Source organism: Syngnathoides biaculeatus, chromosome 1, assembly GCF_019802595.1.
Source record: "Syngnathoides biaculeatus isolate LvHL_M chromosome 1, ASM1980259v1, whole genome shotgun sequence".
NCBI classification, from domain to species: domain Eukaryota; kingdom Metazoa; phylum Chordata; class Actinopteri; order Syngnathiformes; family Syngnathidae; genus Syngnathoides; species Syngnathoides biaculeatus.
In genome coordinates this window covers 8,654,805-8,718,584 of record NC_084640.1, presented here as the reverse complement: position 1 = coordinate 8,718,584, position 63,780 = coordinate 8,654,805, and the positions used below count along the sequence as shown (strand labels likewise).

The window sequence follows — 63,780 nt, the reverse complement described above, 5'->3', positions numbered from 1 at the left end:
CGGTTTCTTTGCATCACGTTTGTTGGTATAAGCTAATCATTTTAAATTCCTTCCAGAGGTGTGTGTATGTATATCTATATATATTATAAACACACATGCAGTTGTGCTCATAAATTTCCATACCTCGTAAAATATCTGCTATTTCTTTGAAAATGACTGAACAGGGACCATCTTATTTTTTTATTGTTGCATTTTGTGAAATGATGGTGCTATTATTTCACTCCTACTGAAATGTAAATGCTTTTTGTCCCATCAGTGTTTTTCTTTAAACATCCCTGCACACCCCCCCCAAAAAAAAAAAAAATGTCAGGGTGTACGCAAACCTCATCATCGCAAGTGTTTATGTTGTATAAAAACAGCACACTGCCAATTGGAAATGTGAAACTTTAAAAAAAAAAAGGGGGGGGGGGTTTCTGTCAACTTTGACGTATTACGCGATAACATAACTATTACTACACGTTTCATCAACGGGGGACTAGTAGACGTCATCGGAAATGCGCCCAAGTGCAATTTAATGTGCACTTTTTGGGCGAAAACAAGGCAATGTGCGGATATGCGAGCTTCTTCTGCTCTTCCAGCAGGTGGCGACACTGTTCTATGACCCCCCCCAACCCCCCCACCCCAACGGAGTCTTTTGGAACGCGTGTGCCTTCTTGAACCTGCACCCTGGCGCCGTGGAATACTCTAGTAACATTTTTAAGAGTTCATGCCAACAATTTCACAGCTTTTTAAGAGCCTCTGCACACGCACTCGTCAAAGCCTTGGACCGGGTCGGCACACGCAGGGTCACGGACCGCTTCGAGTCCCGCCCAGACGTGCGGTTGTTAATGTACTCTTAATGACGTTTAACTTCGCTGTCACAGTTCAACTAGTGCCAGGAAAAGTGAGCTCATTACGCTCCGAAATGTTTTTACCGTTAAAAAAATACAAAGTTCGAATAATTAATTTTCAATTGATCAGTTGATCAATTGATCAATATTACAGCTGTTGCCTAAAATAATTTTGATTAGGACTGTTCTTGTGAAGTAATCATATAGTTTCATTTAAAATATTTAGTCTAGGATTAATATTAACAAATGTGTAAATAGTTGTACTCTGGAAAAATAAATTACAGATCTTATTAATTGCACCACTGCAGTCCTTTACGTATTTATTAATATATATATTTTTAATGTGATAGTTGTGTACATAGCGTTCATGATTTCCTAATTTCTTCAGAACTACTGGATTTAAAAAAAAAAGCGGTTCTGCCATGCACAAGACCCACATTTGGTTACCATGTGTGTGTGTGTGTGTGTGTGTGTGTGTGTGTGTGTGTGTGTATGAGTGAAACTGTAAATACTTTAAAATTGTTGACACATAGTATATATCACAATATTGAAGTAACAATGAAATGAAAAGACACAATATGTAAAAGGAATTATTTTGAAATGAGTGAATGTTTTGGAAATTTTTCAGAATGATGAATACACTCAATTGTATCGATTATTTAAAAAATACTATATAGGTTCGCCCGTATTAATCATTATTTATGTGCATTTTTCAACGCTATCAATGTAAAATCTGGATGTTGATGATATTTGATTTGATATGTTGCGTGTTGATTGAGCATCGAGACTTCATCCCTCGCCGTGATCGATTTCATATCTGCCTCCCGATTGGCCGAGAGCGAGCGGGCCGGAGTCACGTGGCCGAGTTCCTGAGTGCACGGTCAAAATGGTGTTTGGTGTAAATCCAGGCGATATTGCTGTCATATATCACGGTACCTCGTAAAAACGACACTGAGGATTCTGGACCAGCAAATCAGACGGGAAGAAAATATTTCTTATTCCGTGATGGTCTTCTTACTAAATATAAAACGATGGATCGGCGGTGTGTTTTCAAATGCAGCCCAGATATTTGCAGTAACGGATCCGTAACCAGAGGTGGCGAGGGACGGTCCAGGCCGGGACCCCCCCACCCGTTTGTCCACAGTCGCCTCATGCTCCCGGCAGCCTGCATGCGAACCTCGCCGGATAAACAAGCGAACGGCAGGTATGTGCAACCGGTTCCAAGTGTGACCCCCCACTAACCACGAGGATAGTTAGCCTCACCATCGCCGTTTCAATTAATTTGGCGAAGCCAGCGATGCTGCCTGGGAGGAATCGTAAAAGTTTTATTGTGCATCTAATGACTTTTGCAGCCATAAATTCATTTGGTCAGCGCCTCTGCCTTCAGCACCAATAGAACTTGCCGTTGGGGGGTTTTCTGTGCACTCCTATTACTCTCGTAGCCGCGTATCCCCTTTGTGGTTGTAAAAAAAAAAAAAAAAAAAAAAAGTGACCTTTTGTATAAATCAGCTCTGTGCAGCTCCACTTTGTAATTGGGCCTGCACTCGGCGGAGAATGGCCGCGGGGATTTTCCCCGACGCCTTCCTTTTTGTTGCCTAATCAATAACCTTCCAATATTGTCAGCTCCATATCGGTCAGGTGCATTCACGCTGCAGGCGAGGTGAAGATTACATTTTATTTGGATGCAAATCGTGGGATGAATTTGCGTGTTTAAATAGAAGTGCAACCAGAAAACAAGTACCATTATTTTTTTGTATCATTTACAGCATTTATTGTCCTATTTAAAATTTTTTACAAGCTGCACTATATGCATATAATATTCATACACTCGTGCATTTTGTCTTCACGCAGGTGCAAACAAGCGAGGGCGTTAAATACCAGAGGCGCCATTGCAGGATGAAGCATTTCGCACTTTGCAGCTGTCATTGGAATCCAGGCGGATTCAAATCCGATTCCGGAACCGCACAATGCGGCAGGACGGATCCAAATCCGGACCGTGCATGGGTGCGCGCACACGCGTTGGGAGGCAAGACTCACTGCAACAGAACAAAATATGTACAGTACACCGAAATAAGTACACGTTGCTCACCGAAATATTATGCAAATGTATTTTAAAAATACACATCTTAAAGGGGATTTTGTTGGGAAGTCCTTTTGGAGTCTCCACAAATAATGGATTAGTATTTTCAAAAATAATCTAATGTAAATTATGTGGCCTCGAATTAAAAATAAAACATTATTTGGGACCAACTACATCATATACAACACATACACAAATTCAATATCCTTTAGAAATTGAAATATAGAACAAAATACTGATTAGTTTCGCCTATCGACATCCCTTTAAAACACACACACACACACACACACACACACACACACACACACACACACACACACAACACACACACGGCACGTGTGCCTTATTTTTAGCAGCAGAAAAAAAATCGCTTCATTATCGAAAGTTGTCTCACAATCAGAAAAATCTGTGCTCACCTCCATCTAACGCAAATTTATCTTAATTTGCGAAGTTAATTGAAATTAATTACGTCGATAATTCGTCACTTTTAAGGTTACACGTATAACAGACCTCAAATTTGGCAATTTTATATTCCCATGGATTTCAGGTCGTATTCAGTTAAAGTGCATCAAATGAGGGCATTGTTGGAGTGTGACAGAACATCGTTCAAATTTGCCCAAATCATAGTTATGGTCTCATTTTAAGTCGTTTTTTTCTTGAATTACATGGAGCAGAAAAAGTGCGTTGACATTTGTGGTGACTTTGTCATCGTAAGTATAACAATCTCGCTTTGTTTTTTTTTTCTTTTTTTGTTTGGGGGGGTGCATATTTGTGGCTAAAAGGGCGTGCAAATTGTGCGTGGCTTCGGTCAGCCTTCTGGCTTTGGGCGGAATGTGAACTCCGACCACGCGAGAGCAAAGCAAACTGCACGAGGAGGAGAATTTACTGTTGAACTCTGCATTCCCCTTCCCTCACTAAGATGGCGCCTGTTGGTGACCCCCCCCCCGCCTTTACCCTCCCTCCTTTGCACAGCCCCCATTCCACCTCTTCCTCCCGCCTTCCCGGCCCATAAATCCGTTGTTGTTTATGAAAATTTACAACGCGGCAATCCGGCTTTACGAGGCAGCTCGGCCTCCAATTGGCCGCGATTGGTCACGTGGGCGGGAGCAGTGAACATGAACTTTTTATATCTAATTTCCAATCGAGGAATAGAGCAGCCTTTCATTAAAGAGGCTCAGGCTCCCACACGGATGCTTTCACCGGCGCCCTTCTTAAGCCTCAACCTCGCGTGTCTCTCCCCCCCATGCCCTCCATGCCCTCCACCCCCCCCCCCATTTAGACGGATTTGATGCCACGGCAGCTTTCTTTTAGACGTGACTGGATGCTTTTTTGGCAAGACGTCTGCAAGGCGTCCCGGGGCGTCACTGGCTGCCCTGCGCGCACACCCCCTGTTTCCATCGGGACGCCTGCCAAGTCTCGCGTCCAAAGACTCTGCACAATAGGTAAGACGGCTCAAATATTGACCTCCTCCACCTGCGGTAGCATATCAGTAGCCATATTGTTATATTTTATTTCTTGCTGCTCGCTAATACTGGTCAATGTTTGACTTTGAAGTTCACCCCCCCCCCTCCAAAAAAAAAAAAAGAAAAATATACATATGATTGCTCTCCCCTTGGATTGTCCTTGGCATCGCTCGGCGTGCTTTTTTTATTTGTTGTTGACTTGAAACTGGGTTGGGCTTCAGGCGCGATGGTGTTCGGTTGCCCCGGTGGGGACACGGCGGGCTGTTTGCCGCCCCCGTGTGGCCGCTGGCCATAAAGGCGCATTTGCGGTGCTTTCCTCAAAATGTCCGAAGGGGGCAAAGATTGGCACGTTGACCTCTATTCCAGGGGAAATATGTGTTTGAAGTTTGGGGCTCGGCGGGAGTGCGCGTGCGCTTACACAATAGATCTGACGTGCATTTTTTTTTTTTTTTTTTAAAGCTGCATAAGTCCCAGCTGGTGGAGAATCCAGGACATGCCGGACTGGTGACTCATATCAGAAGCAGCTTTGTAGGTCGTTAAAACAGAAAAGAAATTTGACTCATTTCGAGAAGAAAAAAATCTATATAACAACTTTCAGGACGTCATAATTCAGTCACTCGCAATATAAATTGTGCAAGGCTGACGAAATATAATCCAGTTACAATGATGAAAACCGGAAAGTTGAATGCAGAATGTTCCTTTCAATAGGACTTCGTAATTTTGTTTTAGTCTTTGATTCCATCGAAAGTCGATTTTATATGCAATATTAACGTGCACAAAAGTGTATATCGTACTACAAATCAAGCAGACACAATTGATACATTTGCAACATTTGCAGTTGAAATCAGATTCCACATTACCGTCAGTAAAAAATGCTTCATAACATTTTTGGAAGTCAAGCTGGAAATGATGCTAGTTCTATTTTTGCGCATTTGTGTTGTGTTTAATTTAAACGAAGATTATGCCCCCCCCCACCCCGAGCAATGCGTGTTAGAGTGTGAGGAGCCTGCAGAGTGCCCCCCTTCGCGACCACCACTCATTCGGTTTTTTTTTTTTAATTCTTCCACGGTCTCTTTTTTAGCTCCTTGGTGTGTCCTTGTCTCGACTTGGGGATTGGGGCTGGGGGGTTCTGTGGGACCTTTGTTGCCATTGGCCCGTCATAAATCAGCTGTTGTAGGAAACACATGAACACACTTTAGTGTCCTTCACGCGCGGACGAATCAACATCTCCAGTATTTTATTTTATTTTATTTTTTTTTTTGGGGGGGGGGGGCGCTCTCGTCTATTATTCAAGACGGGGCTACATAGTATGCACATTGTTCCGCCACTGCATCTGACCTGTGCACACGCAAGGCAAATAGCTGATCAGGGGCGAGCAAGCGTGAACCCAAAAGCCTCTTGGCAAGCTCACAAAGAGGCGAGGGGTGCCATAAAAATTCCACGAGTCTGCATGTGACCAAACGGGAGTTGCTGCCATTTTGTTTTGCTTTTTTGTTTGCGTTGTCTGTCTCACTTGCACGCGGCTACTTTTAGAAACCTGTTTGAATTCATGCTGTCGTTATATACCGTAGCTCGAAAGACTTATTTATAAAATGCATAGAGAAATATATTTTCACACCCCCCCCGAAAATAATTTACACATATAGTGTCACTTTTTAAAGATGTCAACTATCTATTTTTCCTCTTTATTGTGTAAATTTCTTTTAAAATGGCCTTGACTATTATATATTATATTAGACTCCTACCCGCATTGCTGTTGACTTCCATTGTCACAAATATTTCTAAAATGTTCTGATGTCTTTTATCCTGCCTGCTAGACGAGTTTCCCTTTCACACAAACATTGAACATTGCAAGACAGCAATTTCCACTTCTATTGTTTCTTCGTGTAGTAATTATTAATGCCAGGTAGTGACGTCACAGTGGACGACTCGCTAAGCAGATCTGCCTCACAGTTCCGAAGACTGGGGTTTAAATCCCGGCCCCGCCTGTGTGGAGTTTGGGTGTTCTCCCTGTGCCTGGGTGGCTTTTTTTCCGGGTGCTTCGGTTGTTCGAAGACACTAAATTGCCCCTAGGTGTGATTGTGAGTGCGATTGCTTGTTTATGTGCTGGCAACCGGTTCAGGCTGTATCCCCCCCCCCCCCCCTCTCGCCCGAACATATCTGGGATGACCTCCAACATAGCTGCGACATTGTATTTTACAAAAATCAAGTTTTCACTGCTAGATACATAAATAGAAGTACATTCATCTCCAAGATTAGATGATAGTATTTTTATGTAGGACTTGTGGGAATACACTGCTGAATACATTTACATATTGGTTTTGAAATACCTATTTTCGGGAAGGGGGGGAGGGGCTAAGGTATACAGTACCTACATTTTGACAGTGACAAATCCGTTTTCACAATAATAGTCACACGGGGTCAAAATGTGCATTTTGCAAAGGTGGAATCCATGTGAAATTGCGTGAATGCGCGTTGCACAACCGCCCAATTGCATTTTATTGGTAGCTTCGCTGCATTCGTTCGTTAGTGTCCTGGTGGACGTTTTACGATCATATTGATGAGTGCAAAATAGGCGCCGAATGGCTTTTGTTCCACGAAATGCCCAATTTGCACTCATCGACTTCATAAGAGACGTCGCGGCTTCGTGACGGACTCGCCGGCGCTCGCAAGCCTTCAGCAGAGATTGCACTTCGAGCACGCCCACCCGCCCGCCCGGGCTTGCATTGTTTCCAAGCGGTGCGTCGGGGTTTTTGCCGCAATGCTCGTTAACCTCCGGATGACCCCGCCGGCGGAGTCAGTGCAACAGTTGCGCCAGAGGATGGCGCACCACGACAAGGCAAAGTTCGCCCTCAGCCTCAGAGTCCTCCTCATCCCCACCCCGCGCGAGTTTACCTCCGGAGGTCACCGAGCAGGATTTACGACTGGTCAACAAAAGCACGTGATGCTCCGCCGTACCCCATATTTGGGTGCCTACGTAAGAGAGAATCAAGTCCGTGGCCCGCTCATTTCCATAATTCATCATAAATTGTGCAAGGCTGCAATCGGACGCGCGAAAGCATAAGAGCCACAAATCAAGCACGCTTGCTTTATGCTTTTCCACAACTCGAAATAATAACAAAACAGCGGCGGAAGCAGCAGCGAGCAGTGGAGGAATTGTCAACAAATGAGCTCCTATTTTGTGAACTCATTCTGCGGTCGCTATGCCAATGGCGCGGACTTCCCGTTACATAATTATGGCGAGCACGGTTCGGCGGACGAGCAGTACAGAGACCCCCCCGCCGTGCACTCCGGCAGGTACGGCGGCTATGGCTACAACGGGATGGACTTGACCGTCGGCCGGCCCGCGAGCGGACACTTCGTGGGCGGCGAGCGGACCGCCGCCTTCTCCCCGAGCCACTCGGCGGCCGCCACCCCCTCGGCGGAGCCGGTCAGGTACGCGCAGCCCGCCGCCGGTGGCGCCGCCAACCCGACTCTGTCCCCCGCTGCCGATCCGATCCCGTGCTCGTCCTCGGTGGCCGGCTCCACGCAAGTCTGCACCGAGTCTCGGAGCCAGCACCGAGCCGTGAAAAACTCGCTCCCCAGCCCGTGCTCCAGCTCCGGCGGGGGCACTCTGCTGCACAACCGGGACTGTGCGCCCAAGGGGTCGCCTCTGGACGACGACAAGCCCGCGGGGAGCACGCCCGGGACGCCACAGAATGCCAGCGACCCCACGCAGCCCCAGATATATCCCTGGATGAGGAAACTGCACATAAGCCACGGTAAACTTTCTTCACTTTGCGTTTCTAGCCCGGGGGGTAGAAAACACGCTCTGTAAGTTGTTGTCGTCTTGGAAAAGCCAAAAGTAGAGCTATGACTGTACTTTGCAGGTTAGTGCAACACATTCTTGAAACTGACAGTCTGTATACGCCAAAGTCAGACTTCGACGTTGCTCAGGACTTTTCCGCGAAAATAGGAGCGTTTTCTCAAAATCTGAAAGCAAAAGTCACGATTGGGCAAGACAAGATTTCTCCCAGGTTTTGGGAGGCTGCACAAAAGTCACCAGTGTGCATGATTCAAGTTGAATTGGGTTCTGTATTTTTTTTCAATGTGCTCCCATAATAAGATGGCTCACTTATTCGAGGATTCACTTGGCGTTTACAAAATGTACACAATTAGCTTGGAATGCTACTTAAATGTGCTTGAATTGTTTTCTTTCCAGTTGCTTCTTGTTTTTAAAAAAAATACTCGTGACGTGCGTTGCACATGTATTCTCTAATATAATCTTCTATATTGAAATGAAGTTCAAACGCTTCCAGGATATTTTTGTAACTCAATGCATACATTTTCCTCCTTTCTCTAACTCATTAAAAAAAATAATAACTCCCCCCCCCCACCCCACTCTCTCTCCTTCTGTTTACTCGACACAAGATTTGTCAGGGCCAGAGGGCAAGCGTGCCCGAACCGCCTACACCCGCTACCAGACCCTGGAGCTGGAGAAGGAGTTCCACTTCAACCGCTACCTGACCCGCAGGCGGAGGATCGAGATCGCGCACGCCTTGTGCCTCTCGGAGAGACAGATCAAAATCTGGTTCCAGAACCGAAGGATGAAGTGGAAGAAGGACAACAAGCTGAAGAGCATGAGCATGGCTGCGGGCGCGGGAGGCTACAGGCCTTGATCGTCCTCCCCCATCTCACCCCACGCGACCCACCCACCCATCATCATCACCCCGGATGAGGAGTGATGCAAAAATCCAAGTTCTGTCATATCAACTTCCTGTTATGTGGCCGCAAAGACGAGAGGCCACCAGGAGCGGCCGGCGCTATATCCGACCCGGTTTTCATTTACAGTAGTGGGAAAGTACTCCGTCACAATTGTACTACAGTTCTGCCTAGATTTAGAGACAATGGATAAATAATTGTTGGTTTAAATTATTTCTTGTTCAGGAATAAAACAAAAGCAAAAAGGAGAATATGCTACCTATTAACCAGCGAATGCACTCAATGTACACACTCAAGTTCCAGCTTACTTGTTTAGCAAAGTTTTCTGTGTACCTCCAGTATATTGTGTATTGTATTTATTTGTGTGGTGTGTATTGTGCTCAATTGAGATATTTTTTTCTTTTGGTAAAAAAAAAGGCCTCCAAAATTCCGAAAAGTGATTTTATGCGTGTCGGCTCAAGTCTTGCGTGTACAGTACAACTGCGCATTATATATTAAATTGTTTTTGCATCTTATAAAGACATAAGGCTTGTTAAAAATGTTTCCTTTTTTGCCTCTTTTTTTTAAACTGCATTGTATATGACCCCCGTGGTGTTAAGCTTTTTTTTTTAAAAAATGTTTTTTTTTTTAAAAAGACTGGAAGTCAAGAATGTACTGTAAAAGGCATTGTTGCTGTTTATCATGATAATTATAATAAACTTTTTACTGGAACTGCAATTTTTTGTGCTGTTTTCCTTCGAGCTGTGGGACAGGTTATTATTATTTTATTTAATTTTATTTTTTGCTCCTCTGATCAAATATCGAATAAAGCTCAACAGGTTTGAAACGAATGAAAGTATTCTTATATTTTTGTTGACTCACCTTCCTCGCTTGCAGTGTTGTCGAGCGTTTGGGTTCCTCATATGGCGCGGAGACTTTATTTTTTCCCCCCACCTCTCATCAGCTCGACTTTTCAAGCTGTAAACTTTATTAGGCGCCTTTCTGGCTCTTTGACATTTGGGTGCTAAATGAACGGGGGGGTTTTGTCTATGAATTAGATCGTAAAAATCATCCGGAGCGCGTCCAGATAGGCTCACTGGCCATAAACGGTCACGTGGTGGCCATTAAAGTAAGTTTTATGGTTTTGGGGAGTTGACAGTATATTGCACATAACATATAATCGCACTGACGACGAGGCTTGGTCTGACTCTGCCTTTTGCAGCCATTTGGGAAGCGGGACTTGACCAGGACAGAGCGCAGCTTGAGCTCAGTGCGCCCGAGTGGACCGGACCGGACCGGGCGCTGCCTGCGTGGCCGGGATGAGGAGCGCCTCTCCGGGTGAGTTTCTGCTTATTGCACGCTAACCCGAGAACAAGCCAGCCTGTGTTCAAGAGTCGAATGATTGTGTGCGCTCTCTCGCTATCTTTCCCAATTAGTCCATTAGACTAATTTGTCAGCGGTGCTGTTCTGAATTCTGGTCTGGGCAGATGCTGCAGGCGGGCGGGCTGGGCTGGGCCGGGTCCGGCTCATGGCCATTTAATTGCTTCCTTCCCCGTGTAACTTGTTTCCCTCCATCTGTGGCGCGACTCATAATCCATTTTTGCATGTTGGATAATTATCTCTGCGTCCATTTCCACCCACTAACTTCTCGTCTTCGAGGATGTGCTGTTTTTTTTTTTTTATTTTCTCTCTCTCTCTCAATTTGATGACATTGTGTCGTGTCCTGTGAATCCTCCAAAGTTTTCTGTGCTGTGCTCATCGCAGACACACAATGTTCTCTGCGTTCTGGCTGCATTTGCGCCGCCATGATGGTTTGCAGGGGACGTTTGTTGTATTTTACGCATAGGATGCACCCCCCCCCCCCGCCCATCCCCAATTTGGGCTTTGCTGTAAACAGTGTCAAGTAAACACAAATCGGGAACAAACAGCAGCAGGGAGACGTTTGAAAAGGAATTCCGTTTTGTGTCAGCCACGTCATTTTGTCTTTGGGGTTGAAAAGTTCAAATGTCCCCCCCCCCACCACCCCTAAGCCCCACGTTCCCTCCACCCCAATCGCTTTTTGGAAAAAGTCACTCTCGCTTTGTGGTGACGCAGGAAAATGTAGACACAATCCTAGCTTGATTTTAAGAAGAAACAATGAAAGAATATGCTGACGCTTGCTGTGCTTCTTGTGGGCCTGCACGCAGTAAAGTTAATATTAAAAAAAAAAAAAAAAGCATTTGAGACTAGAAAAAAGGTTTATCACTAAAGAAATGCAAAGACAATCAAGCCGATATTATAGTTACGTGTAATTCAATCATAAAAATTATGAAAGTGGTCACAGGAGTGAATTGTAAAGTGTTTAATTGAACTTTAATTTCATTTTCATTTGGCGATATTTAAGTGCCGTTTTGTCTTATATCGCCAAAAATATATGTCAAAAAACATCTTATATAAGGGAAAGGTATCGATATTATACACTTAAATATTCCTTTGAAACTTTGTGCTCGAAAAAGATTTTGGACGCACTTTAATGGCACGTCCAATGAATTAAGAGTCAAGCTCTCTTTGGGATGAGCTCCCAGCAGATCGGATGGATGTTTCTCAATTTTTCTGTTTATCGACGGTATGATCAAAACAATTTCATCAAGCCCCGCTGCCCATAACGCGCGATGCATATTGCACATTTCTCATCGGAGAGGCCGACGCCGAGCTTCAAGCGCTTTGTCCCCCTTAACACAATGACAATAAAACAACACGCAGGCTCGGCTTTTTTCGAAATGAAAATCCGAGGCAATACGTCAAATGATTGCGCGTGCGGCCCGCTGCCAGGCTGCCGGGGGGGTTCACGCGCGGGTCAGCCTGCAGCGCCAAGATAAATGTGCATCCTCTCCGAGCCACCAGCAGAGCTCGCTTTCGGCCAAGTTCACCGGCAGCCTGCAAATGCGGCGCAGAGGCGGCGCGCTTCCTCGCCCTCGTCCTGATAAGAATGAGCTGCGATAACGAAAATCATCTTCCGATGCTGCGTAAAGACAACAGCCGGGCTATTTTGGGGGCCGTTTTTTTCCCAGTGCTACCTTTGAAGCGATTTGCATATTTCGCTACCATCGTCTAGCACGTTTCATCTCATCACTCCGCGGGTAGCGTCTCGCAACTAGTGCAGCTTTTTCCTCTCCATTAAATATATGGAAATGACGGCCGTCTAGTGCATCGCGTTGAGATTGTTGGGGGGTGTGGGGGTGTGGGGGGCGTCGCGTCTCAATGGGCCGTCTCTGACGAGAGCGAGATAGCAGCAGAGAGGAGGAGGAAAAAAAAAATTGGGGTCAAAAGTTGAGCAGCAAGTCTCCGTCATCTGTTCACTCGGAGCCTCATAATGGCGATCTTGACTCGTCCGCACAAAAGGCAGAATAGCTTTGAATTACATATGTTGCGGCGTGCACTCCAGGTGAACCCTGCATGCGCGGTGACCCCGCGTTCAGGAGGCGAGGGGACCCCCCCACCCCTGGCCCCAGCCGTCCCCAGCAACAAGATTGAGTGGCTGGCGTTTTATTATCGCGCTTGATTGGTGAATTTCCTTTGAATAAATTGCGTTTGATATGTTTGGGGACGGGGGTGTCGGCGACATTTGCATTTTGAGGATTGATACTCTCGACCCGGTCACCGCGTAATGGGAAGGCCCTGACCACCCACCGCACCCTCTACCCCCCCAAACCGAGCCCCTGGATCCCTTAAAAAATCATTTAGCCTCTCTCATCCTCATCTTGTTGAATAGAAAGCTTTTAGGGCATCAGAAATGGCACAGATGTTTTTTTTTTTTTTTTTTTTACTGACAAAGACACGATTCAGACTGAATCGGGTCGCAAAGTTGTGCGTTTGTTTGCTTTTAAAAACGTCAAAGTCCGAAAAGACCATTTGCCGCAATAATGTCAATTAAAAAAAAATCTTTGTGTCAGAGGTGAGAATTTTCCTCTTAGACACACTGAAAAAATTGATCATTTACATCGTTTGCACGTGACTAAAATGTGGTACAGTTACATCAAAAATACATTTTTCGTTTAGCATATAACCAGTCAACTGATGTACATGTTGAAATATTTTTTTTATTATTTACTAAAGCATACCTCCTAAATGATCTCAAGATATTACACATATATATATATATATATATATATATATATATATATATATTAAATAGAACCCACGACTTTCTCAGGAACAATACCAAACACGTGGCTAGATCAGGAATCAAATCGCTATTAATAAAATGATAAACAGAATTTGGCTATTGAGGATTTTTTTTATTAGCAATAAAGTACAATAAAATCAGAAGTACACGCCATGTGAGATTTGATAAACTTTTTTTTACAGCAGTTTTCACTTTCAAAATAATTTGTAATTGATAACATACTCATGCACGTCAACTTTCTCCATTCGAACGTGATAGCATAACATAAATATTTCCCATATTTTAACAACAAGCCATCTTTTTAAATGCTTTTACATTTTTTCCAGAAGGCTGTGCGTATATTAGATGGCAACGGCATCACATTTATATTCTTTTCAAAGATGTGATGGACATTTTTTTTTTATCCTTTCCCAGAATCCTCAGCACGGCCTCGCATTGCACTCTGAGGGATTTTCATGATTGCGATTGTGATGTATAGACAAAAGCCCTCGCGTGAGCCACCTGCAATCTGTCACTTTACGGCCACGGCACTTCACTCCTAATGTAAATTTACTGTAAGACGTCACCGTCATGTATCCGAGCCCAGCAGAGCTTCTTCAACTCGGCGCTGGAAGGAAGATGGCGCCACGCAAGCTTGTAATCTGCTTTTTCGGGGTTTGGACCGGCAAAGCAACACGGCCGCAACTTGCTTTTCATTTCCAATAGAAAGCCGGCCGGTTCAATACATTTTGGAGGATTTTATTTTTTAAATTCCAACGCACACTTTTAAGGCCTCTCAATAAAACTCACCCCAATAAATGTTGCCAGTACATTTTGACGATGACAAATAGCAACAAGTGCAGCAGGCCTGTCGAAACCTTTCGGATAACTATCGGATAACTAGCCGAGCTCGCCCCGAGCCACATTTAAAGAGTGGCAGCAGGCTGTAAATTTCACGTGCGGCTCTTCCGAGTCCTCTCGGTGACGCACAACAGTCTGCAACATTGCCCTGCCGAACCGAGCCAAAATCGGCCTTCGCATCCAAAATCTAGGAGAAGAGGTGAGAAATGAGTGTCGAACATGGATGACTAAAGATGTCCACGATACCCTCCAAATCCACATTTGGCCAGAAGTCCAAGTCCGGGGTGAAGAGCGGGTCAGCGCGTCCGAGTGATATGAAAATGTCACCCCTTTAGAAGGAGGGGGCACGCCTTGTTGTTTAACAAAGACTGTCAATGGGCAAGATTAATCAGAAACAAAATGGAAACGGTGTCAGTTTGGGGTCAGGCAGAAGTTATCTCTGTTTGGGGGAGTGAAGACAGACGAGGGGGGGACGTAATGGGGAGCAAGGAAACGCTTTTCAATATTTCTGAAGTTTGAGCTCCTTGTTTGCGCGTGCAGAGGCCTTGTTGACGGGGGCAGGCTGTCCCGGTGAGGACTTGCAGGATCTCCACGGACGACACTGGACCACCTGCAACATGGACGCCAGGCAGCGAGGACGGCGAGCAGGTCAGAAACTGAGAAACAAACAAACAAACAAACAAAAAGACAACACTTTTTAATGGGTTGAGGGTGGGGGGCATTGCAGACTGTACAGTGGAGCGATGTGTGTGTATGTGTGTGTGTTTGGCGAAAGTGCAAAATAAAATTAAGCAGTACGTGCATAGTGTAGGAAGCTCATCCGACGTCATAGAAGAAGAATAATACAGAAATACGTGGCTGATATTTAACTTATTATTATTATTATTAAAAAGCAAATGCGGCTTCTGAGGCCAACTGGGCAGTGTGAGATGTTGGCAATATGCGACCTTTGCTTTTGTTTTTGGTTTTTATACTGAATTTTGGAAGTGCTCGTGGATCGAGCGTCATCTTTGCAGCACTCTTGAATATTGTATTGAATATTGTATTATTATTATTGTTATTAATGCTTCAGAATGGTTACACGGAGGGTTATCATGACGAAAACCCATTGTTGCATTTAAGGTGTTTTATTAATATTATTTTTTTTACACATGTGCAGAAGCCAACGAGTTACTCTTGAGCATAAGCGCTTGTGAGACGATGTTGCGTTCAAGGATCTTCTCCCCGGTTTGAGAGCAAAATTTCTCCATGCAAGGTTTTTTTTTTTTTTTTTTTTTTTTTTGCTATGCTGCCGCTTTTGTTGCCAGGTGCGTTGCTGCATGTCTGCAAATGTTTCTGGGCGAGCCTTTCGGAACACATTTCGCCCATGGCTGCCAGGATTTGCTTTGGAGATCACTGTCATCCATCCCTAAAACAGTTTATTGATGACTTCTGAGATATGAAAGGACATCTGAATAATCAGATTCATATCGGCAATGGGTTGCCAGGTTTATGCGGCTTTTTTTTTACTGGCGAAACGAAGGAAATTTCTTGCTTACATAAAAGCAATGGTGCGAGGTGTTATTATTATTTTTTTTTTTTGTGTGTATTTTTTTAACCGCTAGCGATGCCGTCCAATCCAAGCTGGGGCTCCGCAAGTCATTGTCCATAAAAGTGTTGCTGATGATCGTGTGCAAATGTTTATTTTACACCCAATCCTGTCATCGAGTCTGTATTTTGCAAACCCACGCGAGCCACGTGCACGTTAATAATCACAAATCTTGCTTCGCTTCAGTGTTTTATGAATATATATACTCATATTTGAGGTTTTTTTTTTTTTTTTAGTTTTTTGTGTGTGTGCACGGACTGAAGCCTCGCCCCCAAAAGTTTGACGCCGTGCAGTAAACGAGTACCTCGATTGGTTTTGCTTTTATATAATATGATTTAAGAAGGAAGGGGGCTACGTAAGCCAGTCCGCCGAGGTTCTGCTGGTGCCAGTGCCATGCTTTCCATTGGTTCCTGTTTACATGATGCCCACAGGACCCGCGCTGATTGGTGGCCGCGCTCACGTGACCACACAACTTTGTACATTTGACAGCGAGTAGGAGGGTTTTGTGGAGATCAGAAAAACGACAGCGCGATAAAAATTAGTATTGTTGCACTTCACAAATTAATGACCATGAGTTCCTACTTGATAAACTCCAACTATATCGAGCCGTCCTTTCCTCCATGCGACGAATACCAGCAGGGCGGATACATCCCCAACCCGGGGGACTACTACGAGCGGCCAAAAGACACGGGCTTCCCCCATCACGAAGAGCCGTCCTACCCCAGGTCCAACTACACGGAACCGGGCTACGATTACACGAACGTCGCCGCGGCCCCCGGACTGGACGATTTCAGCGACGGCCACCACTCCGCCCCGCAGCCGCAAACGCTTCCTCAGAACCACGGACCGCGCCTCGCCTCGGCCCCGGACGGCATTAAGGACTGCAGCCTCGCCGCCGAGGTCTACCCGGGCGTGGTGAAAGGCAAAGAGCCGGTGGTCTACCCCTGGATGAAGAAGGTCCACGTTAGCACCGGTGAGTCGCCATCGCGCTCCGAAGGCGTCCACGCGAGCGCGCGCGTGGAGGAGCCATTGAGGCAGGGCTCGGAGCAGGCAGGAGCCACTTTACAGCTGCAATTTACGACTACAGAGCAGCGGGGTCGGTAATTAAGGAGCCTCGTAAATTTTATTGCCCGTGTTGGTCTGTCGGGGCTCATGCGCCTTTGTTGCTTTTTAAGCCAAACTGGAAGCGAGCCAGCGCGTAATATCCGAGCCCGCTGTTTAGTTGATCTTTCTTAAGCGTGAGCTGTCCCCGGACGCTCGTGCGCGCATTACGTTGTCGAAAACGTGCAAACAAATCCAGTCCAACTGGGGCGGTAGGTGGTGGTCGTGGGGGTGCTTTATTGGTTTTGGAGAGGAATCTATAGGAATTGTTTAACACCTGCCTGTTTGCCTGTGTGCGACCCCCTTACCCCCTCCTCCTCCTCCTCCTGCTCCTCCTCACCCCTCGACCTCCACTCCCAGTCAATGCCAGTTACGCCGGAGGAGTGCCCAAGAGGTCCCGCACTGCCTACACCCGCCAGCAGGCTCTGGAGCTGGAAAAGGAGTTCCACTTCAACCGCTACCTGACGCGGCGCAGGCGCGTGGAGATCGCGCACACCATGTGCCTGTCCGAGCGTCAGGTGAAGATCTGGTTTCAGAACCGCCGGATGAAGTGGAAGAAGGAGCACAAGCTGCCAAACACCAAGATCCGTTCCAACTCGGCCACGTCGTCCTCGTCGTCCTCGTCCTCGTCGTCGTCTTCCGGGCCCCAACAGCAGCAGATGAAAGCCGGCCAGCAGCTTGTCCCCACGCCGTGCACTGTGGGTCTATAGTGCACGGCCCGCCCCGCAGTGCAAAAATAAAAGGAGGAAACAACAACAACAACAACCCAAACTAGACTGAGACGGCAAAGAACACAAAAGTGGGGAAAAAAAAGAAGGACCGAGTGAAAATTTTGGTGTTATTTGCCCTTTGTGCCCTTCCATTCTGCGGTCGTCTTTCGCGTCGTCACATAAGCTTGAATTCCTTTTTTTGGGGGGTGTTTTGGTTTGTTTTATTTTTTAAATCCCACAACGGCGACTGAAGGGTTAATAGAGTTGCGTTTTTATTTTTATTTTTTTTTTACGAATGAAGGATAACGCACAGTCACATGGATCAAAACAAAGTGTTGCATTTCAATAAGAAATGGCCAAATGGGTGAGGTACACGCTTGAATCCGTCCCTGTTGGACTTGTTTTGAATTATTATTATCCACGGAGAATTCTAATATACTTGAAAACTATGATTTATAAGCAGATTTTTTTTAAGTTTAGGTCTACTGCAGTCCCGGTGTGTGTTCGAGTGCTGAATGTATATCCAGGTGACGTGACCACATTGTAATGTACATAATCAAATCATAAACGAAGGCACAACGAGGAATGCATTTCTACAGGTATAGAAACATTATTATTATTTCTTTTTTTTTTTTTGGCTTGTCAGTTGCGTGTCGTGAGGTCTTCTGAAATAGTTTGATTCGTGCGCGTCTGTTGTCGTGTTGTTCTAAACTGTGAATAGACATCCGTTTTTTGCTGTGGTCTCACTAGTGACCCCTGTGCTGTGTTGGCTATAGTGTAGACTGAATATGTCCTTGTGTAATAAACGTGTACTTCACTTGTAAAGCTGCGTTGGTTTTTGATTGAAGCCGAGGTTGGATTTGCGCTCGACGTGTAGCCACAAAAGCCGAACGTGCATTTTTATTCATTTATTTTGAAATGTTTCATCACACTGATGATTAGCATTACTTGGGTGTATTTTAAAATCATTTAAACACGGTCCTACCAAATTTGAAGGGAGTGCGCAAAATTGCACTTCATGTTTCAGTCTTTAAATAGAAAACAACGATTACTACATTGTATTATTCGAGACGCAGTATCCTTATTTGTTTATTTTCCCACCGGTGGGGGCGTGACATTTACAGACATTTTCCCTAAACATGTCCGACTGTAATTTTAAACCTGAGGAATCCCAGAAAGTGTTTTGCAGCTCCAGGCCGATTGTGCAAATGCATCCCATCGCCTCCGATTGTTTTCCAAGGCGACCCCAGCCGGGGTGGGAGCGCTGCTCTCTACCTGCTCCATCCAAACAATGGCGGGTTCAACCAAGGGACACGGCCCGACTCCTGACCAATCGCCAGGTCCGCGGGCCTTCTTCTGACCCCTGACCTCTCGACACATACAATGTTCAGACCATACATCAGTGCCGAGACCCCCGAGAGGCTTTTCTTTGCGTCGCAGATTGACCCCGAGACGGCGCAGTTTGGAGGTTCGAACCTCGGTCGATGCAAAGCACTCACGTGTTGCTTTTGTGCCGGACAACCAGGCCTTTTCTGGTTATTAATTTTTTTTTATATATAATGCCGCAAAATATTACTGCGTGTTTTTGTGGGATTTAGGTCCACCAAAAATAAATAAATAAAAACAAATCTGCCTGCACACACTCGTGGAAGCAGTTCAAGAAAATGGCGTTGAGCGTGAGTGACACCGATTTTGCGCAGACTCCATGAAGAAGTCCAATTACAATGTCGGAGTCATTTGCCAATAGAGGTCACTTCCAACGTGCTGAAATTTTAATTTGCCCATTCGCGTGGCTCGCTGAATAATGAATGGCCCCGGGTTAGAAATAGATGTGAAAATGGGGCCTTATTTTCATTTCAAGTCATCTCGTCGGGGCGCCAGCCACATTTCCTCCGCTCCACGATGACCGTCATGCCTTGTGAGTAAATTTGCTCTCCCTTACTTTTTTTAAATTAGTTTTTTTGTTTTTCTTCAAGTTCTGTGGAAATTTAAAACAATTGTGCAGAATCAAACTGTAACTTTGTTTCTAACCGACGTCGCGTGTGTGAAATTTGTACATTTCAACCAACCTTGGGCATGCCCTCTCACATTTTTTAAATGTTTAATAGTTCTAAAGAAAATATTGTTGAGTGTGAAGTGAAATCACAAGTTTGAGCAGAATCAGCAAATATTAATTGCACATCGTATTGATCGAAAATTTAGGTGTAATATCACGCTATGAAGTTTAGTCCCCCCCAAAATTTTCATTTTAAAAAATTATTTTATCTCCACATACATTTTAGCTTTGATTTTCAATGCGTGTACAAGACTAATGTGCGGGATAACGAGGATCTGTAGTGCAGTTTAAAGTTGTGTGGACACACACACACACACGCACACACACACACACACACACACACGCACACACGCACACACGCAAACACACACAAAAGAAAAGCAAACGCACTGAATGGAGCATGTTGGCCTTGTTAATTATTAACAAAGTCCTCGGGGCGTTGTTGGCTTTTATCATCTCGACGATTATTGCCGCATTAGTGTGCAACATTTTGAACATTTGCGTCCGACACGCATTCTACTACAAAAGAGACAATGAGTTGAAATTGTCAACTTTATTTCCAGAAAACAGCCCACCGCGTGCAAACTATTTGCACAAAGTCACTTGTACAGTTTTGCCTTCCAATGGCCGACGTTATCGGCGATGTTGGGCTGGAGCGGTTGCAGAGAGGATTATCTTCACTTTAGCTGCCTGTTAAGAGCTGCATGTCAACGTTGTGCAAAGATACGCTCCTTGTTCTGGCCATCGTCCAAGGGGTCTTTGAACTCATCCTTGCTGACACGATAAGAAGCTTTGCCGGCTGTAAACGACTCGAAAACGCCACCCCCTCCCGCCCCTCTCCCCCACAAAAGATGTCCAGTCATTTTGACTGGGCCAAGTGTTCAAATTCAAACGAAATTGCAAAAATCGCAGGATACGCTGGCTTTGCAAAGCCCAGATGAGTCCGCACTTGAATTTCCTCGGCCCGGGTCAGGGAAAAGTTCACGTGTGGTGACGAAAGGTGAGACAAAAACAAAAATCTCATCTAGTCCAAATCGCGGCCATCTCCGTGAAGGGGGTTCCATCTGCAAGCACAGAGCAAAGAAAGAACAAAAAGTAAAGTACTCAGCACACATACCGGTTAAGAGCTCTTCCGCGCCTTAAAGTCAACCCTCCGGTTGCTAAAAGTCGCCTTGACTTTTAGCAAATGGGAATACCACCGCCCCTGTTCATGCCTTTAAAAACAAAAACAAAAAAATGCCGCTCAAGTTTGCCAACACAAAAGGGTTGAGCTTGGATGGGGTGGGGTGGGGGGACGCAGGGGACGGTTGTCCACCACGAGTGATTAATTGTTGTGGTGGGATTTTTCCACGCCCGCTTCTCGGTGTTGACTGAAAACAAGCGCCAAACAGTGCCGGGACACAAGGAGGCTCTTCCGGCCATGTTGCCGACGCTTTTGGGCTTCCGGGTTCGGGATCGGCCCCGCTGCGCACGAGTGGCGTCGCGCCTGCCCTCCAAAAGTCCTCTTTTGCACCCGGTGCGCAGTGTTTGCCTCTCCAGTGATTTTTTTTTTTTTTATTTGGGTTGGATGCCAGCAAATGAAGCGCAATTCCTAAAGGCCACCGCAGGAGATGGGGGGCGACACTGAGCTCCCAGCAGTCGTGCAAATCCACACTGCGTGGAAACACGTCCAAGCAATCTGCTGCTAAAGATCCGAATACACTTTTAGCATTATATGTAACGGAATCAGTCAAGATGGCCACTTGACCTTATGTTTCCACCCCACGCGTGGAAAACCCAGAGAGCCCAACGTGGGTGTCACAGATTCCTCCTTTTAATCGCGTCTCACCGGGAGCATTAATGATTCACAGGCTCGTATAAAAGGGGGTTTTAAAATTGACGTGGCGTCACGTGACGCCGCTCGATCTCGTGGCTGTGGCGAGCAAAGCGGAGCCCCGGTGCGGCCATATGATGCTCATTATGGCCCCACTTCCACGGGGGGAGTCCTGGCCGGGTAGCTTGTGTTTATCGCGTGGGGAGGAAAAGGAGCAAAAAAAAAAAAAAAAAAAAAAAAAGGAAGAGGAGCATTCAAACAGAAGAAACGCTCCTGTTTTTTTTTTTTTTTTGGAGAGTGTGTGTCTGTATGAATGTGTGTGTGCGTGGATGCATTACACGGCTGTCACGGACGGATATGTTTTTCCACGCATAGAGAGCCCGAGCTTTGAGAGGATGGATTTTATTTGGAGGCATTTCCGCCGATTGTTCATGTCTGTGGTGAGTTATTGCAGCAAGAGCCAGAGGTCAGTATAAAGGGAGTTAGTTCAGCCAATAATATCTATATAAATATATATATTTGGAATTTCACATTTGGCAGATTCGTTGCGTGACAAACGTGGAGATTATTGTCCCAAGTATCGTTTCTAATTATGATATGGCAGGTTGTCGCTTGAAATTCAACGCATATCTCCAATAAGGCGTTTTTTACGGTTGATCTCAGAAAACTAAATGGCAGAAGAGAATGAATAATTTGCACTGCTGCAATATTTTTTTTTTTATACAATCAGGTGAAACATGCACGAATTAATGGAAATAGGATTGTGCAAAAGAAACAACATTGCCAAACTCGATGCATTTACGCAAGATAATGGCGAGTAAACGATCCGGCTCAAGGTAATTTGCGTCCTAAAATAAAACAAAATAAGGAACGTAAAAGTGGGTGAACGTCAGGGGGGCGGACGAGCCCATAATGGAAGACGGAGTGCCACGCAGGACGATTCGGCCGCGCTGAGGTCAGGGCGTCGTGATTTATGGGCGCGGGGGGGGGGGGGGCTTTGAGGAAGATGGCGGGGATGGCGCTCCGTGCTTCGATCCGTCGGGCGACGGGAAAAACTCTTGCGGACGCCAGGAAGCGGCTGAGCACCACATTTGGGTCAGGATATTTTATTTTCATCTTTTGACTTCTTTCACAAACAAGAGCGAGGTGGAAGGATTCGAATCGGATATCCTTTTTTTTTTGGTTTTCAAATAGAAATTGAAAAATATTTGACAACGCACAAGACGCAAAATCGTGTTATATTTTTAAAAGTTGTCGCGTGAAAGATTTTTTATCAAGCCATCGCGGGTAAATCCGCTATTTTAATTTGTGCGCTCTCCTCATTCAAACTCGATTCGACTAAACGTGACTTTATGCAAAACACAAACTGCAAAAATAAAATGAAATTCGCCTTCTCCGTTGCAGAAATCCAGACCCATAAGAACCTCTCAAACGAAGAACTACACCGGTAAGTCTATAATCCTCTTCCTTGATTTATCTTCTGAGCACTTCTTATATATATATTTTTGTAAATAATAAGTAGCACGCCCACCAAAGGCCTGACAGAAGCAGTGTGTGACTTTTCTTTGGATGTGCAACACGAGCAGGCCGTGAGCAATAATTCCTTGTCTTGCACTTGTCTGCGAGGTGCAATTTGTCACTATAAACGTGACGAGGAAACCTCTTGGAGCGCCGCCTCGCTCCTTTCAAAAACTCATTTCTACTCCAGCCAAGTGCACGTGCAATACATATTTATATCTTTTATACATACGTTTACTGGTCCGTTTTTTTTAATCCCCAATACACATTCGGTTTATTTTCTCCCCCAACCCCCACTGCGATGACTTTTAACCCCCTTTCCTCACATAAAAAAGACAGAGGCGAAGAATCAGCAGTTTTAACACAACACAAAGAGGTCAATAATTAAGCCGAGGTGGTTAAAAAAAAAATCCTCCTGTGTGAATTTTTGGGCCTGTTCACCATCCCACGCGAACCGAATTTTTTTCCCCTGTGCGTATGTAGTAAAGCTGACAAGCCGTTTTCCTTTCTGTTAAGAAAAAAGAGAGACATTACCACGGAGAGGGCTTCCCCCACGCTCTCTTCCCCTCTTCTGCTCCACGCTGCGTGGCCTCACTTGATATCGCGTCCACTGTGAGAGTGAAGGGATTTCTAACATCACCTCCACGCGCGCAAAAAAGCACAGAAAGGAGTCGTCAAGATGCAAAAGTTAATGATTCATTTGGATACAAAAGACCATCTTTTTCCTCACAACGTGAATCAGCACCCTGCAAGCCCCCCCCCCCCTCACCACCGCCCCAACCCACCCCCAATTCTTGTTCGAGGCAGTAAATAATAAAATACAAGCATGGCCTTCTCGCCATCTATTTGTGATTATGTGCTACCCCCCCCCCCACCTCGTCCTCCCCTTCTCTCTCTTTCTCGCTCATTTGCTTGGACGAGGAGGGGGAGGAGAGGCAGCCACTTGATTTGAACTGCCTTTCCAAGGCGCTACTTCATTTGCATAATTTTTCTTGTCTATGGTGTGACGCCGCGGTTCGGGCCAGTTGACTGGCGTCAGCACGGTCACGCGCTGAGGGTCCAGTCCGGTCCATCCCAGCCTCGCAGCCCCGCCGGCTCCGCGCTTATTCTCAGGAGCGGCACCGCTTCCAACTGGCGCGATGATAAATTCGGCCCCTTGAAGCCCGATAACGTGTTATCTCTCTGACCCGCCCGCTTTCGTAATCTCCATGTACATATCCACGTCGAAAAGGGTGGAAGAAGTAGGAAAGGGGAAAAAAAGCAAAGGGGGCTTCTTTCTCTCTCTCTCTCTTCTCTCTCTCTCTCTTTCTCTCTCTCTCTCTGGAGTCTTCTTGTTGTGGTTGCCGCCTGCACGCATGGCGCTTGCTGCTGCAGCCCAGCCCCGCCGCCTCCTCAAACTTTCCTCCGGATTACCACTTTGATCGATTTCGTCGCTGAATGAGAAAATATTGCTCGCTGCTCTGCGTTGGTCGTCAGAGGTTAAGGTAAGCAGGCCAGGAATGGGCCGCCTCGGTTCTAAATGGCCGAGTTTGCGTGTCGCGCGCGCGCGGTGATTTATCACCGTGTGACTTGGATCTCGGTTCAGGAAGAGTTCACACACTCGCAGATTTCTCTGAACGTGCAGGAGGAGCACGCGGGCCGCCGTGAACAAGATCAAGCCTGCCTCCCGTCGCTCTTTTGGGGATTAATACACAGATTTTCCACGTACTCTCTTTCGGGGGAGCTCGGTCAGGTCTTCTCGAGCTGCAGACCCACTCGGGCCGGGCCGATTAGGACTTTTTGCTCGGCGGGGCTCATTTTCAACACGTTTGCCTGCTTGTGGTGCGAGGCTCCACAAATCAGTTTTATAATTTCACGACGACATCTCGGTAGCTTCGTGGTTTCAGTCGACGAATGTATATATTTTTCAATATTTTCTAGTATTTCTCGATGCGTACAAAACGAATAACAGTGTTGCCTAACATTAAAAGACAAACATTGAAATGTTTGGTGAAAAGATGACAACTACAAGTTAATATAAAACAGTCAATTAAATTATTATTTACATTATTATTGTTATTATTATTCTGACTATTATTATTATTATTATTATTGTTTTCGTTCGCGTGACGTTCGAGATATACGGGTAGCGGCCGACTTAATGCGAACATTATTTTAAGGCATGCATTTCAAACTTTACAAATCAAGGCAGTTTAATTTCAACGTTCTTTTTGTAAAGTAATATATCTCTATGAATTTTGGTGATTATGTTATGGGTCAAATGGTTTAATATTAATAGTAAACTCGTATTTAGGTTAGCTTGATGGCGTTTGCACTTTAGAAGAGGCCACGTTTGGGTTCGTGGTGTTTTTTAAAAAAATAAAATGTGTGTGTGTATATATATATATATCATTGATCCCGCTCCAGGCCGGTTTTTCCGAGCTGGGTCCAAACGAGCCTCAAATATGCCACCAACAGTCGCCTTTATTATGGGTCTGCACGGGAAAAGTTCACATTGCTATCCTAAAGATGCACGAACGAAAATCCACCCGGTTTTTCAGGTTTTCTGAAGCTTTTAACTTTAAGAACGACAGAAAGGGGAATGCGCGTATTTGCACTTTGCTGGGGAATGTGGTGGACAATTTGTGCAAAATAAAACACAGCAAAAAATGAAATGTTTTGGAAGGGATTTCAGATAACCTTAAAAAAAAACTATAATATTAAGCCCGCAATGGAAATCAGTATATTGAGTGTCCTCTCTAACGAGAGCAGAGTCTTAAAATGACATTAATTTTCTTATTTGATTTGGGCGTCTGAAGTGCTTTTTTTTTCTTTTTCTTTTTTTTTTTTTTTGAGCGCACGTTCTTTAGCACAGATGGTAATGGAAGGTTGGTCGCCGCAAGCCAGAAGGTAAACGGTAATAGTGTGCACGAGTGCTGGCCTCGATCTCGCCTATAGTGCGCAGTGTCAGGCCCGCATTGAAAAGTAAGATGGATCGCCACCATTTCTTCTCCTCACAGTGCTTGTTGTAACCCCAGGTTCACCCGAGGAGGCCATTGGCGGAGAGGCGTCACGTGACCACGGGGTGCCAATGTTCTTCTACAAGGGTGTCAAGACCCTGTCACTTTGCGAAATAAATATCGGGAAACGGCGAGATGCAAAAGGCAACCTACTACGACAGCTCGGCAATTTACAGTGGCTACCCGTATCAAAGCGCAAATGGCTTCGGTTATGATGCCAATCAGGTCCAATATCCCCGCGCCTCTCATGTGGAAAGTGACTACCATCGACCCGCCTGCTCCCTGCAGTCTCCCGACGGCACGGCGGCTCCTCTGCACAAGCCGGCGGAGAGCCGCGACGCCGTCCAAGCGGCGCCGTCCAAGGCGCATCACGCCGAGGGCACCCCGCCTCCCTCGCGATCCCCCTCCGACACCGACCACAACGGCAACAACAACGGCGGCGGCGGCGGCGGCGGCGGCGGCGGCGGCCATCCCGGCGCCAAGAACTGCTCGCCGTCCTCGGGCGCCCGCAGCAAGCAAATCTTCCCCTGGATGAAGGAGTCCCGACAGAACACCAAGCAGAAACCCGCAAATAGCGCCAATTCAGGTACAACTCACGCAACTCGCACCATGAAATTCGTGTCATGGGGGAAGGGGGGAGGAAGGGGAAGAGGGCGGGGGTGTCAAAACACACAAAATATAATACTCCCACTGTGAAGGCCACAGCAAGTGGAGGGAATGTTCCCACTTTTTCCCGTGCCATAAATGTCACATAGGGGGAAATTTTACATGCGACTGGAGGAAGCTCGGAGGGGAATAATCAACACCTCGGAATATTGCTGTTAACGGCGTCCAAATTTGCTATGGGAGGGACGTTTGGGGAATTTACAACAACCCCCCCCCCCACCTCCACCCTACTCCTCCACATCACCACGTGAGTGCAGCCTAAATAAGTCAGGACGAGAGCCCACCACTTTCCTGCGGGCCCCCTTGCCCTGCAGATGACCTCTGCCTACTGCAAACACGCACATGCGTCCCCACCGAGTCCACAAACACGCCAACATGCACCACTTGGCTCAGCTTGCGGTGATAGCTAAGGAAACCTCACAAAACCATGCCCGAGTCTAAAAAACCCTTCTAATAACCGAGTCCACTTCTTTCAGATGCTTGTCATTTTGTCATGAGCGTTTCTAGCTCATTTTTAGGGGAAGCGACCCTAAAATGAATCCCAGCAACCCTCAAAAATGTAAAATGACAATATTTAGGAAAAAAAACCACATTTGTTTTCAAACAACCGAGAAAATTGTAAGTCCGCAGCACTTGGTTGAAACTTGTAAGGTAATATATATCATGCTATCAACACAAATACAACCCCAATTGGACTCCAAAAAATGTCTGCTCCACCAATAGTGCCCGCTATTCATCTATAAACATCTACCATCCAGTCATTAAATACCAGCACACTAGTATCATTACCATTTTTGCTGCATTTAATTTTTTGCTTGCTGTTTACGTTGTGTTAGTGTCATTTTTGTTTTCGAGATGAAGGAAAAGCTTCAGGGGGGCCCTCTTTCTTCTGCTTGGACTAGATTTCCACAAGTGAGATGTTTTGGCATACATGTGATAGAATTAAAGCCAAAGTACTGCTGAATAGAAAATCTCGGCCATTTCATATCCTAAACCTGTGATCGGAAATCGGCGGCAGCTGTAGAGCGTTGGCCTCACAGTTCTAAGGACCGGGGTTCAGATCCCGGCCCCATCTGTGTGGAGTTTTCATGTTCACCCCGTGCCGGCATGGTTTTTCATCCCACAACCCAAAAGCATGTATCAATTGGAGACTCTAAATTGCACTGAGTTGCGATGGTGAGCGCAACTGCTGTCTGTCTTCGTGTGCGATTTATCTACGATTGGATGGGAACCAGTTCAGGGCGTACGCTGCCTCCCGCTTGATGACAGCCGGGATAGGCTCTGGCACTCCCGCGACCCTCGTGAGGATAAGCGGCTCAAAAAATAGATGGATGTGATTGCAATTGCTCTGTATGACTATGAGATCCCCTTTTCTAAATCCTTACTGGCGGTCCTGGCCTTGTATTCTTTACTATCTCAGCGGAGGTTATGTCATTCGACAGTCCCTCTGCTCCACGTTGGGCCCGACAGGTAGTAAAATTTACTATGTGCTGTTGGCCGCCTGCCACAAAAACTCAAAGTGCGCCTTGCTTTATGGAGTCGGGCTGCAAGAAGAGGCAGGCTTATCTGTGAAGCTTCGCGCACTCACAATGAGAAATGCGCCTTGGGCATGCGCTACTGTGGAGGGAGCAGGGATTCCTCAGACCAGACGCTGGCCTACTTTTCCACAGTTTCATGCTTTGTGGGTCGCACAAAGACCGGTGTTTGCAAAGAGAGACTTTGAGTGGGTGTAGACGCGAGGAATAGGTTTTCATCACATGTATGCACATGAACATGAGCTACACCTACACAGAGTAATTTCTCCTTTCCGAGGACAAAAAGTTCTGATTGACGCTGGCGGGCCGGGCGTTCGCGATTGTGGTTGTGGTCGACTTGCCGAACGACATTACACCAAAATGAGACGTGTTGTGATTACATTTCTTCGCTCTCGTGTTGCAAAAAAAAAAAAAAAACATTCCTTGTGTCAGAGGTGTCAAACTTGAGGCCCAGGGGCCAGATTTGGCCCTCTGCATCATTTCACGTGGCCCAATAAAAAATGTTAACCTTTGAGTCGTCAAAAGACAGGACGAGGTGTTTGAGACTAGTGAATAGATAAGATGTAATACAACCTGACATGGAAGGAAACGGTTCAAATACAATCAAATGACTTCTGTTTCAATTTCTGCTTGAGCAACTGGTGCTGCTCAACCGCAGAAACAGCAGTTTACATGCTTAGTCGTTCCAAAACAGGATTCTTTTGAACATGAATATACTTTAAGTGCCAAGGCACATATTTTTTCCTATACCACTAAAGCGAAGAAATTGTCAACTCCATGTGTTTTGCAACAGATTTTTTTTAAAAAAATCACAGTTGTTGTCGTCCCTATGTTGTTAAATTCTTTATAATAACAATCAACGAAGGGTGAATTGTGCAGGCATATACTATGATAAGGTGATTATACCTTGAATATTTTTTTTACAGCCATCGCGACCCTGCGACAGACATTGCAATGTGTCCCACGAAACCACAAAAATGAGTTTGACACATGTGACGCTTTGCCCAGGTGCAAAGTACGCCGCAGTACTTAAAAGTCTATTTGCACGGCAACGGTGCTTGTACCACTGCAAGCGCGATACGACAATAACAAACACAGGGCTTGATTTACACCACATGACAGCGTCAATCAAAGCTCAGCATTGTGATTTTTGTACGGATGGGTGATGGATATCATTGGCGAGTACACGCGTAGTGTGTATTTATCCAGTAAGCGAAGCCTCCTGTAGTTTTCTTATCAGCTGTGTTGCGCTTTCACTCTCACTGTCCTGCTTGTAACGGATGACTGATTGACACCCTCGTCTTCCTCCTGCATCCCCTCACAGTGGAGACTTGCCCGGGAGACAAAAGTCCTCCCGGGTCAGCCGCCTCCAAGCGGGCCCGGACGGCCTACACCAGCGCCCAGCTGGTGGAGCTGGAGAAGGAGTTCCACTTCAACCGGTACCTGTGCAGGCCTCGGAGGGTGGAGATGGCCAACCTACTCAACCTGACAGAGAGACAGATCAAAATCTGGTTCCAGAACCGCAGGATGAAATACAAGAAGGATCAGAAGGGCGTGGGGATGCTGCCTTCCCCCGGGGGGCAGTCCCCTCGGAGTCCGGTGGGGCCATCTTCCGGCGGGGGGTACCTCAGCTCTATGCACCCCCTGGTCAACCCTCTTCCTTACGAGTCCCAGTCGCCGACGTCTTACAGTAAGAACCATCAGAACGCGTACGGCATGGCCACGTCGTACCCCCCTGCCATGAACAACTCCCATAAGAGGTATCCCGACTCGGCCACCCCCGAGTATGACGCCCACCCCCTGCAGGGGGGCACCTACGGCACGCACATGCAGGGCAGCCCCGTTTATGTGGGCGGAGGTTACGTAGAACCTATGGGCAACTCCGGGGCGACGGTTTTCGGCCTCAGCCACCTCCCGCACCCGCCGTCGTCCAACATGGACTACAATGGAGCAATCACGATGGGCAACAGTCAGCAGCATCATGGCGTGTGCGATCCCACACCCACGTACACAGACCTCACACCGCAATACTCTCAGGGAAGAATCCAGGAGGCGCCCAAACTGACTCATCTGTAGCGCCGGCGCACTCCGTATCACTCCGCCCATTGTCTTGCAGCCACCTCCGGACCGCATCACCGTCTTTTCTTTGTGTGCCTCCACACTGCGTCTGCCTTCTCTCTTTCTCGCGCGCACCCCTTTTTCTTCCTTTCTTTTGCTTTCCTTTATTTTGAAGATGTGTGAAGTAGCGTAGAGGATAAATAATCTCTTTTTTTGTTGTTGTTTCCTATCCACGAAAAAGACATTTCTGTGGGCTTCAGGCGGACGTCGAGCGAGCCCAGGCCTATTTAATCTATTTTTTAAACGTTTTTTTTTTTTCAAATTCAAACAGGGTATTATGAAAACATGTTATTCGTTTTTTATGTGAACTTATTTATCCGCATTTGAAGTTATTATTTTGTTTTTTGCAATGCATTTTGTTGCACTTGTGAAAGGATCCAGAAATGCATTTGTCAAAATAAGGGTAACGAAGCTTATAGGCTGCAAGCTCTTTGCTTGTATTGTTCTATTTGGACTTTCTGATGTTATTTATTTTTTTGTTTAGTGTTTAAAAAATAGTCCTTTGACACTTTTGCGAGCTCAGTGTGTTCAAGCCCCCCCACTACATTTTCAACCCACATCTGCTATCATCACGCAACATCCATTTCCACCCTAAAATCGAGTATTTTTTTCATTTTATTTTGTTTGACCCCCCCCCCCCACACACACACACACAGAACGTAACATCAATCAGTCGACGCAATAAGGGTGGAAAGAAAGATACATTTTAGGACTTTCTTTATTGAACAGAATTAGAACACACGACAAACACTTTCATACACATTCCACGCTGCTCCGGTTCGAAGACGTAAATAAAACAATTGAAATGCAATCAAAGCACATTTGTTTTAATTCGGCTAATTCATTTCAGAATGCATCCGATCTATTTTTAATTACGGAGGAAAAAAGCCCGTAATGAACATTGCATTAACTGCATTTTGCGACAGACAATAGTGCGGTGTCCAAACTGATAAAGTAAAATAAACGAAAAATCAATGCGCAGTCAATTATTTTTGCATACAAAACTCCGGCATTAATATCTTCCCGTAAAAAAAAGAAAAAAAAAACAGGAACTGGCGGTTACACGCCGAGCAAAAAGAAAAAGGCTGCATAATTTATTTCCCTCTCTTCTTGATGAGACGTGAAGAAAACTCTCGGGTGGCCTTCTTCTGCTCTCCTCTCATCTCATCCGCGCGGGCACATCCATAATCATAAAAATGTCAGCCGCCGGACCCTCAGCAGCCCCTGCGTGTAGACAACAATCTCAATGAGAAATCGTTCGGGAACTAATGTCCCTGAGTGTGCTGGGAGTCGGTCAAATGCGGCCAGCGAGCGAAAAAAAGTGGGGTCGCGTGGGCTGCTTTGCCTCATTATGATGCAAAAAAGCACGTCTTGAAATGCATCGTTAGGATGATGGAGAAAGCAAATTAAATTATCGCTGAGTTCAAGAAAAAAAATCTTTGAAAATACACAGAAACGAATATGCTTTGCACAAAGACAACAAGTGTAAAATAATAAATATCCATGTCAGTGTCATTTATATATATAAAAAAAGTAGTTCCCGGATATAAAATATAAGCACATTCTTTTCCATTAATCAAAAGAAAAGTGCATTCCCATACTTCCCCAAAACAAAACTACAGAATTTGCCCACATTGCATAAATGTCGCTGCACAGCTGCAGACTGTTTAATCCCCGATAATGTAACCCCCCCAACCCCCTAACCCGAAAACCATTACCAATCTGAATTTGATTGATATTACAGGGCAGAGGCGGTCATGACATATGGCGAGCAGGGAAACCTGGGACAATTCAAACATGGCGTGCTCGTCTCACCCATATGCGCCACTGCGGAAGCATTCAGAGCAAACGTGAAATATGTTTTGCGACGCATTCGCACCCGTGGGAAAGTTGTGTTAAATCACTCTTGTTGTAATGTGTGTAGGCTTACCCTTAAAAAAAAAAAAAAGCCTCCACCCACTCCTTCCCTTGCACACAAAGCCTACGCGTAATTCCAAAATTCCCTATGGCAACCTTCTCCCCCCCAAAACTGGTTCAATATGCAAACAAAAAAATGTTTTTTTTTTTATACGTATATATACCTCCATCTGAATGTGTAAATCAGGTTCCCATTACTGATCAGCTAGATAAAACCCAAGCGGCCACCTTTTGGATACTCACCCGCGGTGCGTTCACTGCCTCCCCGGCAAGGAAATGCCTCCCCTCGCCTTGTCCGATTCCTATTTATCTTCGAAAAGGTCCCTCCAGCGACAGCTCGGCCTCGGAGCGTCCGAAAATGCTTCTAATCTGAGTGAGCAGCGTTTCTCGCCGCTTCCTGGCTGCATTTGATCCGGGGGAGAGTTAGAAGCCTTAAATGTGTTGTGAGGGCACCGAGCTGTCAGACCTTTTGGCGAGTAAGATTGATCGCGTGCAGGCTTCCAGCACTCTTTGTTTGGTATATAAGCAACAAACTGCCAGGGCCCTATACCACTTCTTCCTCTCTCTTCCTCACCAAGTCATATTTTCCTTTCGATGGAAATATACCGCGGCGTGTTTCAGGGGGGGTGGAAACGTTGGCCGTAAATGTGGCTTTCACGGATGACTTTGGAAGGACAATAAAGCAAAGTCGCACCGGGGGAGTGACGTTCAGTAGTAACGCGGCGAATTATTCGTTTTTAATGTTTATGATCACCATTATGGTCAATACGTCGCCGCGGTGAACACCCCGAAGGCCTTTATCCCGTTTTAAGCCCCGTAAAAGCATTTAGGAACATCGTAATCGTACAAATACAAATTAGGGGATCTTGAAAGGTGACCGATAGGAGCCATCAGGCCGCGTTAGAATTAAAAAAAAAATAAATAAAGTAACGTGATGTCGGTTTCGATCTGATTTTGCACCCTAAACAAATAGAATGTGTTCAAATGCACGTTTACGAGATTTGCGTCCAAGCGTTTTTGCGGTGACGGCGTGACAAAACCGAAATATTTCACTCGTAATAACTTCAATCTGTGGACATTTTATTGCTGCTTCTGCTCATGTATTTCCCTGTAGTGCCCAGGAAGGAGTCATCAGACGTGGCGGATTCACTGAATAAGTCTCGAAAGCAGTTTTGGGGTATGTTGCACGCGTGCGTGTGCGTGAGCGCGCGCGAGTGCTTCGGGGGGCGTTCTCGCCTGACATCCTCAAACAATACGAGAAAGAGGAGCGAACGAATCCGCGCGCCCCAAGCTTGGGGTCTTCCCTGCAATAGTGAGAGTCGGCCATTCTTAAAAAAACACACTTTTTTTCCCCCCCACCGGTGGTGGTCTCTCTTCTCTCAGTGGTGGGCGAGAGAAGGATAAAGATGTAAATAAAAGTGGCTCAGCTGAGCGAGGCGGCAGCAGCAGACTTTTTGGATCAATCAGGCAGTCAGTGGCTTCTTTTGATTAAAGCCCAAATTGTCATTGGGTAGAGGTAATCATGTGACAGGCAACTCGGTCCAATTTCAACCTTGTCTCCATGAATTCAATAGTTTCGTAGTAGCTCGGTCCCTACACGGCCGTAATCACTGTAATAGGAAGAGGAAACCATCGCAGGACATTTTCGAATGTTTTTTTTTTTTTTTTTTTTTTTTTTTTTGTGGTCGCCGCGTCGCCATTGAGTTCGTCGACAATAACGCGTACAAACTTTCCTGGTCTCGCAGGGGAGAGGAGATGAATTACGAATTCGAGCGAGAGAGCGGATTTATCAATAGTCAGCCGTCGCTTGCTGAGTGCCTGACATCTTTCCCCCCTGTCGCTGATTCATTTCAAAGTTCATCAATCAAGAGCTCGACACTGATTCCTCCCCCCTTCGAGCAGACCATCCCCAGCCTCAACCCGGGCAGCCACCCGCGCCACGGCCGCCCGAGACACAGCCCCGACGGATGCAGCCCGCTGCCCACCGCCTCGCTGCCGCCGGAGTACCCGTGGATGCGGGAGAAGAAAGCCTCCAAGCGGAACCACCTGCCCACGTCCACCGCGACCACCTTAGCCAATAATGGACCCGTCTGCTTCTCCCCGAAAGGTGGGTCATTTCTATTGATTTCGGAATGGATATCGGTTTCCTTTAAAAATGGGGAATATGGTTGTTTTGCTGATTTGGGTCGGAAGGCGCAAAAAAGTTGGGCTGGGGTTTGCTGATTCGGTCTGATTTATTCATCCCAGTCCCACTTTTGATGTGTGACAGTAATGAAGAGTGATGGAGTTCCGTTGCCGAGGCTTCGGGCAGTTGCAGCATTCATTAGTATCTCAGTCCTTGTGTGGAGTTGTGTGTTTACTTCCACGCTCCCCCCAGCCCCCCACCCCAAAATGAACGAGACTATTACCGAAATATATATATATATATATATATATATATATATATATATATATATATATATATATATATGTATATATATTTAAACATTTAATTCCCGTTTGCTACATTTTGGGGTGCATTCGTTTTCCTGCAGCCCAGCCCGCGTTGGATGCGCGCGAGGCCGGCTTAAGTAACGCTTATGTCCCGGCTCCCCCCGTGCAGGCTCGCCTGAAGTCGTGGAAGGCGGAGGGATAAGCGCCGGCTCCCGCCGCCTCAGGACGGCCTACACCAACACGCAGCTCCTGGAGCTCGAGAAGGAGTTCCACTTCAACAAGTATCTGTGCCGGCCCAGGCGGGTGGAGATCGCGGCCCTGCTCGACCTGACCGAGAGGCAAGTCAAAGTGTGGTTCCAGAACCGGCGCATGAAGCACAAGCGCCAGACCCAGAGCAAGGAGAACCGCAACGGGGACGCCGGCAAGGGTCCCGGCGGTGGGGAGGACGGAATGCACAGCGAGGACGACGACGAGGGGCCCCTGTACGAGCAAAGCGGGGCCCTGCTGGAGAGGGACGCCTTCTCCTTTCACAACAACAATCTGGATTCCGCGCAGCAGGTCCACAATGGCAGCTCGCTCGGTTTCGCCGCTGCGCCGCTCAACAGCAATGAGAAAAATCTCAAACATTTCCCCAACCCGTCACCCACTGTTCCGGGCTGCGTGTCAACAATGGGCCCGGGCTCGGCATCTGCGCCGGACAATGGCGGCAGTCCCCCCGCCCTGGATGTTTCTATGCACGACTTCCAGGCGTTCTCGTCGGATTCCTGCCTGCAGCTCTCCGACGCGGCCTCGCCGAGCTTGTCGGAATCGCTGGACAGTCCCGTGGACATTTCTGCAGACACCTTCTATTTTTTCTCGGAATCCCTCACTACAATCGACCTGCAGAATCTCAATTATTAACATCAATCAATCGCGACTCGTTCTCCGTCTTTCCGGGGTCAACTCGCATTCTTATTTGTATATTCGGCGCACAATTTGTGGCACGGGGCAAGATGAAAATAAATCACGGATAAGAGGACAATAATTCTCACGGCGGATTTTTTTTTTCATTTGGAGTGGAAATTATTATTGGGTGTGTGTGAAAATCGATAATATTCGGCCTGTGTGGAAAATTGTCCTTTTTATTTTTGTATAGCTCCCAATGTCTTGACTATTTTTGTTAGAATACACTTAACTTGCTACAATCTTTTCTTTGGAGTTTCGAGTCTTATTCTGTTTTCGGAGCGACTGTTGATTCTTTATTATTTCTTGGGGCCGATTAAATAGCAGTGCATGCAAATTGAACAACAGGTTGGTCATGAATATAAATAAGACAACGCGCTGATGTTTTGACGTGGTGAAACACACAATTGATTCCTACTTTTATTTCACATTTATTCCAAAAGTGTTTAACACATTTTTAGTAATTTATACAAAATGTAGCGGACAGAAATGGCGTTAAATTCTACTCCATCCGATCGGGAAAATGTTATCAAATTTGGTGGCGCGGAAATGAATTGGATTTGGTCAAATTTTGCACCGTTCGTGGCCGAGCTCTTGACACGTCGCGTGCTGCAAGCGAACAGCGAAGCATGTTTGCCTCCAGGAGCTCATAAATCACCGCGCTGGCATGAATGGGACGGACATGAAGGAGCCCAATTGTGACTTAATGTTCACAAATACAAGCCCACTTACATTTTCCTACGGGTTTCCCCCGATATCTTCGCTCGAGTCTCTCCACGCGTTGGGCAATGATTCATTTTTATAGCCTGTTTAAACAAGCTGGCGCTCCTGCAGCGGCTTGCAGCGACTTGCATGTCTGTGCAGGCTGCTCGCTTCCCGTCCGGGGCTCAAATTCACAGCACACACCGCTCGCTCGCTCGCTCACTCGCTCGCATCCTTTATTAAACGTGCCCACTTAACGGATGCCTGATTATTATTCCAATTATTTTTTCCGAGCGGGATTATTTCCTCAAAGCGTCAGGTGACCTATTGGGGTTCGATATGATGATTATGAATAGCTTTGCTCCGTTGCTTTTGCACTCGAGTTGACTTATGGGAATCGTTTGATAGCCCTCGTTGGCTCAATATCGGGACGCAACTTTGTGTGGCAAATCAACAGCCACCAGTTGAGCCAATCGATTTCATAATTCCGAGACACACCAGCGCCACGTCGTCTGGCAAAAAAACAACAACCAGAAAAATCAACAGTTTGTGCGTGTATACGTGCTCTCTTTGTGTGTGTATGTCTAAAGCAGATGTAGGTTAGAGAGGGAGGGGGAAAGAAACAAAAACAGGACGGCGGGGGAGCCCTTGCAGCAGTGGCGTCCATAACCGAATCATTCCGAGACAACGCGTCTTTTCTGTGCTCACACAAAGAGCTGAGAGAGTTGCGTGGACCGCTGGTGGCTGCCTCCACGGACATGCTCGGTTCTCCGCGCCCACGCGCGCTCTTTTGCTGCAGATGCGACGGCGGACGGAAGGGCGGAGGGAGCTGGGGGTGGGGGAAGGGAAAGGCGATCGAGCCTTAGCTTCGCGCGCAACTTTGCGTCATCTGGCCTCTTTAATGCACATCCGCAGCAACGCACACTCGCACAATCTGATCAAATTGAGAAATGGATTTGCTGAGGGCGCAATTTTTTACTATCTCAGTGCAATGCAAAGCTATGCTGCTACTAGTGCTGCACGCTCCGGCCACAATGCAAGAGGATAGTAAATTCATTCAGCTTTTCAAAAATAAGCATAATTGTATAAAAAGTACAATTGTTGTTTTATTAAGTTATGCAATATGTGTGTGTAAAACAATACGATACACAATTGATACGTTTTCATCACACGAGGAAAATGAAGTTAAAACAACTTCGATTCATATGTAGCCAAAGGATTTGCCTTCTTTTGATTTTTCACAGATGCCCACTGGGGAGTCGGGGGGGGGGGGTCCTTTTAAGATGGATGTAATGCCAGATTTAACCAATTGGGGTGCTCACTCCCCCGACGATCCCCTCAGCCAGCCTCCCCCTCCCTTCCTTCTCCTTTTTTTTCTTTTTTTCCTCTTCTTCCTCTTCAGTAAAGAGCTCGCCCTCCACTCTGCTCCCACCCACCCCTCCGCTGTCCATTCCCTCCGCACAGCCATTCATTTATTCCCGTAACCCCCCCCCCCCTCACCCCGAGCAGATTCATTTGATGAACTTTTTCACAGGGTAATCAAGCCAGAGGCTAAGCGTGAACACCACCGCCGGCCACGCATTATCACATCATTTGATCGCTGCCTAATGAATACGTACACCGTGTAAGTTAAGTCAAAGTTGACCCTTGGAGGAAAATGAATTAATAGCATATTCTATTAGCGCAGCTCTCCGCTTCTTTTACCTTGTAGAAACGCAGATTAAAAAATGCGAGCCCTAATGAGGAAACAAAAGCACGCTATTATCCTCGGCTGGCTTCTTTTGGGTGTCACTGGAGTGAAACATTTGCCCCCCCCCGTGCCCCACTGTGACAATATTTGCCGGGTAAATCCCTCGCAGTGTCAAAGCGTGAAACATTTGCCATCGGAATGGGACACTGATAGCCTCTGGCAGTAGTGACACACATTGAGACATTCATCCGTCCCGGGGAAAACACTTTGTCTCTTACAACGACACAGTTTAATGACATCGCGCACGATTGCACCCCCCTCCCCCCTTTGTCTCCCTCCCCCAAAAAACATGCTCGTACCTGAGGTCAGAGTTCGTGCATCCTCCTCGGAGTGGCTTCCACCGAGCATCCCCGATCGTCCCGTGCGTGCGACCCCGTCCGCCGTCCGCCTCCGTCTGCCGCCCAGCTTGATTGTTTGCTCGGCCGATGCGTGAGTGCGTGCAGGCGCGTCACCTTGATCGACGAGCGGCTGGAATTTAAATAGCCACTCAAACAGCGATCTGTCAGCGGCTGAGAGGATAAGCTCAAGTGTCTGACTGGCTGACCCGGACCCACGTGACCAGACCCGTTCATTGATACCGGTCAGCGCCCCCCCCCAATCCCCCAGACCCCTTACCCCCCCCCCCCACCCATCCTCCTCCTGATGTCAGAGTATAGGTAAATGTTGGCACGCATCACTCGGGGTAAGAGAGGATAAAGATCAGAGGTGCTCCAGGCGCTCCCTGGGTCCAATATGCCACAATGAGCACTTTCTTAGATTATTCGGTCATGAGCAGTGAGGGGGGGTCGTGTTCCGTCAGAGCTTTCCACCCGGATCACGGGATTACAACTTTCCAGTCGTGCGCCGTGACGGTGAACAACTGCGGCGCGGATGAGCGCTTCATGGCGAGCAGGGCGTCCCCGGACGACGACCATCAGCACCACCACCACCAGCAGCAGCAGCAGCCGGGGTCGTACCATCCCGCCACGGGGAATCTGGGCGTCGCGTATGGCGCACACCCGGCCTGCGGCTCCGGCTACGGCGCGCAAAGTTTCTGCGCCTCCTACAACCATTACGCGCTGAACCAGGAAGTAGACGCCGCCGCGGGGTTCCCACCGTGCGGCCCGCTCGTGTACTCGGGTAACCTTTCCACCTCGGTGGTGGCGCAGCATCGCCAAGGTTACAGTGCCGCCCCTCTGGGGCAACTGCAGTACGGCCACCCTGCCTACGGAGGCGGCCACGAGCAAGCCACCCCCTTCCCGGGGTGCTCGAACCCTCTGTCCCCGCTGCATGCCGCCCACTTGGAGGGATGCTGCTCCCCCCTGTCCGAGGGAGCCTCCAACGCTCAGACCTTCGACTGGATGAAAGTCAAGAGAAATCCCCCCAAAACAGGTGGGTCTCTTATCTCATCAAACACTATTAAGTGGTTTAGTAATTGACTGACACTTGAAGAAGTAAAATTGCTTGCGTGTGACGCAAATGTTGGTTCCAAAGTGTTTTTATTATCATTTTAAGAGCGCCTGCTTCAAGTTTGCAGGGCACATGCATGCCAACATAGTGCAAGCTGTAAACTTGGAGTTGCCAACCACAAGTTGTGCAGAGCTTACACTATGTTTGCATTCACGTGCAGTACTAAGCAGCAATTTCATCCAAAGGGGGGAAACATACAGCACACTTTGAATCTTTAAAATGAAATATTTAAAATTGATATCACATACATTGCATTCATTCTCAAGTGTACCTAAATGTGTTTATAAGGACACGTCATGAGCCACAGTTGTACAAAAGCTAATGAAACTAAAATAATATTAATAATAATGCAACAGTCTTAATTGAGATTGTCCTTTAACCCCATTTATTATTGCGCAGGTAAATGTGGGGTGTTTGCAATATTTTTGTGGTTATGAAAGGGGGCACAATATTACATACACCCTTAAATCAAGATAGATGTCATCCACGAGAGAGCCAGTTTGATGCAATATTGTGCCACAGCAAAGGACAATATTAAACCCATCGCCCCGATTCAATCTCTTGATCAACGTTGACCACAACAACTTGATAATGATTATTAATATTATTTAGATTGTGCCGATATCTCATAACTGCACTTCATAGTATTGTAAATCTGTTGGTTGCAAATGTTATGATGTCAGGTTTAGCAAAATGTTGTGTCCTACGAGTGCTTATCGTCCTGCTAACATCCAGGCTGGTGAATTTATTTATTTATGTATTTATTTTTTGGTCTTCAGGGAGGTCAGGTGAGTTCGTCTACGGAAGTCAGGCCAACACAGTGCGCACCAACTTCACCACCAAGCAACTGACGGAGCTGGAGAAAGAATTCCACTTTAACAAATACCTGACCCGGGCGAGGCGGGTGGAGATCGCCGCCACGCTTCAGCTGAATGAGACTCAGGTGAAAATCTGGTTCCAGAACCGCAGGATGAAGCAGAAGAAGCGGGAGAAAGAAGGATTGCTCCCGGTCAAGGCTGCGCCCTCTGACCCCGAAGAGCGCCTTCAAGAGAAAATGGACGACGTGTCGTCAGAGAAGTCGCTTTCTGCTCCTTCGACCCCCTCCCCTCCTTCCTCGTCGGGGTCCTCCACTGGGGCCGACCCTTACTGCTCCAATTAACGACCACTTGCTTCGATCCCAAAGATGAGAAACCGACTCCTGCATTGCCCCATGGAAATCTTGGGGAAACTCATGCACTTTTTTTTTCTTTTTTTGGGGGGACCTGGAGGCAAACCGGACCCCCGCCGGATTCTAATTGCCTTTTCTGTCATGCATTGTGCTCTTCCATTTACGTGCAGTATATTCACTTGTTTTAACTTGCCCGAAAATGTGCCCAAGTTGTGAATCGGGCCACACGATCATCAGCACCACATCGTGCGAATGTCCAGCGCGAGAAACTGCTTGGTGCGTTCACGTGTCATCGGGCTGCTGAGTTTTATCAGTTTGACCCGCCACGAGTTGCAGGCTTCTCTCTGTTTGTATATTGACTCAAGCACATACCTCAACTCTTACGGGTCTGTTATTAAAGCGAGATCACCTCTTCAAAGTTTCCTATGGTGTTATTTGTTTTTATTTGTTGTGCACGTGCCGCAACCGTCCGTGGATGCACGCAGCCATGCGCGCTCCCGCGAGGGCCGACCTCATTTTGTCGCCAATTTGCGATGACAACCTGTGTCAAATTCCAAAAGTTGCGTGCGTGTCTACGTCATTAGCCCACTTAACAAGGTGATACGGAGATTTTGCCGGTTGCGAAATGTTTGCAGTTTTCTTTGAAACTCTGGATCCTGTTTCTGCCTCCTGGTTTTCTAACCCCCCCCCTCCTCCCCCCACCCCCTAATTGTTTTAATTCCTGGCGTGCAGCATGCGAGTCCATCCTCCCATAAAAGGGTACAAAAAAAAACGCCCAAAGAAGCATGATTAATGACCCCAGTTCACCTGAACCTGGATCCACCTGCAGGATCTGTTCTGTCCCTGAGCTGTGGAGACCTGAACCAGAGGCCGCTGCACCCAAAAGCACGGAAGACTGTAAGTACGCCAGCTTTTGTTTTTTAAAAATCATTTTTATTATCATCTTTGTAAAGGTAATGTAAGGTGTGTAATAGGCTGCTGTTTGATGCAGTTTTAAATTGAGTGTTTTTTTAAATGAATTCGGTGTTATGTGGAAATACTTTTTTTTTGTCTCCATTTACTGATTCTCTTCACGTACTATTATTAACGAAAAAGAAATATTGAAAAGAAACATGTTTTCACTCGCATTATTTTGCCACTAAATGGCGAAAAAATACAATCTTGAAACATTGCTGATAAACCTTTAGAAATGTATTTTTTTTGGTTTCCTAAATTCGGAAAGAAAACAGAATCCAATGAATGAATGAAATTTAACGTTTGAAAGGTGAGCTCATTACACGTGTTTGTTTTATATATTTGCGATTTAAATTTGTACTGCAATACCTTTAAAAACGACGAGACGATTTCATCTTATTTTCGATCTATACTTTTCATTTGTTTTAATTGAAAACGAACGAATGAAGTTTTTTTAACATATATTTTGGACATTTTGTTAGAAGTCAAAGTGCATTAGGAAAAATGTTTTCATTGAATGTTAAAATCTCATTATCTTATCAATATAATTTAAAAAGTTTTCATATGTAACGAGCAATATTATCTACATTTAACGTTATTTAGCAGCATAATTTACATTAGAATACACGCTGGTTCGCTTTGCAAATGTTAATTTCGTGGAAGCAGAAAATTAATTTACTCACATTTCGTGTTTGTTTCAATAAAACAATTAGAAAAGTAAAATATATATCTAAACAATTAGAAACAATGTAAAATACGTAATGAAGTAATTCAAACATCATTAGACATACGTTGAAAAAGTTAAATATTACCGACGGTGATTAGATGAAGAAGAAGGAAAGAGAAAAAAAAAACCTCACGATGCCCCCCGAAAAACGACTTTTCGGAAGTTTCGGCCTCATTGAGCTCTCTGCGGGGGTCTCGAGCGAATTGGAAACGCAGCTGACCCCCCGAAAGAAAGCCTGGGGGTCAAACCACGGTCACACTCCGAGTTTGTTGCCACAGCACACACGCGCGCACGCGCACAAACAACACCGCGGCGCACTGGCCAAACAAGCACCTGAGCAACAAGTCAGTCGCCCGAAGGACCCCACGGCGGACCGCATGCGAGATGTCCCGGAGGAACATTCTTTCGGGCGACGTGGACAACACACACACACACACACACACACACACACACACACACACACACACACACACACACACACACCACACACACCCCTACTTGAGCGATGCGGCCGATGGTTCCCATTAGGGTCGGCGGGGAAAACACTCACACGATGACAGACACACGAAACCTTCAAGACTGATTAAAGCTTGACTCCCTCGGAAATTTCATCATTGATGTGGTTAGAATTCAGTTCAAGTAAATAACATTCATAAATAAATAATTTTAAAACAATCTGACAAAGACTGACCGGATTATATTTCAATCTGGACCGAAATTTAGTCTGAGAATGAAACGCAGCAGAAGATTTCAAAGGTTTTAAACGTTTTAAATTATCATTAAAAAAAAAAAAGAATAAGCTTTGGAACCATAACACAAAATGATTGCCATTAAAAACATAAAATAATATTTAAAAAAAACACTGCTCCATTTGTTGTAATTGGTCATTTAAAATTTACTTACAAACATTTATTTTATTTTATTAGTTTGAATTTTTTTCTCATACTGCATTTTCATTCGGGATTTTATCACTGACCACTTGATTAGGTACACTACAAACTAACGTGATCCAGTCCAAAAATCCACCTGCGCAAATAATATGCTTAAACAAATATTCACTTATTTGTTAAAAAAAATGCCTTTAAAAAAAGGCGTACCCGCGTTGTAGTATTTGGATATTATGTACTTTAGATACTACAGTATTTGCAGTATTTATCATATTTTCCTCCAGTCATGCAGTACATTTGAATCAGATTAAGGAACACTTCTTAGTGGGTTGCAGTTCTATATCTTTGAAGACTACAACCACAATAATAAACATACTGCGACACAAAAAATGTAACCTCCCTGACAATATCATTCAAAATTGATCATAACTAAACTTTAATATCTGAATTCGTGAGCAAAGTCAGTAATGCTGAACAAAACTGTCATTATACCAAATGCTATCTATCTATCTATCTATCTATCTATCTATCTATCTATCTATCTATCTATCTATCATCTATCTATCTATCTATCTATCTATCTATCTATCTATCTATCTATCTATCTATCTATCTATCTATCTATCTATCTATCTATCTATCTATCTATCATCTATCTATCTATCTATCTATCTATCTATCTATCTATCTATCTATCTATCTATCTATCTATATCTATCTATCTATCTATCTATCTATCTATCTATCTATCTAATCTCGGTCCTCAAGGTGACGGTAATCAGCAAAGGTTGAATCGAGGCAACCGGAGCTTTCTCTTGTTTGTTCAAAAAAAACCGGCCGGTCATCGTGCAAGGGTGGCGTGCGTGTTTTTGCTCTGTACGCGTGCTAGCGACGAATGTTAGTAGTTCATTATTAAAAAGTGCCAAACCAAAGTGCAATGAAGTTGGGATGTTGTGTAAAACATTGCAATGAAGACTACAAATTGTCAGTAGGTGTAAAATATTACTTGTTCTATATAAGGCCCGCAACTGGCTCGCAACCAGTTCAGGGTGTTCACGGTCTCTCAACGCAGTACAGAAAGCGGCTGGCCGGCTACATGAGGCACGCACGCATGAATGAGTGCGAGGACTTCCACACAATCGGCAATATTGCAACACATCACACGTGTCAAACTCAAGGCCCCGGGGGGTGAGATCCAGTCTGCTAACGCGAAGAAGCCATATCGACTTTGCTTCCTGCTAAATGCATTTGAAAAAAAACAAGTTATTTCAAAATGTATAGCCTACTAGAACAGATTAGGTTAATCACAGGGATTTTAAAAGGCTTTTCAACATTTAACATGACTTTGAATCTGATTGGTTGATCCTGAACCCCAATTTAAAAAAGATGTGCAGACTTATGCACCACATCATCTCCATTTGTTTAGCTTTATTTCCTGTGTTGAAAGGAGAATGTATTTAGTCTACCAATACATCATAAGACAAAGTTTTGAAATAGTTTTTGTTGCAATCACTTTTTAATATTGCAAAAAAAAAAGGCATTTGAAGAAGGGTGTGTCGACTTTTTATATCCGTGTGGATCTACCTGATTTTTTAGAGTCACACGGGAAACGTTAACTACGACGTGACTAGTGATGGAAAAGCTTCAGAAGATCCTCAATTTGGAACGAAAACTTAGTTCGAGGAAGCGATTCTATCATCGTCTGAACGGAAGCTGCCGGAATAAATTTCCGGCCCAAAGTCGGCAGATCCGACCGCAATAAATCGTCCATCTGTGGTCACCCACTTTCCTCTTCTACTAGCGATGCAAAATACGCGACATAAAGTTTTCAAATTCAACCGGAAAAAAAAAGACAGAAGTCAATCATCAGTGTGGCGGAGGTATCGGCTCATGTGCGCTCATTGACCCCCCAAGCCCCACCCCCACCCCCACCCCTGTTGTGATTGGCAGCCATTATGAATTCCTCCATCGACAGACGCCCGTCTCGGTGTGCCGATAAAGGCGGCGGCCAGCCTATACAGCGATTGACAGCATGATGGAGGGAGAGACGGAGGAGAAGGCGATGACGGAGATGACATCACGTGACCGCCGGGTCTGTCGAAGTGCCGGATCCCTCGTTCGGTATGTCGACGCCTTCTAACGAGCCGAGGTTTTGACCCGGCTCTCGTATCGGATCGCTGTTGTTGGACGACGGCGGGCGAGCTACGAGCGCGGTGAGGTTTTAGAGGACGAGCGGCTGGTTCTCGACTCACCTTGTAGATCGCGGCGCGGTTGAGCCCGAACTGGAGCGGATTCCGCGAAGCGGTCCTGCTCGGCCCGACGCGGCCGCACAAAGACGCGCCGAGAGAGAGGCTGCTTTGCTATCAGGTTTGAGGCCCAGAGAGGCGAGAGGACGGCGAGAAGGGGCTTCGGTCTCCTTGCTCCATCCATCACGCAGGTCCTGACCTTGGCTTGACCCAAGCGTGGCAGCCAATGAGGCGCCCTCTCCCCCCCCCCCCCCCCCCCATCCATGCACTCACGCACACACTTATCTGCCCACACATCCACACAGAAGGGATCGGGTGACAGCGATTGGAGGCTGGACGCTCTTTGTGTCGGCCATCGCTCCTTCGTGTCTTTGTTTTTACGTGACGAATGGGAGTCACAACACCTGACAAACAGGCTGTTCATCCCGTCGCCGCTCTCGGGGGCCGCGGCCCCTCGCGCCCTCCGAGGAAGAGCCCGACGTCAAAAGCTGCGGCACGGTCCCCTCCATCCATCTCCACAGGTCTCTATTGTGAGGAGACGACGTGCCGTTTTGCGAGCGAAATGTTACAGAGGAGGAGAACGGACAGAAGACGTCGTGCTGAGAAATGAAGCCGCTAGGGGCCACTTTACAGGGTGCAAAAAGGGGCTGTCCGACATAGAATTTAGGAGAATGACTCACGTAGCGTTTCTCGCACCGAGCAGCGTTCACTTGTAATATTTCGCTTAAAACGCAACCAAAATGAGTCACTTCCAGCGTGACCCGAAGTTCTGAACACACCCGTCGCCCTCCCTTGCAGCTTTGCACTCGCATTCGAGCGTGGCCTTGCAGTTTAACCAATGCAAACAAACAAGTGGGTGGCATTGTCGTCACCATGGCGACCTCTCAAACAATCGCGGAGTAACGTTTACGTTTTGTTTGGGAGAGATTGCGGGTCGCTATGTACTGTACATGTTCAACGATTGCATAACCGGCAACCGTTGAGAGGGTTAGCGGTGTGGACAATGTATGAATGAATGAACGTTACATAATTGAACTAAAACAATCTATGTGGCAGTGATCTATGATATTCATAGGAGGGTTAGACCGTCAAATCTACTTGTTGGCGGAATGGCTAGCTGCCAACTAGCTTGCGACAGGGGGTGAACTACTTCGCTGAGGCATTTATATAAACAAAAATGAATCACTATGGGCGGCACAGTGGCTCTGCTGGTAAAGCGTTGGCTTAACAGTTCTGAGGTCTCGGGTTCAATCCCGGCCCCACCTGTGTGGAGTTTGCATGTTCTCTCCGTGCCTGCGTGGGTTTTCTCCTCACACACTCCAAAAACATACAACATTAATTGGACACTTTAAATTGCCTCTAGGTGCGATTGTGAGTGTGGCTGTTTGTCTCTATGTGTCCTGCGATTGCCTGGCGACCAGTTCGGGGTGTACGTGCCTGTTGACAGCTGGGATAGGCTCCAGCACTCCCCGCGACCCTCGTGAGGATACGCGGAGAAGAAAATGGATGGATGGATCAGTTTGATGGTAATAATGTGATGATCCATATCAAACAAACTAGTTTAGCAAAACTGTAATACAGCAAGCTAGCTGTTTGTGATGGCGGCAGTAGCGGTGGATACACACCAAGCAACTGATTAATGATTTTTCTTGCACAACGCATCAAATATGAAATGTTTCCAACCCTGCGCTGGTTCCATTCCATTTTGCCTTTGGTTACTTTTTAAGGCTGTTAAAGACACACAGCTGAAGCGTGCCCCCCCCCCCCCCACCCCAACCCCCTCCTCTAAAGTGCAAAGCCAGCAGCGCCCTTGTCAATAACACTCGGCAGCCTGCGCCAAGACTTTGATACGCAGGACCTGAGCCTTTGTTCTCCTGGCGGGCTGAAGTCGCACGTGTTGCCACGTAGCCTCGAGGCCGTAATTGCTAACATATCGCAGAGAAGGAGAGAAAAAAAAAAAACACGCAGAGTACTACAGTGACTTACTTGACAAGGAGATAGAAGGCCTCGGGCTGCAAAGAGGTTAAGATTAAATGTCTTGGTGTTGAAGAGCGTTTGTGGTGTGATTGTTGGGATGTGTGAGCTCACCTGTCTGCTTTTACACTCAGCTACGTACTGCAGGCTGCTCAGGTTTTTATGCAAAAAAAAAACTTCCTATACATCAAAAACAACAATGATCAGTGTTGAGTAACACCACCAGGGAGCAATTCATCTCAAAGTTCGTAATAACTGTTGTAATATACTTCAATCTGCCGCCTTTCGCCAGCCACGCGATCGCGGCAATGACACACAAGTGTGAAGTGTGTATTTTTAAGCAGGTTGTGTTGCGATCGAGGGAGATGCTTCAGTGACAGGCGAGAGAGGCCGAGCGGTGAAACCCAAAGCCTGCGCCGCGTCGGCGCCCCGAAGCGCATCTCGCTTGTGCGAAGAGGGTTGAGGCGCGATGAAAGTATGCGCCCGTAGATCGACTTGCCTGTCGCCTCCGGGCAAGGGCCGGTCTAGATCTGCATCTCTCGCGAGCGATCTGCGCAAATCCGGACAAATTGATGTGAAGTGGAGTCTTTCAAATGTTTTATCTGTGTCAACAAACACTTCCTTATTCTAAAAAAAGAAAAAAAAAAGACATTAATGAGATTCTGATATCAATGAACAGAGATGCTGATAAAAGTGTACATTTTGTTCATCTTCTACAAACATTGTTACACCCTTTGGGAACAAGGTATGCTTGCTTTCGCATTAAGACTGAATGATAAGAACGATACAACTTTTGTTATCGCTGCGCTTTAGAAAAAAAAAAAAAACTAGCGTGTTACCACTTCTGCTGTTTTGTGCTGGTTGCCAGGCAACTACTTGGTAACAAACACGGTACCTTGCGACAGTGGTCTGGTTGTTCCGGGTTGGATTTGAACACCAAAGTGTTGGAAGTAACTGAAAAATAGAATCAAATAAAATAAACACAGAAAAGCCAGGCGGCACGGTGGATGAGATGGAAAAGCGTTGGCCTCGCAGTTCTGAGGACCTGGGTTCGATCCCGGCCCCGCCTGTGTGGAGTTTGCATGTTCGTCCTGTGCCTGCGTGGGGTTTCTCCGGGCGCTCCGGTTTCTCTCTACATCCCAAAATAAACATGCAACATTAATTGGACACTCTAAATTACCCCTAGGTGTGACCGTGAGTGTGGCTGTTTCCCTTGTGAGGATAAGTGGCAAAGAAAATGGATGGACGGAGGAGCCACATTAGTTGTATTTTGGAAAATTTAGCATTTAGTTTCCAGGTTTTGCCTTAAAACAATGACGTCCCCCGTTGACCGCATGCAGCTGGACAGTGGCCCTCCCCTACACGCCCTCCTCTCCCTCCCCAGTGGTCGTTATCCTTTCAGCCCCGCAGAGACTCTTCCGAATGACAGGACTTGTCTATAACATCGCCATCACGGCTCATGTATCTGTGTGCGCAGTGGGGGCAGGGGGGCGATGGCGCACGTTTGGTCTGTAATGACAGCGGCTGTCTATAACGGCTCGTCCTGGCAGGGATCTTTCGGTCCACCGTCTCGTCCACGTCCGCCGTCCGGTGTCAACGATGTCCGTGCCGACGATGATGTGATCTTTAGTCCCCTCTGTGATCTATAGACTGGCATTTGGCTCAGGGAGCGTCCCCAGGCGCTGACACGCATGCTAAACTTGAAAGCACTTCTGCCGATATTCTCCCCCCCCCCCCCCCCGCCACTCCCACCCTCCCTCGGCTCAACACTATCCTCCAAGAGGAAGTTAATGCCAGACGCGGCAATATTGTGACATTTAGATAGGAAAGTGGCAGTATGCCACTGAAGTTTGCATCTCTCTGGGGGGGACGGGATGACCTCTGCGAGGAGCCAGATCTCATTCAGCACGATTTTGAACAAAAATGGAGAGAACAGTGATAAAACACAGCTGACAGACAGAACTGTGCACATTTATAAGGCATCGAATTATTTGTCGGATGTGACCTTCCCAAAACACCCTTCCTGAGCATGCAGTGAAATGTATCATCCGACACGGGGAAATCATGCATGGCACAGAAGGTTCTCTTGCTTCAACCAGCATATGTCAAGGCAAGTCTTAAGTCTTAAGTTTGCCAATGACCATTTGGATGATACAGAGGACTCATGGGAGAAAGTTTTGTGGTCAGATGAGACCAAAATGGAACTTTTTGGTCCTAATTCCACTAACACCATCCCAAGAACACCATCCCTACTGTGAAGTACAGGGGTGGTAGCATCATGCTTTGGGGGTGTTTTTCTGCCCATGGGACAGGACGACTGCACTGTATTAAGGAGAGGATGACCGCGGCCATGTATTGTGAGATTTTGGGCAACAACCTCTTTCCCTCAGTCAGAGCATTGAAGATGGGTCATGGCTGGGTCTTTCAACATGAGAGTGACCTGAAGCACACAGCCAAGAAAACCAAGGAGTGGCTCCGTAAGAAGGATATCAAGGTTCTGGGATGGCCTAGCCAGTCTCCAGACCTAAACCCAATAGAAAATCTTTGGAGGAGTGGGCCAAAACCCCTCCTGCAGTGTGTGCAAACCTGATGAACAACTACAGGAAACGACTATGGTACCAAATATTAACATGGATTTTCTCAGGTGTTCAAATACTTATTTTCAGATGTATCGCATTGTGATTTCTGGATTTTTCTTTTTAGATGATCTCTCTCACAGTGGACGTGCGCCTACAATGAAAATTTCAGACCCCTCCATGATTTCTAAGTGGAAGAACTTGCAATGTAGCAGGGTGTTCAAATACTTATTTTCATCACTGTATATGCAATTGTAAAAAAGGCAAATTCATATTTATTCCATTGGACATTGTCATTCCGTTAAAAAAGTAAGTTTGGGACTCACGCGTGAGGCATCATGCGGCGTTTTAGTGGCGATGACTTGGAATTCCATCCACCGTCGTATGATTACGTTCCAAAAATACCTGATGCGCCGATGGCGAATATTGATACCGTGACCCCCCCCCCCCCCCCCCAAGTCCCAATGTGGCTTGCTGTACGAACATATTAGCATTCTTCAAGGCTCCGTGTTTTTGATCACTAATGAAGGCTTAAATGTTCTTTGGCGTGTGTGTTCTGGGTGGTCCGCAGGGGATCGGCCGTGCCCCGTCCTGCATTGATGCCGTCACGCTCTCATCTGCATGCTTGACAGCGCAGACCTTCTCTCCTCCTCACGCCATCTCCCTCCCTTTATCATCTTCTTCTCTCAATCTACTTGCAGTAGGCCGTCACCTCGCGTTACCGCCCGTTCGCGTCCGCCTCTCCCGGTCCTTTTCGCCGCCCTGACCCGGCTCTCCGGCTTCGGGTCAATACGGCACGTGTTGAGGATTCAGCGGTCGTACTTTCTAGATAAACACCCTGTTAGCGGGATTATCCCCGTTGTCCTAACAATGTAAACCCGGGATTAGGATCGACTCCCCCGGGGACGCCAGTACGTGTGTGTGTGTAAGTGGATATGTCGTTGTCGTCTGCTAAACCTGATTTAAGGCAAACACTGAGGACCTGGGGCCGTTATGACTGGGGAATCATAAAAATATTTAATGGCCTCCTCATATTTACATCAGTGACATTAACTGGTTACTAACGTACTGTACTGCGTGGTTGGCGATGAAATGAGAAGAAGCGAGAGAAGAGGAAGGTAATGCAAAGGAATGAAGGTGAGGAAGGAGGTGGCTGAAGTTCTTTGGAGCTGGTCGCGGTGGCCATTGAAAGGGCAAAGGTCAGCCCCCCCCGGTGTTATCTGCTGTACCGCAGGGGCCGCCGCGACCGGGTCAGCGGAGGTTCAGGTGTCAGCGAGCGACGGCTGACTGACGAGACCAAGTGGGACCCCTCCCCGAAAAGCCCGACCCGCTCGGACCTTTCATCCTCCCTCCCCTCCCTCTCGCCCGTCGCTCCCCTGCGACCCGTCCCCGCGCCGCCTTCACACTTCTCTTTACTCTCGGGCAAAGCGCACAACTTCAACCTTGTCATCCGCTCATCCTTTCCTCCTTCCTGCCCTCCCCCGCCACCTCTCCCAACCCTCACCTTCGTCTTCACCCCGAAAACCAAACATTACCGCGGGCTTTCACTCAGCGGGTCGGCCCGGCTGGGTCAGCTCTCTGCGGGGTTGCGAGTCTTCGGTCGCGTACACGCAGTATTCCATTCAAGTGAGTCCACACGCGTGACGTTTTCTACATATTCACGTACAAAACTTAGTTACATTTTGCTACAATATTGTATTTAGAGTATAATTTTTTTGTCCCCTAAAATTAACTCAGCACGGCTCTTGCTGTTTCAACTTCTTGCAACAAAAGTGAGCCAACCCCCGAGTGAAACTGTCCAGATTGGTCCATTTTTTCCTCCCTGGTGTCATGTGACCCCGAGAGAGCAGGTGGAAATTCAAGATGGCGCCTCATGGCGAAGAACGGAATTTTTGCTTTTCAACGAGATGAGATGATGGCCAACACCGTAAATATGGCTGCCGCCGGAAAATAATGGGCGCTTCACGTAGTGTCATTTTGGGCCCAACGGGGACTTTTTTTTTTTTTTTAACATAGATAGATAGATAGATAGATAGATAGATAGATAGATAGATAGATAGATAGATAGATAGATAGATAGATAGATAGATAGATAGATAGATAGATAGATAGATAGATAGATAGATAGATAGATAGATAGATAGATAGATAGATAGATAGAATTTGGTATAACGACAGTTTTGTTAAGCATTACTGACTTTGCTCCTGAATTCAGAGATTAAAGTTGTAATTATGATCTATTTTGACTGACATTATCAGGGAGGTTACGGTATTTGTGCAGCAATATCGTTATTATTGTGGTTGTAGTTTTCAAAAGTGTAGAACTGCATCCCACGAAAAAGTATTCCTTCATCTGATTCAAATATACTGCATGACTGGAGGAAAATATGAGAAATGTTGCAAATACTGTCAAATCTACAGCACTTAATGTCCAAATACTACAATGCGGTTACGCCTTTTTTTTTAAAGGCACTTTTTACAAAGCAGTTAATGTTTGTTTAAGCATATTATTTGCATAGCGTATATGATTTCCTAAATACTGTATTAACATGCTTAACTTTGTCAAAACATTTTTTTTAGAAGAGCGTTTGACTTAAATCACGCCTCTGGCACAATTAAGCTTGTTTAGTTTTAAAGTTGTGCGCGTCCCATAAATCTTCACTGTCTCGCTTCCCCGCTGTTGAGATGAAATGCTGCATTGTGCTTCACGGCTTTGTTGCCACAGCGATGAATAATAGCTGGGATTTCGTGATCTTTTACTGACATTGTGATCGGCTGTGTTTATTCTATGAGCTACGGCCGCGTACTGGGTCAAAAGGAGTCAATAACTTGCAAAATGTCCGATTTTATGACGCAAGGATTCTAACCTTAGAGGGCCGGCAACGTTTTAATTCTTTGGGTGTCGTAATTAGAAAACAGTCACGGATGATGAAGTGGGCAGCTGAAGCGTTCCCTGAAGTAGCAATATGGAAGGCTCGAACGCAATCTAACAACATAAATAGGTACATCGCGTTGATTTAGGGGCCGCGCGGGCGGATTCCGAAGTGTCCCGTCGGCGTTAAAGCGGCGATAAATAAAGTGCGCGGCGTCTTGTATCGCGCAAAATGGCCGTAATAGATCTGCGGGTGTTAACAGATTCGATAACAGCGACTCGACAACTGCCCTCCAGTCAATAACAGTTCGTGTACGAGGCTGATACGTTGGGACTCGTACAGTTCAATCCTTTAGCTTTTTTTCGAGTCGACCAATATTTTTTGGTTTTATCTATCTATCTATCTATCTATCTATCTATCTATCTATCTATCTATCTATCTATCTATCTATCTATCTATCTATCTATCTATCTATCTATCTATCTATCTATCTATCTATCTATCTATCTATCTATCTATCTATCTATCTATCTATCTATCTATCTATCTATCTATCTATCTATCTATCTATCTATCTATCCGAATTGACGTGAAGACCAATTATGACAGCGGGTTCAAAATCTGTTGTCAGGTTTGTCATTTTCTTTTTGGTTTGGCAAGAGCGGCCTGAAGTGTTGGCTTCCACCCACCCTGAGCGTGCGTCTCCTCCTCATCACTCTCCATCTCCCTGGTCATTGCTGCCATCCCGCCCGAGGAGCTGAAGACAAGCACGCCGACGCGCTCGCAGGTATGCACGCTGGCGCGTCGGCAGGTGCAGCCTCCTTTCCGCGCTGGGGCTTTTCATTAACTTGTCTCGTACAATCAAAGTCTGTCAGAGAGAATGACACGGGGAGGAAATGCGCTCGTGTTGTTGTAGCTGCGTCAAAAATGGAACTTCCTTCTCCCGTCTGATAATATTGTTTCAGACTTTTTGTTGTTGTTGCTCCAGCGGCGCCTTTCGCGGCCAACAACGCATGACTGCAGGTGAGGAAATGTTACAGTGCTTTGGGTGATGCGCATTCTACGCTGTCAACTAATCAAATTGTTATATTAGACAGATGTATGCAAAAAAAAACTAACAAAAAAAAAAAAAAACAGAAAAAACACACCACAGAATTTTTACTCTACAGAGAGGCAGCCTAAGTTTTGAGAAGACCGCCAACACTTGCGGTTATCAACAGCTCGTCCTGTATTTCATGCAGCTGTCCTTTGCCAAATCAGACAAGTGACAACAACAATAAAAATTAAGAATGTGTTCAACATAGATAAAAGCAGATGTGCTGTAGTTGTGTTAAAACACAGGGGTTTTGTTTTCATTTTCCCGTAAAAACAAGTTTTTGAGCATTCTCCGCGAACAAAATCCCAAAATAATGACAATTATTGTTATTATTTAGAAAGTCCCCATTGAGGGATTTACTATGTTTTGTTCCACGTAGAATTTTTGATCACATTATGAATTCATGTTAAACTGCAGTGCTCCTTCTTAAGGTCAAGGTCAATTCACACCAAAAATGAATCAGAATCAGAATCAGACAACAACACACAAGGAATTTTTTCAAGATATTTCCTCACCCGCCGTCAGTCATAATATTGACAGTAGTTTTATTTAAAAATATATCTATCGTATATGATAGATATCTGATGGCATATTTCTGGGGGGAGGTGAGCGACTCCGCTAAAGGTTAAAGGAAAGATATTCTAATAAGCGACTCATTACATGGGAGCCGCTCAATAAGGCCAACTGGTGTCAAAGCATCCATGTAGGATGTATTAAAATGCGTATGCGCATCTTTTGTTCTTTGTCTTCATCTTCTGTTTACCTTTTCTCATCTTCACGACGCTCGTTTTGGTGACGCCCGCTCGCTGCGGAAATGCCGTCGCTGTCTAACACGCGCGAGAATCGCAACGGAGGGCGCCGGCGTGTTGACGGGACGATCTGCCGGTCAATCGGCCGTATTGATTATTGGGACAGCAGAGGTTGGTGTAGCGGCAGCAGTAATTAGGGCTTTTTGGTGTGGATTAGCCGAAAAGAAAAGGTCACCTGCTCAGCATTGCTGGCAGTTAGTGGCGAGGGAGGGGCTGCGGAGGCGCCTGGGTGACTCTGTCTTTGCCCCTGTTGTGTTTTGGCCACCATTGATACTGTCATATCCCATAAAAGACGAAATCTACTACTTCTTCTAATCTGGCGTCACTTTAGCTGTTGCATCAGCAGTCAGGAAGACTAGGTTATTACAAAAATCTGACCTACATTTAAAGCCTAAATTCTCACAAATGCAAAATAAAGAAATTTGCACACTTTAATACAGTTAATAATTACCATTTCTGCTGAGTTGCATATATTTGATCTAATATCTATTTGTTTTGCCATTGATTCTGAGCTGCTCCTGATGGCAACGTTGCATGATGTTTTAGAACATTTTTTTTTTTTTTTAAATAAAGTGTTCATGAGGCCTTTAATGGTTTTAAAAATGTCTGCATAAGCTCATGGCTAACTACTGTGACTCTTAAAAAAAGCACTACATCTTTTTTTCACACCACGCGAGCACTTTAGTGTCTCACTTGTACAGCACGCAAGTATAGTATATTTTGCGAGCGCACAAGCGAGTGCACGGACTGTGATGTACACAAACAGGACAGAGGAGCTGATGCAGGGTATACGCTATATTTATTTTTTTTTATTTTTTGTGTGCATGGCTTTGTCAAAGAGAGAGAGAGCAGCTCTGCTCTGTATTTATTAAATTAAAAGTGGTTTGAAAGTTTATAATTATTATAACAGAGGTGCCAATTTATGTTAGGTCATTTATGGCTTTTTTGTACAATACAGTTAGCATTAAACTTGTGGACTTTTGTTATTATATGCCGTGATTGAACATTTTGAGGTGTTAAATACACAGTCTTTAAAAAAAAAATATATATATATATATATATATATATATATATATATGTGTGTGTGTGTGTGTGTGTGTGTGTGTGTGTGTAAAAATAGTAATAAATAAATTAAAATATATATACAATATTTTCTTTTTTTTTCATCATAAGAAGCTGATAGTTTAATTTAACAGCATTCTTTTTTAACATATTCCAAGTTTGCGTAGCGACCGCTGCGTCTCACATAATCTATGTTCACACCATGTGGAACCAATTTTTTCCCAATAAAAAAATACAACAACGTGGATGATTAAGAAGGTGTCTGGTGGTGTGCGTTTATGGAGTGTCAGCTCCTCTGCAGATTTTTAGACCGAGGCGGCAGCTGTGGAGCAGTCTGCAGCTCCAACTGCAGAGCTGCGGCGCCCCTAGTGGCAAACATGCAGAAGAACCCCCGCATGTCTGCCAAAATAAAGCAGACACGAGGAGACAAGTGCTGATTGAGAGAGCTCATGTGCAAGTGTCGCTGTGCATCGCGTTGCTTTGTGTGGCCCGGGACGAGAGCGTTAGCATGCAAAAAAAAAAAAAAAAATACAAAGTTGCGTGACCTTTCGTCATCATGCCTCGTGTGGAAGGAAATAATCTCTTTGCGCTGTGTTTAGTCTCTTCCGACATGGGAGACGACGCGCGTGACTTTAAATGCCAGCGAAAATGACATGCCAGCAGAGGTTTTAAGAAAGTTTTGTGTGGCAATAGCGAAAAGGGGAGCTGGAAACAAACAAATACGGGCTAAATAAACCCACGTGAAAGGTGCACATGCAGCCAAAGGTGAAAATTAAGGCTGCAAAGGAACGTGTACAAAAAAATACACCTTTCCTATTAAATAATTATCCTGACATATTGTGATATGTGACGAAAAACACTGAATTGCATTCGACAGCTGTCAAGTGACAGTTCTTTTTGAATGCGAGTTCCAGGATGTCATGCGCGCATGTGCTAAACATCTTGCAAGTATGTTTAAAATCAGTACGCAGGGCGATAATGTCGTCGGACACGTTCTGCCGTTCGATAAACATGACGTCGTTTAACCCTTTACAGTGCATTCATTACAAATCACGCTCGACAAAGAGAAATTATGTACTCGCCGCAAGTCAACCTAAAAAGCATAAATAACGCAATGCGTTGTAAAGTCCATAGTTTGTAAGGCACGAGGGCGGGAACGGTGACAGAACGAGCTCGCAGTCGCTGGGCACATACGTTGTGGAGTTCACCAGAGGGTCAAAAGTGTCACCATATACATCACAGCTGTAGCAGAACGGCACACACTGTTGCCATGGCGATCGGCCATTTTTTACCCCCGCTGTGCTAAGCCAAACAAGAAGTGCGCGCTCAGATAGGACAAAGCACAAAACCCAATTGTGTGCTCTGGCCTAATGCGCGTGTGTTGTGCGTCCAAAGTGTTTGTTTGGCCAGGTGCGTCGCCGAATTTGTTTGCGGTGACTATCTGTGCTCTCTCAGCTGCGTGCGTGTGCATGTGCAACGACGCCTAACAATGAGGCGGCGCGCGCCGTGTTCAAAACGGGCAAAACCCGTCAGCGCGCCGAGCTCCGCTGCACATAATCAGGCTGTGCGCGATGAGCTCGCCCCTTCCGATTAAAAATGCACACGGCGGGCCGCTTCATCACCGGCGAAACAAAGCCGCCCTGCCCGTCCCACGTGTTCCAGCATCGCCATGGAAAAAAGCTTGTTTCCTTGGCAACCAAACTGGCTCTCTTTTGTCACGGGAATGAAGGGGAGGAGGAGGACGCGGAGGAGGAGGACAGACACTCCACATTGACCTCCACCTGACCTCCATGCAGACATATTGCGTTCTGCTTTACCGGAGGGTGCATTGTGATGGCTTGTTTCTCTACCTGAGCTGAAAAATTCCCTTCCCAACTATTATATTTGGATTTGACGCGGACAAGCCGTAATGGACGCGAGCGATGTTTCCGTCGCAAAAACGTAACGGAGCAACTCCACGAGATGGACATCCATCACCTGCCTCTACTGCCCCTAGCGGTGATTTCTGCACACAGCCAAGGTGAAACGAGCTTTTTGGAGCATTTACTATCCTTTTTGTCCTCACTCGTCAGACAATTCAGCTCACTAGTAGAACAACTATGGCACACCAGTAGATCTAGTACCAATGCGCCCCCCCCCCTTCTGTGTGACTTTACTGCTCACTAGCAGAACCACTTGAGTGAACTGGTTGATCAACTTCATGGTACTATTGAGGAAAAACTGGGCACTAGTTCCGAAATACATGCCACAAGTGACATACTAGTTAACATCGAGCGCTTTATGGGGATCGCTGGTAACTTTTTTTACTCATGTAACTTCGTGTTGTTCTATTAGCGCTCAGTATTTTCATGACAGTAATGGAAGTCGGGACTGATGGGGAGAAAAAAAACATTAAGTAAGGAAATGGTTTTACGAGTGTGGCCTAACCATTCTACTCGTGTCCTGGATTGTTCTACTAGTGACGACAAACAGCATACTAGTGCATGGATTAAAGTTCAGTTTTTTCGCGGTGGACACTGGATAATAAGGATGCAGAACCGATGTTTGGATGGCTTCCCAGAGAAAGAAAGATTGCGCAAACCACACGGGAATGGATGTTTGTCAAAGAGATTTCAAAAAACAACACTTTGATGGCAACCTTGCAAAGACGCTACCCCAGTCGTGATGTTAATTTAGTGTTTCCTTAATGGCTTTAATGACACATGGAGCCCAGATTGCCGGGAGCCGGTTGAACGTAAAACCGCCGTCGGGTCCCGGAGGATTCGGCAACTGCGAGTCGCGTTCATTTTGGGCGTCACAGCACACTGGACGTGACTCCAAACAGGTGCAATCTGTGTACAGTATCCTAGCCGATATCATGAATTCTGTAACTGTCGGGAAGTTATACAAATATTTACCATCGTGCATGGTGTTACCTTACTATAGCAAACAAATCAAAGTATTAAAACAAAAAGTTAGCATGAAGAAAATTAAAAGACTCCAGCGTCACATTGAATGTTCTTTTCATATCTTGGAAATTATTGCTAACACTCGTGTGGTACAAAAAAAGTAGATACACAATGTCCTTTACATTATGTTTGTCATTAAAATTACAGTGGTTAACAGTTATTTACAATCACCTAATCATCAATGATGTTACTTTAAAATGACCTGTATTTAATAAATGTTTCATGACCATTTAAGAGCACCCCGTAATTGATAAAATATGCGCAGTAGTGAGTAGTGAAGTATTTTGGGTATTATCTGTATCTAGTTTAAAGTTTTATCCCTACACTAAATCAACTATCAATGCAGTATATGCATGTGAGGTGCTAGCATTTTTTTGTTCACTTGCGGTCATCAACCACACTGTGTCCCCCATAGTAATTAAGATTATGAATGTATGTATGCCCTTAAAAGGCAGTTGTACTCTCCCGAGTGACATGGAACTGAACATAAGGGGACGTATTATTGACTATCAATTTCTTAGCAACTGGATTAGCGACTGTGGTGTGCAGTGAGATATTAGTTGAGGCTACCAGCAGGTGTGCGAGAATCCTTCTGATTAGCGTATTTTGTTATAGTTTATTTAACAAAGCAATCGAAAGAGCACCGGCGGCTCTTTCCATCTTCCCGCTATCTATACCGGCTGTTATGGATCACTATTTTCTCGAACAAGCCGCCGGAGGCTACATCTAATTCGCTAACGATGTTTACCTTACTGAAGAGGTACAGTTGATTAGCTGGACTGTGCGGTACAAAAAAAATAAAAAATAAAAATATGCAATACACTGAACCTGCACTAAGTGACTGGAAAAGCAATTTTCGTTTTTTTTGTGGGAAAATGCATTTTGAGCAGCTTCCAGGAAATCTTTCTGTTGTAATTTGTAATAATAACAAATTGTAAACCATAGATATGAAGTTCCTGTATGTACACATTTTGACATTTGAAAAAAATCATGCGTTACTCACAGAGAAATGAAAGAAATTCTTACCAGTAATAGAAAAGACATCTGCACTTTTATGTGGATCTGAATAAAAATGAGCCTATAGTTCTCATTAATCCTGAAAAAAATCACAAAAATATAACCTTGACTGAACAAAAACACTATTAAAAAGATTTTACTAACCTCTTCTTCTTCTTTTCATTTCGGCTTGTCCCGATTAGGGGTCGCCACAGCGTATCTTCTTTTTTGAGAAAAAGAAGATTTTACTGACCAAACATCTCAATTTTCTTCATTGATATTGTTCAAACATTCACCATTTGGATACATTTTTTTCTCATAAATCAGCTTCCCTTTAACCTCTCCAACAGACACACACACCATCTGACACACACACACCCTCACCATCTCGTCATGTTTATTGGGACGCCCGCTGCTGATATCGGGTTGCTGTTGGCAAGTGCCGCTGATGGGCTTTCAAATACTTTATTGTGAACACTTCCCGTCAAGTGGGGGGCGATAGGATCACGGTAGATTATGCGAGATGGCTGCGGAATAAAATGGATCCAGAAGGAGTGGAAATACTGTGGAGTATTTGATTACTATTTTCAATATGAAACAACACAGTCTTTATTTAATACGCTAGCTCAGGTGAGTGAAATGTCCAAATGGCGGCACGTTCCCTCTTCTCTTCATGCACTAGAGGGGCAACACCGCCTCTAGTGGCTGGAAGAGGAAGCGAATTACTTTCCCCGACAGATGAATGATGTCAAGCAGACATATTTGTATTCATTTAGGGCGGAGGAGGAGGCAAAGCCATCTGTAACGGATGTGATGGGAATATGTGCGAGTTTGTGTGCGTAGCGCGTCGCCCGTACCGCCGCGCGTGTTTGAGAGTGTGTTCCAAGGTATCCGTCGCTTTGTGATGAATTAATTGTGCTTTTGTGCGAGCTGCTGCTACGTTTGTGCCGCCGCGCGGCGCGTGTACGTGCGTGTGCGCAGGAGGCGAGGTCATTCCTCGGTCATTTGTTCAGGCTGTGTGATGAATGAAGAGGAGAGGTGTCTGAAAAGCCGAGAGGTTTGAGAGAAACATTGTTCCACGCGGTTAAAAAAAAAAATGCTCTTGTGTTGTGCCACAGCCTGAGGGACCGTGACCAAAAAAGGCTCAAAAGCGCTCAGCGTCAAGTTTTAAACCAACAAGTTATTAAAATTAGCCGTCTGGCTGTTGTTGTGATTTCCCGCTCCACCTTTTTTGGTCACCGATCCCCCCCCCAAAAAAATGTATTTCTTTGCTTACTGGAGAAATGGAGTGGAAACACTTGTGTTTGGCTTGGCGGCTGAAACCGGAGGGGTCAAAGACATGCGACTCGACCGGGAAGTATCGGGCTGCGTGGACAGGAAGTGAGAGGGCCAAACGGGAAGTAGCAGGCTAGTGAGGGGCGGCGACATTCTGGTTTGTATGTTGCAAAGTTTCAAGGCGAGGTTCAGATACATTTTCGCCCAACTTAAGTGGGAAAACAAAACAATTTCAAAACGCACAGCTGGACTCCAGATCCTGACGTCAGTCGCAAAGCCACGCCCCTTAAAGGCTCACATCTTACACATAGATATACAGTGTGTATAGTGATTACACATCCTGCATAGAGAGAATACGCAGGACGGCCATCGATACAACAATATCGTGTACTGCAGGTGAGCGATCCCTTGCAAATGAGGCCCTGACGGGAGTGCGAAGATCGTGCGATTGCACGAGTGAGAAATTGCGTTTGGCACATTGTGGTCAGGCACAAGTGCATTGTGGGATCAATGTCCACCGCCGGTCCTAAATTATTCATCCTGTCAGCTGGCGCGCCCGCCATCTTCCCTGCAAAGCGCTGACCAAGAGCTTCATCCTCCCGACCTCAACCGTCCCCACGGATCCCCCTCTCCATCCCTCCTCCCCCTCGCCATCACTTCCTGCCGTCTCTCTCTCTCCCCCTCATTATCTCCGCCCTGATTGGCTCATTTGCGAACCTCACCCCTCGCCCGCGTCTCTCCCGCGCTCGTCCGAGCTCTTCATCCGTCTTCCGCTCGCATTATTCACTGTCGTCCTCATTAGACCTCGACTCCCACGGATTCACTTCCTAATTCTTCCCCCTCTATCTAAACTCGCCCCGTCGCCGCCCGCTGTCGACGCCATCCCACCCCCACCCTCCCCGCGGTACGCCGAGGGTGCCGCTGACTAAGATTGTAATGCGTCGGCTTTTGCGTGATGTTTATGTTTGCGAGGTCTTGGAAGACAGCCGCGGTGATCTCCCGGGGGCTGAGCGCGTGTGTGTGTCTATTCATCCTCATACTTATGTGTATGCATGCATGCACATGATCAACCCTGAGAGCTCCTGTGTGTGTGTATGTTTGCGTATGTATGTGTGTGTGTGAGACTCCGTAATTGTGACACGGCTCATACATCATGGCGAGAGCCAGTTTGATTACAAGCACAGGGGCCCGGTGATTAATTGTTGGATTCAGCTTCCTCGGCTGAGTTGTGACACTCGGTCACAGAGCATCTGTACTGACACCCCCTGTACAACAACACACACTACACACACACACTACACACCGATACACCTCCTGCCTTCCCTCTCAAATCCACCCCAACAGCTTCTCTCCTCTCCTGCTGTCTCGTACTCGCTGCACCTTTCCCTTTGTTTCCTAAGCCTCACCTTATCCAGCCCCCCCCCCACCACCACCACCCAGTTTCATATTAAACATACCCTCACAGCTTTGACCTTCTGACCTTCAGCTTTACTTCTGAGCAAACTCCAACAACCTCCTCCTCCATGATGCCCGTGCAACTCTTATTTTGAGAGCGACGCCTAATTTCCCATCCCGTCCATCCATTTCCTGCAGCGCTCAGGAAGCGACGGCCATCCCAGCTGAGCGCACCCCGGACTGGTCGTGAGCAAATCCCCTCGTGAGGGGTGCGTTGAATGATCAACTGCATGAAAGTCAGCTACGTGAACCACTACAGTGCCAGTGGTAATCGTCCAATCCATTGACCGAAAAATAATCAATAGTATTCATTACGGGCATCTTATAAAGGATTGCATATTCCAATAGAAATCAATCGATAAAGATGGTTTCCATGCAGTCACTGTTACCAATTGCACATTATTTTTAGTCTTCCAGACCTTAATACTGTACTGTGAAAGACACACAGGCATATATTCTGTCTACTCAGTGGGAACAACAACAATTAGTGCAGGTTGGCAGGGGACCTTCTCTGCTCTTAATTAGGTTGCATCTGCATTCAGTAGAGCTCAGCAATGGCCTGGTGTGACAGTCTGAGCCCTCCCGGTGCTGAAAAGCCTCCTTGTGATTAATGCACATGCGTGTATATTTTGTAAACTTCCGGCCAGTCTGAAACATTCCCATCCATGCTTCAAAATGTGCCATTCGACAACTTGTCGGCGAGTGTTCATGTTCGCTATGGACAACTCAGAAAGATAAACACAGCAAACGTACATATACGTGTACATCTTTTTTTTTTTTTTTTATCAACTATTGTTTTAAGGTGAGGTTATAACGTATGTTAGCTCCCTCTTTGTAAAAGAAGGGGAACTATGAGACCGGGGGATTTCCCAGTAAGCGTCTGCTAAGTAGCCGGAGTTTCCCTGTTAGTAACACATGTGCATTCATCACAAAGAGACTTTTCAGCACGGGGGGAGCGCTCAGACCGTCACACTGGCATGTGGCGCCACAATGCGGTCGGTGGGCATGCTATTCTTAATTTGGACAGTACTCTTAAAAACCTTTCAGCTTTGTCGTGTATATCCAACTGGCAATTTTGTATCGTGCTTATCCTGTGCGAGAAGGTTTTAATGTGTCACAGAAAACCAAGAACTCTTGGAAGATGTTTTCTTGTGGTGGTTGCTGGCAAATGTTGTGTTCCAGCTCTTGTATCAGATCTCATTCTGACGTCCAGGTGTATCTCGCAGCGCTCCGAACCCCGTGAGAAATCCCGGATCGTCCGGTCCGGCTAGCTGAGCTCCAGCTGACTGCGGGCCAGCTCGGTGGAGCGAGCTGAGAAGCGCACGTGTGGTATTGTCACGGTTGTCACGACACCCAATTACACCTGGATCACAGGCGGG

The 63,780-nt window shown here is 46.1% G+C and overlaps 5 protein-coding genes across 8 annotated transcripts; all 5 read left to right on the top strand.

The window, feature by feature from the left end:
- Positions 1-4,194: 4,194 nt before the first annotated feature.
- On the top strand, positions 4,195-32,328 carry hoxa3a (homeobox A3a). 4 transcript variants are annotated; one of them, XM_061813948.1, is made up of 6 exons: positions 4,195-4,352; positions 10,276-10,391; positions 14,599-14,706; positions 22,731-22,773; positions 25,862-26,429; positions 29,369-32,328. In XM_061813948.1, the coding sequence occupies exons 5-6, from the start codon at positions 25,979-25,981 to the stop codon at positions 30,118-30,120; spliced, it is 1,203 nt and encodes a 400-aa protein (XP_061669932.1). In that variant the 5' UTR covers positions 4,195-4,352; positions 10,276-10,391; positions 14,599-14,706; positions 22,731-22,773; positions 25,862-25,978; the 3' UTR covers positions 30,121-32,328. The 4 variants fall into 4 exon arrangements, with proteins under 4 accessions (XP_061669932.1, XP_061669955.1, XP_061669940.1 ...); XM_061813971.1 differs by lacking the exons at positions 4,195-4,352; positions 10,276-10,391; positions 14,599-14,706 and adding an exon at positions 19,340-19,375; XM_061813956.1 differs by lacking the exons at positions 4,195-4,352; positions 10,276-10,391; positions 14,599-14,706; positions 22,731-22,773 and adding an exon at positions 22,780-24,328.
- On the top strand, positions 7,194-9,783 carry hoxa5a (homeobox A5a). Its single transcript, XM_061813981.1, has 2 exons — positions 7,194-8,134; positions 8,784-9,783. Exons 1-2 carry the CDS (start codon positions 7,540-7,542, stop codon positions 9,029-9,031), a joined length of 843 nt encoding a protein of 280 aa, XP_061669965.1. The 5' UTR covers positions 7,194-7,539; the 3' UTR covers positions 9,032-9,783.
- On the top strand, positions 15,367-18,261 carry hoxa4a (homeobox A4a). Its single transcript, XM_061813991.1, has 2 exons — positions 15,367-16,619; positions 17,108-18,261. The coding sequence occupies exons 1-2, from the start codon at positions 16,211-16,213 to the stop codon at positions 17,455-17,457; spliced, it is 759 nt and encodes a 252-aa protein (XP_061669975.1). The 5' UTR covers positions 15,367-16,210; the 3' UTR covers positions 17,458-18,261.
- Positions 32,329-33,617: 1,289 nt separating the features above from the next.
- Positions 33,618-35,679, top strand: hoxa2b (homeobox A2b). The gene is made up of 2 exons (XM_061814005.1): positions 33,618-34,186; positions 34,682-35,679. The coding sequence occupies exons 1-2, from the start codon at positions 33,835-33,837 to the stop codon at positions 35,410-35,412; spliced, it is 1,083 nt and encodes a 360-aa protein (XP_061669989.1). The 5' UTR covers positions 33,618-33,834; the 3' UTR covers positions 35,413-35,679.
- Positions 35,680-38,637: 2,958 nt separating this feature from the next.
- hoxa1a (homeobox A1a) lies at positions 38,638-40,514 on the top strand. The gene is made up of 2 exons (XM_061825710.1): positions 38,638-39,277; positions 40,135-40,514. The coding sequence occupies exons 1-2, from the start codon at positions 38,647-38,649 to the stop codon at positions 40,512-40,514; spliced, it is 1,011 nt and encodes a 336-aa protein (XP_061681694.1). The 5' UTR covers positions 38,638-38,646.
- Positions 40,515-63,780: the final 23,266 nt, after the last annotated feature.

Coding starts and splice junctions, on each gene's coding strand:
- hoxa3a (XM_061813948.1), top strand. CDS start 25,979: ATGCAAAAGGCAACCTACTACGACAGCTCGGCAATTTACAGTGGCTAC. Junction 26,430..29,368: donor CGCAAATAGCGCCAATTCAG/GTACAACTCACG, acceptor ATCCCCTCACAG/TGGAGACTTGCCCGGGAGAC.
- hoxa2b (XM_061814005.1), top strand. CDS start 33,835: ATGAATTACGAATTCGAGCGAGAGAGCGGATTTATCAATAGTCAGCCG. Junction 34,187..34,681: donor CGTCTGCTTCTCCCCGAAAG/GTGGGTCATTTC, acceptor CCCCCCGTGCAG/GCTCGCCTGAAGTCGTGGAA.
- hoxa5a (XM_061813981.1), top strand. CDS start 7,540: ATGAGCTCCTATTTTGTGAACTCATTCTGCGGTCGCTATGCCAATGGC. Junction 8,135..8,783: donor GAAACTGCACATAAGCCACG/GTAAACTTTCTT, acceptor ACTCGACACAAG/ATTTGTCAGGGCCAGAGGGC.
- hoxa4a (XM_061813991.1), top strand. CDS start 16,211: ATGACCATGAGTTCCTACTTGATAAACTCCAACTATATCGAGCCGTCC. Junction 16,620..17,107: donor GAAGGTCCACGTTAGCACCG/GTGAGTCGCCAT, acceptor CTCCACTCCCAG/TCAATGCCAGTTACGCCGGA.
- hoxa1a (XM_061825710.1), top strand. CDS start 38,647: ATGAGCACTTTCTTAGATTATTCGGTCATGAGCAGTGAGGGGGGGTCG. Junction 39,278..40,134: donor GAGAAATCCCCCCAAAACAG/GTGGGTCTCTTA, acceptor TTTGGTCTTCAG/GGAGGTCAGGTGAGTTCGTC.